Below are 72089 nucleotides of genomic sequence, written 5' to 3'. Positions count from 1 at the left end.
ATGAATGATATTCTTCATTCATAGTTGCTTCCCAATCTGGATGGCCTGAAGCTTCTGCAAAGGTGTCAGGATCATAATTTACTGGAGCTTGAGCCAGTAAAGAAGAGGCTCTCTTGAACTGAGAACGTGTACGTCGCTGATCTGTAGGATCACCGGCAAGATCACCTACTGCATCTCGAGTAGCACGAACCCATTTTGGAAGCTCAGGAGCTGAAGGAGGATCCTGAGATGGTGGGGGAGGATTGTCATCCTCAATTTCATCATCTGAAGAAGAAATGTTTTCAAAGGTAGAAGAGATAGGGAGAGGTGGCACATCCGCTGGACTAGGCTCACAGGCCGATATATTTTCATCAAATTTTACATCTCTTCTAATGATAACATTTTTGGACTTAAATGGAATAAGTCTATAGCATTTGACATCTTCAGAATATCCAACAAAAGTACATTTTTCACTCTTAGGTTCTAAAGCTTTATGCTTTTCATCTGGAATATGGGCCCACACTTCACTTCCAAAAACACGAAAATGACTTACATCTGGTTTGATTGAGCTCCATGCTTCTTCTGGAGTGATATTCTTTAAAGCCTTAGTAGGAGTGCGATTTATTATGTAATTTGCACAGTTAATTGCTTCTGCCCAAAAACTAAGACCAAGTCCTTTAGATTGTAGCATACAATTAGCCATTTCCTTTAAGGTGCGATTCTTCCTTTCAGCTACACTATTTTGTTGTGGAGTATATGTAACAGTATGTTGCATTTGAATTCCATTCTCAGTGCAATAGTTGATGAATGTGTTTTTAACATATTCTCCGCCATTATCAGATCTTAACTTAAGAATTTGATGTCCAGATTGTTTTTCAACAAAGGCCTTGAAGGCCAAAAAAGTGTTAAATACTTCACTCTTGAGTTTTAAGAAGTATATCCAAGTGCGTCTGGAGAAATCGTAAATGAAAGTTAAGAAATACTTGTAGCCAGAGAATGACACAACTGGAAGTGGACCACATAAATCACTATGCACAAGCTGTAAAGGGGCTGAGGCGTGCCAAGAGGCATGTTTTTCAAAACTGTCCCGATGATGTTTTCCGAGTACACATCCGGAACAAACACCATCTCTGCAAGATACCATAGGAAGACCTGTCACCATATTTTCTTTACATAGATGCTGAAGGGAGCGATAGTTTAAGTGACCAAATCGCTCATGCCAAAGTTTGCTCACTTCATCGTTATGAGCAACAAATACTGAGGGAAGATTTGATGACCCAAAGTTGTGAAACTTATACAACCTTGTAGAATCATTAGCAATGCCAGTAGCCAAAATCTGTTTAGGATCTCTTAAGTCCTTGATTACAACATCATGAGGTGAAAATTCAACGATTTTACCTTCACCTAAATGAGTTATCTGATATACAGATAGAAGGTTGCAGGATAAGGTTGGAACACATAATACATCATTAAACTGACCATTGTCTAGATGAACAGTTCCAGTCCCTACAACATTAAGAGATCTATCATCACCAACATATATATTTTTGGTGTTACAATCATTTAAAGAAGAAAACATGGCTTTGTTTTTGGCCATGTGATAAGAAGCTCCAGAATCAATGAGCCACTCATGAGAATGAGAAGAAGAAGATACATTTAATGCATAGCTAGACCGAGATGCTTGACAACCACATGCAGAAAGTGTCATTCCTGAAGATGAAGTTGAAGTTGAAGATTGCCCCAAATGGATGTTATGCTTCTTCATTGCTGCTTCCAAGGCTTCCATCTTCTTAAAGCATTTTGATTCTAACTGGCCATCTCGATTACAAAAATTGCAATGTCTATCAGTCTTCTTCCCTTTGTTTTTATTTGTCTTATCATTTTGTTGAAATGATTTTTCATTTTGGGGCTGAAATTGCTTAGGACCCTTGTTTGGTTTAGGACCATTCTTTTTAGGATATGACTTCTTAGGATTCTTTGAATTTGGTTGCTGCTGGGTGGCTAACGCTTTCTTGGAAGAGTTTCCAAGATTAAGAAGACCAAGGTGTAAGAGTTTTTCTTGTTCTCTTATTAAAGAATCACAAAAAGAGTCAAAGGAAGAGGACTTGTACTATGTTCCTTGAGAAATGAAGGCTTCTCTTGTAGAATGGAAGGTGGAAACAAACACAGAGTAGGCTGGTCCCAACTTTGTAAGAATGGAATAGATAAGGTTACTATCTTCTTTCTTAACTTGAACACCTTCCAAAAGATATCTAAGGGTCTTGAACTTGGACAAGAAATCTTCAATGCAAGAAAAATTATTAGGGTCCAATGTAAGCAACTCATTTTCAAGTTGATGGGCTCTAATTTCATTTTTAATCCCAAAAACTTTATTGATTTGTTTCATTGCTTCATCAGGAGTATCCATTTCTGCAATATGGAATCTAAGATTTGGAGAAATAGACATCCCTATCAATCCACGTGCTTGATCTTGCCTATTTTCCCATTTAGCAGCCTTATCTTCATCCTTCAGTTTCTTTTCTTGGCCTGAGGCTATTCTGTAGAGACCTTTACTTCTAAGTAAATCCTCAATGTAAGGCAACCATTGGAAGTAGTTGGTGCTGTCAAGGGTAACTTGGTATTGACTTTCCATTTCAATGGAAACTGAAGCTAAATATGCTAAAAATAAGTGTTCCAATGGATAGATCTCGAAAAATTAGGCTGGTTTAAAAAAAACGGCTCTGAAAACGGCTTCCGGATGAAGAAGTTATGGCTTTTTGAAAAAAAGTTATTGAAGTTGCCGACGAAGTGCGGGAATGTGCGGAAATGAAAAAGTCCGCCCCCACAAAATGGAGACTTGAACCCAAGACCTCTACTCTCTTAAAATAGAGAGAGAGAGAGGGGGCTTTGGGTTGTGTGCTTGCTTTGAGAAAGCTCTTTTTCCCTACAAAACAAAAAACACAAAACCCAACACGGACATGCAAAGAAAACGAACCTTATGGCTCGAAGTTAGCTTTAGCCGAAAAACTAAATATTTTCAAAAATGAACCTTGCGGCTCAAAGTTAGCTTTGGCCGGAAACTAAATATTTTCCTCAATGTTTCTGATTTTCCGAGATCACCCTAAGGCGCAGGGAAAAGAGCATACGCATGAGAAAAATCCTTCCTTTCTGTTTCTGATTTACCCAGATCGCACAGAGTCGCAGGGAAAAGAGCATACGCAGAAATGAAAGGTATAGATCCGGTAATAAAAAGGCTAAATAAACCGAAACCGAAATAAACAGAGAGAAAATAACAGTAAGCTGCAAATAAACATTGTATACCTCCAGATCTTAAAAATGACACAACTAGGGCTACCGGAAACCTTTTCGCGTGAAACGAAAGGGGTTCCTCACTGGAACAGATGCTCCCAACACAACAGAGCAGTCCTCTCGGCCCGAAAGCAGTCAGAAACAACAGATCTAGGAAACGGCAGTCAGATGCAGTTCTACCGGCTTCAGATTTGGATCACCAACGGACGCGGCCCTCAAATAGCTCTGATACCATGTAGGAATTTACAGGGTAAGTTCCTCAGACAGAACACCAAAAGGACACCGCTCACAACCAGATAGCAGATCAATACACCAGTATTTTGGCGTGGTTAAAACCATCAAAGAGGGAAACAGTCCACGGCCTGAGCCAACGCGGCCACTTCAGGCAATTTATTAATAAAAGAATGAAAATTTACATATGTTTCTCTCATGCACGGATTACCCTACAAATGACCCTCCATGCGCTTTAAATAGAATTCATGGATGAATCGGGTGTCAAGCCACGGATCAAGTGTCGATAATACCGAGGAGAGAATGAACCGTCGGATCACTACATATCATGACCGTCGGATTGTAAGTTACAAAATGTACAATGGTAAAGAAACACACTTTACCTAACTCTACACTAGACCAAGTTGTACTTAACTATTTCCTATTTGTCGGAATATCCTAACAGATGCTATGGTGGAGGAGTATGATTCCATAGTTCGTAATAGTGTTTGGGACGTGGTTTTGAGACCGGAGAACAAGTGAGTTGTGAGTTCTCGTTGGCTTTACAAGGTAAAGCAAGCTGCTGGTAATGGGAGGATCAAGTTGCTGCAGTATATTTCGATAGAGGAGCAAGATGCTGAGATTTTGACAAAGGCATTGTCAAAGTGTAAATTCGAGTTCCATAGAGACAGGATCGGGGTGGAAGATAATCCCTTTCTTGTTGAGAGGGAGTGTTGAAATGTGGCAACAAGAATATTCCAATGTAATTTGTCCTTGAATTAAATTGTGAATTAAAATCAAATTTAGTCTTAACAACTACTTGGAAATAATTAATTAAGTTATTTTGACTTAATTAGTTGGAGAAATTCAAGTTAGAAGTCTTTCTGAAGTCATGCAAGAGTTATCCCTTAAATTAAGGATATAAGCCTTAAATTACGGGGATAATATTGAGTTATATTTGAGTTGTAATTAGTTAACTCAGTTTACTGAGTTAAGTCCAGTTAAATTAGTTCCAAACTGGTTGAGGATCTAATAGAGAGTTAACAGTCAGTTGATGCATGCATGCACTCAAGTAGTGTACTCCAGTTAACTGAAGATTCCCTCATCAGTAACTCATGCATGTCTATTTTGAGAAAGACCTAGTTGAGCTAAATGTCAAGGACATTGTACTATCAGTTGCATGTGTTTTCTTATAAAGGAAACTCATGCATGCAGAAGGAATAATTCCTTGAGGATTGCACAGTTCTGATAGTGTGTGAGATCAGGTGATCATCCACTGGGTAGATGAGTTTTCCACTTGGTTGAAGGAGAATCACCCCAGAGGAATAGCACAAGGAAATAGGAGCTTGGAGGGCAGAGAGGAAGGCTTGTGAGAAGCCAATATTTCCTGTGAACATTTGTGAGGATTGTATTGAGAGTTGGCTAGCTGTGAGAGTTAAGGCTTTGTATAATCTCTATGTATTTCCACCTTGTATGATAATACAGATAGTGGGGTTTTTAGTTGAGGCTTTCCACAAAGTATTTTCATGTGTATTATGCATTATTTCTTCATCTTCTGGTTATATTGTTCATCTCAATCTTTAAGATTCCACAAATTGATAGTAGAAGTAGGTTACAGTGTTTTGCTTTGGTTATATTGCATTATCAGGTTAACCTACAGTCAGATTTTATACATAGGTCTCAGAGCGAGATTTGTAGAATTTATACATAAAGGAAACTCACAAAGTGTTTAACAAAATGCTTCAATGGGATGATGGTTTCATGGGTGAGATGAAACCATGGATGCCATCTCTAGAGAGGAGAGCATAAGGCTTAGAGAGTGCGAATGTGAGAGGATGTGCTTGTTACAGGATATTTTGTCACATCAACCCAAAAGGCCTGCAAACTGGATCAATCAACATCCTAAAAACTTTGTCATTATTTATTTGCAAAACCCTAAGCATCTCCTCTCCAAAAAGTTTGAGTTTCTGGGACAATCAAACTAAAAACCATGTTTTTTGTCCCGACGCACCCTGCCATTTGGTCCACCTGTGCTGGTTGCATGTTGCATAACTAAGTAGCTGCACTGATCAATGCATGTTTCTCTACTCCACAACTGCGATGATTCTTGAAATTCGGGAAAATTAAAAAATATTTCCAAAGCTTCCTCTTCCAGAAGCTTCTAATGTAGTTTTAACTATTTACCTTGGATACGAGCTTGAATCCCATATGATCTTATCTTGGAGACCTCTTCCCTTATCCCTTGAGCTCACCCACCCATCATAAGTGGATGTCAATACTATATTGGTAATTGGATAAGAATTCCCAAATTACCACGCTCCTCTTATAAATTTACTGCCCCCCATAAGGTTTGAGTTGGATTTTGTAGATTGCTAGTGCCCTCATGCTGTTTCTTTGAATCTAAAGGAGTCATCACTTTCATGCATTAGGGTTGGTGTTGAGGTGTTCTTTGTGAAAAAGAAGGAAAAGTCAACTCGGGGATACATCTACAAGATCAACTTCTATTTATGGTTGTAAACTCTCTGCTATATTTACCAATACAAAGAGCATCTTGTTTTCCTATATGTGTTGTGTTATGTTTGCACTCATGTATTTCAATCCCATTCTGATTCATTAAATAGATATGTTAGATTATGCTATGTGGATGTTGTGGATCGTTTTCTTATTTTAGTCGTGTGTGCAGGTTCTAATCATAACACTTGGAGCTAAAATTGGAGCTTACAAATGAGGAGGAAAGGAAGGATTGCTACAAATTTGAGGTAGGGTTCTTTCCCATACTCTAATTTCTCTAAGGAAAAATTCATGTTTTTTTGTCTTATGTTGTTCTAGATTATGCCACTAGATCTATTGAATTCACCTTTGTTCATAATCGTGAAAATCCGCATAACAAATTGGTGACTCCACTAGGGAGTGATTCTTCCCTTAATGGTTTCCTTGAACTTAGCATCTTTTTCACCTCTTTAAGTGACCTTGATTGACTCTTTCAGACATTGATTGACCTTAGGAAAACACATATTTGAGATTGGTTTGGTTTCTTGTGTCGTGTTTTGACCGAAATGTCCTCAACTCATTCCTTGTTCTGAGATAGAGTGCTTCAGTGCACCTATTTCTTCTTTGTACCTTTGCTGCAGTGCACTAGTGTCTATTCTGCTCCTATGCTGATTCCTGTAGGATGAAAAAAATTGTATTTCTTTACCTTGCTCTTTGTTCTACTTTGGTCCAGAAAGTTTTCTCGAGTCTCTGAGTTTGTCATTATCTCTATAAATCTAATCCCTTGTGTGAAATTGTGTGTTTTTTCTTTCATTTTTGAAAAAAAATCCCCTCAATTGCTGGGGGTGGGGGTGGGGATGAATTGTGTATAAGTGTTAATTACCTTTGAGTGTCATAACCTTTTTGATAATATTTTGTTTCATTCTTTGTTTCTTCTTGTCAACTAGGGTTTGTATGCATAGATTAATTGTTGAATTTCAAAATTAACTTTTACATCACAGTTAAAGTATGTGTGGTTTCTTTTCATCAACGATCAATTTGCATTCATATGTTTCTTCACAAATGAAACATTAAAAGAAAAGAAAAGAAAAACAATCATTTGCATTGCATAGAGGGCTTTGATTTTGATTTGAATAGTGAAGTTGAGGAGATCGATTGTTGCATCACTTTTTTGTTGCATTGTTGATTGATTTCTTCTTCCCCTACTTAGTTAGGCCTTTCATTGTTAAAAGGAATATGAAAATAGTTCTTTTTGTCATATTAGTTGCATCATAAGTGTTGTAACAACCCTGGTTAAAATTTCATGTAAAAAAATATATAAGACCAAGGGACATGTATTCCAAGATGAATGGTGGACAAGACATCATAGTGGATGTTCATTTAGGTTATCATAAATAAAGGAAAATGGAAAAGGCTTTGGAAAGGCATGATGCATAAATTGACATTTTATTTATGAAAATAATGGAAATTAAGAGAAAAGGAAGGTCAAAGGTCACAGGTTTCATATGACGAGGCAAATGAAGGAAAATAATGGAAAATGAAGAAAATAGAGGCCGCATTGATAAAAAGGCTTATGAGGATTAGTTCATAGACTTTTGTCAGTTCAGTTTAGAGATCTCTCTCTATTCTATCTCTCTCACACTCTTGGACACTTGGAGAATTCTTTGAGCGCTTCAGCATTGGATCAAGAAAAGAAAAGAAAGTGAAGGAAGGAAAGGATCAAGCAAGGAAGAAAGGATCAAGCAAGGAATAGGAGGATCAAGCAACTACATCGGGATTATTTTCAGGTATCGATTTGCATGTGTGATTTCCTTGCTATTTTTTGCATGCATGGTTATGCATGTGTGTTCTTGGTTCTTTTGTTGTCGTTGGCATGGGTTTTTCTAGGTGTGACATTGTTATTTAGCCTTGCCTTTCCATTTCCAGATAGTCATGGTGTGGTGGGGTTCTCATGTTTTGGTTGAGATGGATTGTAGGATGGATTCGAAACTAAGTGAGGTGGTCTCTAAAAAAAAGAACACATGGCCTAGTGATCCATGAATTAAAATATGGATTGCAGTAAATCCTTGTCCTAGTAACCCCTAAACCAGACTGTGGGTTGCGGTAAAGCTAAATTTTGTGTTACCTCGGTGGGCCTAGGAATCCTTGGCCGATGAATGGCAGGATATATGGTAAACCCTATAGGTGGGTGCTCTCCATCAGGCCTAGGAATCCTTGGGCGATGATTGGCATGATCTATGGTAAATAATGGAGGGTGGAGTCTCTATTAGGCCTAGGAATCCTAAAAGGTGAATGGTGGGATATACGATAAAGACTAGAGGCTAGGAGATAGGAAAATTCCTCATGGTGTAGGTGGAGAAATCCGGTGGAATCCATGCTTGTTTAGGGCCTAGTGATCCAATAGGGATTGCAAGAAATCTTGTTTATATTGATGAGGGTAAGGTGGTTTAGCCTCGGGAAGCCGTCGTTGATTTTGGTTATTAATCCCACATTCATACTTGGAATATGGCACGAGGGTGATTGGCTAAAAGTAATATTTTCCTGACTTTCCAACTGTCCTCATGGCGAATTTTGCTAAATGAGCCGTATACTTGTGTCGAATCTCGATCAAGTTTTCTCGCCATACCAATCTGCCATTTTGAAACCAGTAGTGACCCTTGCTGAAATTTGTGCCCTCTTTGCTTGCATGCTTTTCCATCTCATGGAATCTTGCACCGGTTTGCACCGACACTTCGTTCTCTGCACCAATTGACACTAAAGGCACCTTGTGCAACATACAACATCAACAACAAGTTGACTTGAAATGTGATATACAATTGACACAACCATCAATGTAAAAAGTGTGCACACAATCGACACAAGTCGAAAAACATGTGTGACACAATCGACACAAGTCGATAAACAACAAGATACATCTTTACAAACACATGTGTATGTATCATCTACAATGAATTATATACAGTTCGCTAATTACACTTACAACCTCTATGTACATGTGCAACTTCAACTCTTCTTTTCAAATACCGACAAGTACATCATCCCAAAAAACATGTGGGTGACAAAGAGCTGAACTGAAAAGACATTGCTACAATATAAGTGAGTATCATACTCATCTTTTACACCTCCATGGCGAAATTTTGCAACAACATAAAAATTCCTTCAAACTGAAACTGATTTTACATGCAATCTTGTTTCAACTTTTCAACTGAAATACATGCATACCAATCTGAAATTTTCATGTACAGAATGAGTATGACTTATTGCAGTTCTTCATGTGAATCTTTCATTTCCACATCGATAATGGCATCCATAGATCCATTTGCGCCAATCTTTTTGTCCTCTAGCTGCATGTTCTTTGGACGACTTGTTGGATGCAAGGTCCAACAATGAGAAACATGATGTCCCTTCATTTGACAAAATGTGAAACTTTCCATCACTTTCTGTGAAAGTTTTCTTTGCCTCTTCTGCTTCCTGTGTGCTTTCTTATTCAACTAGCAACTTGAAGCAACATGGTTGAATCCACCACAAAATGTGCAACAAAACTTCCTTTCATTTGAATAAGAAAAATTATCATTCTTTGTTGAAACATAATCAAATTTATCACGTGAATGTTTATACCTCTTTTGTTGCAAGGAAGGCTTAACACAATGGCAATCAACTTGAAAACAAACTTGACATGTTTGTGTATTAGAACTTGGAACAAAAGTTCTTTTCAAATCTGCATCATTTGCATTCAAAGATTTGAATTCTTCGCCATTAGACTTCACATATCCAAGACCAACATTCTTGGGTCGCCCCCAACTGAAATAGGATCAACCATGCCTTGTGCATGCTTGCCCAAACATTTGCCTTCATGATAGCCCATCTTAGACATTAATTTGGACCCTATACCCCTTGTATGTTTTTCAAAAGAACCAACACACTTTTCAATTGAGGAAATTGAAGACAAGTTTGAATGATTTACCTCATCCTCAGGCATTTTCTTGAAAAAAGCTTCTTGAGCTTAAAGGAGTTGTTTCTCCATGTCATGAAGTCTTTGGAGAATTTTTTCCTTTTCTTCCTTCATAGCCAACAATTGTGCATGAAGCTTAACACTTTCTCTTTGATCCTCAATGAGAATCTGCACCATGTCCTTCACCTTAATGAACTCATTCTTCATGTCATCATTGAAGAATTTCATGAAGGAGGAAACTTCACTTGTGGATGTAGTTGACATTATGTAAATGGTCAAATTATCAAAAGGAACTTCAAAGCAAAGTTCTCAAATCTTTCAAACAAATGACAAGCTTTAACCAAATGTCTTTACAGCTACACTCTTATTCAAGCAGCCATAAAACACAAACTCCAATAGCTTTTGTAGCAAACACTAATCAAATGGGTTTGTTTTTCCAAATATAATCTTGAGGTAATTTGGGGTAAGGAAAATAGTCTTCAACCCTTTCCAAGACTTAGCTAACATCAGCTATCCTTTCAACTCAACCAAACTCATACAATCAACCATTTTGCAACCCATAAAATAGTCAATCTCTTACACTGTTTTAACACCTTTTGCACAAAACTAATACTCAAAATATAAACTAAACCAGAGATTGACTGAAGGAGCTTTTATCTACTTCGCAATTGTTAGAAAAATTATATATATAACAAAGAAATGCAAGACATATAATATGCGGAAAAACACAAACACATAAAACAAGAGAGACACAGATATACATGGTTCACCCAGTTTGGGCTACGTCCACCCCGAATAGCCAGTCCTTCCTTTCTATTATCCAACAAAATGAAGAGACACAACCTATAGCAAATCCGCTGTAATATCCTCTATTTTATCTCATAGTCTCACCTCTCTGTTTCTCACTCTGAGAATGCACACGAGAGGGGTTGTCTTCTAGGGCAAAAAACCCTAAACTAAACATAAATTCTACCGTCAGATCATCCGCCTAATGAACGGCCCAGATTGACTAGAAATTACTATACTTTTACAAGGAAATTTTACAACTGTTTTTACAAGTCCCCCCCACATTCCCCCACGTGGAGGGGTGTACAATATTCCTGGGGTATACATCTGGCTGAAAACAAAGACCTCTAAATAATCATGCTCCACACGCAACAATCTCCCACTTGGAGAATGATTGTAGCAACTCCATCGCTGCTTCATTTGTTGGACAATGACTCCTCTTTGGACCTATATGTTTCTCATCTTCATCATCATCCTTGAAGACCAATTGAAACTGAGCATATTCTCAGTTTCTCCCTGGTTACAACATTTTTTAGCATATCCGCAGGATTCTGGCTAGTGTGTATCTTTTCCAGCTTCAACTCTCTATCTTTCAACACTGATCATATGAAGTGGTACTTGAGCTGTATGTGTTTAGTCCTGGAATGAAATGCTGAGTTATTTGCAAGATGAATGGCACTTTGGCTATCACTGTATAATGTGCCCATATCATGCTTCTTACCCAATTCATCCATAAACCTTTGTAACCAAATCATTTATTTACTAGCGTCTGTAACAACAACATACTCTGCTTCTGTTGTTGAAAGTGCAACAACACTTTGGATTTTTGAAACCCAACTGACAGCTATTCCACCTACAGTAAATACATATCCTGTAGTATTCCTCCTGTTATCTTTGTCACCTGCCATATCTGCATCAACATATCCCTGTAGAGAAATGTTTGAACCACCAAAGCATAATGCTTGATTTGTGGTAACTCTCAAATATCTGAGAATCCATTTCACTGCCATCCAATGTTCTTTTCCTGGATTGTTCATGTACCTGCTTACAACTCCCAATGCATGTGCAATATTAGGTCTTCTGCAGACCATTGCATACATTAAGCTTCCAACTGCTGATGCATGGGTCTTTGGGCACATCTCCTTACTAAGTTTGAAATGGCTAGCAAAAGGTGTACTAACTGGTTTTGCATTGTGCATATTAAATCTTTTCAACACCTTTTATATGTACTCATTCTGAGACAATGTTAATTTGTGGTTTTTCTTGTCTCTAGTTATTCTCATACCAAGGATTTGTTTTGCATCTCCCAAATCCTTCATTGCAAATGAATTTTCCAATTTTCTTTTGAGCACATTTATTTCCTGCATGTTAGACCCTGCAACAAGCATGGTATCTACATACAATAACAATATAATATAACTGCCATCATTTTTCTTTTTCAGATAAACAAAATGATCAGAGTGACATCTAGTATAACCTTGTTCAGACATAAACTTGTCAAATTTTAGATACCATTTCCTTGGAGCCTGTTTTAAGCCATACAATCTCTTCTTCAACCTGCACACTAGTTTCTCCTTCCCTTTTACCTCATATCCTTGTGGCTGCTGCATATATATCTCTTCCTTCAAATCCCCATGGAGAAAGGTTGTCTTTACATCTAACTGCTCAAGATGCAAATCTTCAACTGCTAGTAGACTTAAAATAGTTCTGATTGAAGTCATTTTAACAACAGGAGAAAATATTTCATCAAAATCAATACATTTATTCTGTGCAAACCCCTTCACCACAAGTCTATCTTTGTACCTCTGTTTTCCTCCATCTTCTTCCTTCAGCCTGTAAACCCATTTATTCTGCAATGTAGTTTTACCTGCAGGCAACCTGACTAAGTCCCAAGTCTGGTTATGCATTAAGGAGTACATCTCTTCTTCCATGGCTAGGTCCCACTTGTTCCTGCTTTCAACCTACATTGCTTCTTCATAACATTCGGGTTCACCAAAATCAGTCAACAATAAATAATATAATGAAGGAGAGTATCGTTCAAGGGGTTATACTTATCCTGGTAGATCTTCTAACACCACTTTCAGCATGTTTGGGGTACCTGTTGCTGTTGTGGTGGTTGTTGTTGTTGTGGTTGTTGATTATTATTATTTTTAGGCACCTTTACTTTTTCAGTGATCCCATCAAGAATTGTGTATTCCTTGTTTTCTTTTTCCTGCAACTAATTCTTATACAAGACCTTTTCATTGAATATTACATCTTTTCTCCTAATGATTTTGTGATTTTCATAATCATTTAAGCGATAACCAAAATCATTAACACCATATCCAATAAAGGTACATTTCTTTGATTTTGCCTCAAGCTTTGTTCTATTTTCTTTATTTTTATGGACAAAGGCCTCACAACCAAAAGGCTTTAAAAAAGAGTAGTTTACCTTTTTACCTGTCCATGCTTCCTATGGAACACCACCATTCAAGGAACTTGAAGGCCCTCTGTTTATTAGATAAACAACAGTATCTACAACATCTGCCCAAAATTGTAAAGGCAATCCTGCATGCAATCTCATGCACCTTGCACGCTCCATGATTATTTTGTTCATCCTTTCTGACACACCATTTTCTTGTCGTGTCCTTGGAACTGTCTTCTCTCTGTGAATTCCATGCTCTGAATAGTACCTATCAAACTCTTTGTTGCAATATTCACCTTCATTTTCTGATCTGAGACACTTAAATTTCTTTCCTATCTCAATCTCAAACAGAGCTTTCCATTTCTTGAAAGTATCAAATACATCATATTTATTCTGAATACAATAAATCCAAGTTTTTCTAGTTGCATCATCAATAAAAGTAACATAATAATGAGAGCCACTGAGAGATGATACCTGAGCAGGTCCCCATACATATTTATGCACAAGCTCTAATTTTTCACTCTTCTTTTCTTTCCCAACTCTGAGAAATCTGACTCTCTTCTGTTTTCCATAAATGCAATTCTCACAGAAGTTCAAATCAACATTCTTTATGTTGGGTTGTGTTATATTCTTTCCACAACTAGCCCACGTAGTTAACTGGGGGATTAGAGGGGGGGGCAGAGCCCCCCTTCGTTGCACTGATTGGGTAGCGGTGGGGAGGGGGAGGGTCACAGGGGGTTTGAGGTGTACCTGATACCATCTGATCTGAAAATGAAACTACTTGTTTTTGCTGTGCAAGGTATTCATTTCCATTAAATTACAGGTGCAAACTGTTACAGATGTCTTGCAAATGAAACAAAGTGTTTTTGGATAATTTTTTGAACATTTAGTGTGAAGGAGGGTTATTTCATTTTCCTATTTAACATATCAGATCTGAAAAACACAGCAAGAAAAATTCACCACATATAACACAGCAACTGATGAAGCAGTTCACCCCTCCTGGGCTACATCTGCTGGGTCCAAGGCTCCCAAATGGGCATGTCCTTGCTTTGATTAGATGCTCAAAATGGTTATACAGTGAATAAAAAGCCTAAACAGGAAAAACCAGCTGTGAAAATGAATTCAGAACACAGGAAACAGTAAAAAATGACTATTGTTTCACCTCCAATGGATACACACAACCCAATATAGCTCCAACACTGCCTAGGCCCTGGTGGCTCCTGGAACTTCTTCGTTGCAAAAGTACCTGAAGATGACCTTTGATGGCTATGAAACCTATCCCAATGGCTCTGGAATGCTCAAAATAGCCAAAATCAAAAAACAATTCCTTCCAAAAGGACTTCCATGTCAAACGTTATGACCAAATGAAGTTTTTGTCTAGTTTCACCTAGAAAAACTCCACCAAATTTGGTGAAACAGCAGTTAACTTCGACAAAAATGGCAACCTCCGCCAGATTTGGTGCGCTCTGCCAACTTAACTACCAGTTAACCATAACTGTCGGGCGGAAAACACGTGCTTGTGACCACCATAACCCTAACCATCGGGGTTGATTAACCGATGAGTTTGGGGTGTGGTTCCCGCGCCAGGGTTATATGGCTAGGGGCTCGCCCCTTTTTTTCCCAAACCAAACTTCAATAAACTTCAAATATATATGGCGCCCATAGTTGGTTAAGATCCACCACGTAGGCGGGCCAGTCGGGCCTATGGGCTAGCGGCCACCCGACCCGGGGTCGAACCCTGCGAGCTCCATAAAAATTTTACAAAAACAAACTTGCGTTCTAGGGGCCATGTGGCGGCCTCTGGGCAGGCCACGTGTCATCTCCCAATTGGCCATTCAAAACAAAATATCCTACGAATATTCTAAGGAATATTCCTCGAAATATTCTTTTTTTTTTAGTTTTTTTTCAAAATTCAAATTTTGCAAGTAATTGGGCATTTTCAAAATGCGATAAATCCTTCATATGATGTCAGATTTGAGTGTCGTTCATGGCTTTAGGATCGTATCGACGAGGCCTATCTGGTCATTCAGGTTGCAAGTGTTTTTGAACACTTTCAATTTTTGAGCCTTTTCCATGGCTTGGACTTGAGCTCCTGATCACACCTCCCAAATGAGAAGATTTTGAACCCCAAAAGCTCTCTGAAGTGATCAAACTGAACTGGACAGTAAATGAGAGAATAACAACATCCTCTTCTGTGTAGCCTCCAAAAATTTTCCTGACTTGCAAACTATCCTCATGGCGAATTTTGCTAAATGAGCCATATACTTGTGTCGAATCCCGACCAAGTTTTCTCACCATACCAATTTGCCATTCTGAAACCAGCAATGACCCTTGCTGAAATTTGTGCCCTCTTTGCTTGCATGCTTTTCCATCTCATGGAATCTTGCACCGCTTTGCACCGACACTTCGTTCTCTGCACCAATCGACACCAAAGGCACCTTGTGCAACATACAACATCAACAACAAGTTGACCTGAAATGTGCTATACAATTGACACAACCATCAATGTAAAAAGTGTGCACACAATCGACACAAGTCAACAAAAATTTGTGACACAATCGACACAAGTCGATAAACAACAAGATACATCTTTACAAACACATGTGTATGTATCATGTACAATGAACTATATACAGTTCACTAATTACACATACAACCTCTATGTACATGTGCAACTTCAACTCTTCTTTTCAAATACCAACAAGTACATCATCCCAAAAAACATGTGGGTGACAAAGAGCTGAACTAAAAAGACATTGCTGCAATATAAGTGAGTATCATACTCATCTTTTACACCTCCATGGCAAAATTTTGCAACAACATAAAAATTCCTTCAAACTGAAACTGCTTTTACATGCAATCTTGCATCAACTTTTCAACTAAAATACATGCATACCAATCTGAAATTTGCATGTACAAAATGAGTATGACTTACTGCAATAAGAAGTTAGTCCACTTCCTACCAAGCCAACTCCATGGCATCTTCTGTTGTAACAGCAGTTCTTCATGTGAATCTTTCATTTCCACATCGTTAATGGCATCCATAGATCCATTTGTGCCAATCTTTTTGTCCTCTATCTGCATGTGCTTTGGACAACTTGTTGGATGCAAGGTCCAACAATGAGAAACATGATGTCCCTTCTTTTGAAAAAATGTGCAACTTTCCATCACTTTCTGTGAAAGTTTTCTTTTCCTCTTCTACTTCCTGTGTGCTTTCTTTTTCAACTCGCAACTTGAAGCAACATGGTTAAATCCACCACAAAATGTGCAAAAAAACTTTCTTTCATTTGAATAAGAAAAAATATCATTCTTTGTGAAACATAATCAAATTGATCATGTGAATGTTTATACCTCGTTTGCTGCAAGGAAGGCTTAACACAATGGAAATCAACTTGAAAACAAGCTTGACATGTTTGTGTATTAGAACTTGGAACAAAAGTTCTTTTCAAATCTGCATCACATGCATTCAAAGATTTGAATTCTTCGCCATTAGACTTCACATATCCAAGACCAACATTCTTGGGTCGCTCCCCAACTGAAATAGGATCAACCATGCCTTGTGCATGCTTTCCCAAACCTTTGCCTTCATGATAGCCCATCTTAAACATTAATTTGGACCCTATACCCCTTATATGTTTTTCAAAAGAACCAACACACTTTTCAATTGAGGAAATTGAAGACAAGTTTGAATGATTTACCTCATCTTCAGGCATTTTCTTGGACAAAGCTTCTTGAGCTTGAAGGAGTTGTTTCTCCATGTCATGCAGTCTTTGGAGAATTGTTTCCTTTTCTTCCTTCATAGCCAAAAATTGTGCATGAAGCTTAACACTTTCTCTTTGATCCTCAATGAGAATCTGCGCCATGTCCCTCACCTTAATGAACTCATTCTTCATGTCATCATTGAAGAATTTCGTGAAGGAGGAAACTTCACTTGTGGATGTAGTTGAAATTATGTAAATGGTCAAATTATCAAAAGGAACTTCAAAGCAAAGTTCTCAAAGCTTTCAAACAAATCACAAGCTTTAACTAAATGTCTTTACAACTACACTCTTATTCAAGCAACCATAAAACACAAACTCCAATAGCTTTTGTAGCAAACACTAATCAAATGGGTTTGTTTTTCCAAATATAATCTTGAGGTAATTTGGGGTAAGTAAAATAGTATTCAACCCTTTCCAATACTTAGCTAACATCAACTATCCTTTCAACTCAAGAAAACTCATACAATCAACCATTTTGAAACCCATAAAACAATCAATCTCTTACACTATTTTAACACCTTTTGCACAAAACTAATACTCAAAATATAAACTAAACCAGAGATTGACTGAAGGAGCTTTTATCTACTTCGCAATTGTATAACAAAAGGGAGGCTTCTTGGCTTTCTTCAGACTCTATTTATAGTTTATATTACTGCTCATAGATTCACAGAAACAGTAACTGAGCTCTGATACCATCTGATCTGAAAATGAAACTACTTGTTTTTGTTGTGCAAGGTATTCATTTCCATTAAATTACAGGTGCAAACTGTTACAGATGTCTTGCAAATGAAACAAAGTGTTTTTGGTTAATTTTATGAACCTTTAGTGTGAAGTAGGGTTATTTCATTTTCCCATTTAACATATCAGATTTGAAAAACACAGCAAGAAAAGTTCACCACATATAACACAACAACTGATGAAGCAGTTCACCCCTCCTGGGCTACATCTACTAGGTCCAAGGCTCCCAAATGGGCATGTCCTTGCTTTGATTAGATGCTCAAAATGGTTATACAGTGAATAAAAAGCCTAAACAGGCAAAACTAGTTGTGAAAATGAATTTAGAACACAGGAAACAGTAAAAAATGACTATTGTTTCACCTCCAATGGATACACACAACCCAATACAACTCCAACACTGCCTAGGCCCTGGTGGCTCCTAGAACTTATTCACTGCAAAAGTACCTGAAGATGACCTCTGTTGGCTGTGAAACCTATCCCAGTGGCTCTGGAATGCTCTGAATAGTCAAAAAAAAAAAATTCCTTCCAAAAGGACTTCCATGTCAAAAGTTATCACCAACTGAAGTTTTTGTCCAGTTTCACCTAGAAAAACTCCACCAAATTTGGTGAAACTGCAATTAACTCCGAAAAAAATGGCAACCTTCGGCAGATTTGGTGCGCTCCGCCATAATTGTAACCGTCAAGGTTGATTAACCGTTCAGTTTGGGGTGTGGTTCCCACGCCAGGGTTAAATGGGTAGGGGCTGGTCCCTTTTCCTCCCAAACCAAACTTCAATAAAATTCAAATATATATGGCGCCCATAGTTGGTTAAGATCCACCATGTAGGCGGGCCGGTTGGGCCTGTGGGCTGGTGGCCACCCGACCTGGGTCAAATCCTGCGAGCTCCATAAAATTTTTACAAAAACAAACTTGCGTTCTAGGGGCCACGTGGCGGCCTCTGGGTAGGCCATGTGTCAGCTCCCAATTGGCCATTAAGAATAGAATATTCCCACGAATATTTTGGGGAATATTCCTCAGAATATTCTTTTTATTTTTTTTTTCAAAATTCAAATTTTGCAAGTTATTGGACATTTTCAAAATGCGATAACTCCTCCATACGACGTCGGATTTGAGTGTTGTTCACGGCTTCAGGATTGTATCGATGAGGCCTATCCAATCGTTTAAGTTTCAATTGTTTTTGAACACTTTCAATTTTTGAGCCTTTTCCATGGCTTGGACTTGAGCTCCTGATCACACCTCCCAAATGAGAGGGTTTTGGACCCCAAAAGCTCTCTGAAGTGATGAAACTGAACTAAACAGTAAATGAGAGAATAACAACATCCTCTTCTGTGTAGCCTCCAAAAATTTTCCTGACTTGCCAATTGTCCTCATGGCAAATTTTGCTGAATGAGCCATATACTTGTGTTGAATCCCAACCAAATTTTCTCGCCATACCAATCTGCCATTCTCAAACCAGCAGTGACCCTTGCTGAATTTTGTGCCCTCTTTGCTTGCATGCTTTTCCATCTCATGGAATCTTGCACTGCTTTGCACCGACACTTCATTCTCTACACCAATCGACACCAAAGGCACCTTGTGCAACATACAACATCAACAACAAGTTGACCTGAAATGTGCTATACAATTGACACAACCATCAATGTAAAAAGTGTGCACACAATCGACACAAGTCGACAAACATGTGTGACACAATCAACACAAGTCGATAAACAACAAGATACATCTTTACAAACACATGTGTATGTATCATGTACAATGAACTATATACAGTTCGCTAATTACACATACAACCTCTATGTACATGTGCAACTTCAACTCTTCTTTTCAAATACCAATAAGTACATCATCCCAAAAAACATGTGGGTGACAAGGAGTTGAACTAAAAAGACATTGTTGCAATATAAGTGAGTATCATACTCATCTTTTACACCTCCATGGCAAAATTTTGCAACAATATAAAAATTCCTTTAAACTGAAACTGCTTTTACATGCAATCTTGCATCAACTTTTCAACTGAAATACATGCATACCAATCTGAAATTTTCATGTACAAAATGAGTATGACTTACTGCAGTAAGAAGTTAGTCCACTTCCTACCAAGCCAACTCCATGGCGTCTTCTATTGTAACAACAGTTCTTCATGTGAATCTTTCATTTCCACATCAATAATGGCATCCATAGATCCAATTGCGCCAATCTTTTTATCCTCTAGCTACATGTGCTTTGGACGACTTGTTGGATGCAAGGTCCAACAATGAGAAACATGATGTCCCTTCTTTTGAAAAAATGTGCAACTTTCCATCACTTTCTGTGAAAGTTTTCTTTGCCTCTTCTGCTTCCTGTGTGCTTTCTTTTTCAACCAGCAACTTGAAGCAACATGGTTAAATCCACCACAAAATGTGCAACAAAACTTTCTTTCATTTGAATAAGCAAAATTATCATTCTTTGCTGAAACATAATCAAATTGATCATGTGAATGTTTATACCTCTTTTGCTGCAAGGAAGGCTTAACACAATGGCAATCAACTTGAAAACAAACTTGACATGTTTGTGTATTAGAACTTGGAACAAAAGTTCTTTTCAAATCTGCATCACATGCATTCAAAGATTTGAATTCTTCACCATTAGACTGCACATATCCAAGACCAACATTCTTGGGACGCTCCCCAACTGAAATAGGATCAACCATCCCTTGTGCATGCTTGCTTAAACCTTTGCCTTCATGATAGCCCATCTTAAACATTAATTTGGACCCTATACCCCTTGTATGTTTTTCAAAAGAACCAACACACTTTTCAATTGAGGAAATTGAAGGCAAGTTTGAATGATTTACCTCATCCTCAGGCATTTTCTTGGACAAAGCTTCTTGAGCTTGAAGGAGTTGTTTCTCCATGTCATGCAGTCTTTGGAGAATTGTTTCCTTTTCTTCCTTCATAGCCAACAATTGTGCATGAAGCTTAACACTTTCTCTTTGATCCTCAATGAGAATTTGCACCATGTCCTTCACCTTAATGAACTCATTCTTCATGTCATCATTGAAGAATTTTGTGAAGGAGGAAACTTCACTTGTGGATGTAGTTGACATTATGTAAATGGTGAAATTATCAAAAGGAAAGTAAAGTTCTCAAAGCTTTCAAACAAATCACAAGCTTTAACCAAATGTCTTTACAGCTACACTCTTATTCAAGCAACCATAAAACACAAACTCCAATAGCTTTTGTAGCAAACACTAATCAAATGGGTTTGTTTTTCCAGATATAATCTTGAGGTAATTTGGGGTAAATAAAATAGTCTTCAACCCTTTCCAAGACTTAGCTAACATCAGCTATCCTTTCAACTCAATAAAACTCATACAATCAACCATTTTGCAACCCATAAAACAATCAATCTCTTACACTATTTTAACACCTTTTGCACAAAACTAATACTCAAAATATAAAATAAACCAGATATTGACTCGAGGAGCTTTTATCTACTTGGAAATTGTATAACAAAAGTGTTTCGAAGGCTTCCTGGCTTTCTTCAGACTCAGTCTATAGTTATATTACTGCTTGCAGGTTCACAGAAAGAGTAACTGAGCTCTGATACCATCTGATCTGAAAATGAAACTACTTGTTTTTGTTGTGCAAGGTATTCATTTGCATTAAATTACAGGTACAAACTATTGCAGATGTCTTGCAAATGAAACAAAGTGTTTTTGGTTAATTTTCTGAACCTTTAGTGTGAAGGAGGGTTATTTCGTTTTCCTATTTAACATATCAGATCTGAAAAACACAGCAAGAGAAGTTCACCACATATAACATAGCAACTGATGAAGCAGTTCACCCCTCTTGGGCTACATCTGTTGGGTCCAAGGCTCCCAAATGGGCATGTCCTTGCTTTGATTAGATGCTCAAAATGGTTATACAGTGAATAAAAAGCCTAAATAGTGAAAACCAGCTATGAAAATGAATTCAAAACACAGGAAACAGTAAAAAATGACTATTGTTTCACCTCCAATGGATACACACAACCCAATACAGCTCCAACACTGCTTAGGCCTAGTGGCTCCTGGAACTTATTTGCTACAAAAGTACCTAAAGATGACCTCTTCTCGCTGTGAAACCTATCCCAATGGCTCTGGAATGCTCAGAATAGCCAAAAAAATAAAAATAAAAATAAAAAAAAATAAAAAAAATTCCTTCCTAAAGGACTTCCATGTCAAAAGTTATGACCAACTGAAGTTCTATCCAGTTTCACCTAGAAAATCTCCACTAAATTTGGTGAAACTACAGTTAACTCCGAAAAAAACGGAAACCTCCGCCAGATTTGGTGCACTCTGCCAACTTAACTTCCAGTTAACCATAATTGTCGAGCGGAAAACACGCACATGTGACCGCCATAACCATAATCGTCGGGGTTGATTAACCGTTGAGTTTGGGGTGTGGTTCCCGCGCCAGGGTTATATGGTTAGGGGCTGGCCCCTTTTCCACCCAAACCAAACTTCAATAAACTTCAAATATATATGGCGCCCATAGTTGGTTAAGATCCACCATGGAAGCGGGCCGGTCGGGCTTGTGGGCTGGTGGCCACCCGACCCGGGGTCGAATCCTGCGAGCTCCATAAAATTTTTACAAAACAAACTTGCGTTCTAGGGGCCACGTGGCGGCCTCTGGGTAGGCCACGTGTCAGCTCCCAATTGGCCATTCAGAATAGAATATTCTGGGAAATATTCTGTATAATATTCCTTGGAATATTCTTTTTCTAATTTTTTTTTCAAAATTCAAATTTTGAAAGTTATTGGGCATTTTCAAAATGCGATAACTCCTCCATACGATGTCGGATTTGAGTGTCGTTCACGGCTACAGGATTATATCAACAAGGCCTATTCAGTTGTTCAGGTTGCAAGTGTTTTTGAACACTTTCAATTTTTGAGCCTTTTCCATGGCTTGGACTTGAGCTCCTGATCACTATGGGAGCGACTGAGCTGGAAAAATCCCCAGTCACATGCAATCCCATGTCATGGGAGCGAATGAGGCTCTAGGTTAGTAACATGTCAAGTTACCTTAGGGGTTGGTCACCTGGAAGTGTTGGTTGGCTCTTGAAGGTTCTGTAACATGTATAGAAGGTCATATTGGTTGTGTTTTGTCGATTCTAGTTACTTAACTATACATGGGGAGTTGAAGTAGATCATATTAGCCTCTCGTTACATGTTTACCCCAACAAACCGATTAACTTGGGTAAATTTGGCAGGAGGGTGTTACCTAGTGGTATCAGAGCATGGTTCTGTTATCCTTGGGTGATGTATGGTTTCCCTTCTCCTTGGATGAATATGCTTTCATGTGTACATGTTGGTTTCATATGTGTCCCTATGCTTGGGGTCTATGTGCTTGTTGTGTATGCATGGTGGTTGATCCGAATTTAAATAGGAATGCAAAAAATTACGGATGTAACCATACATATAGAGATGTAGAAGAAATAATACTTCATTTCATTACTGTAAAATACTGAAATATGCTTACAAACAGAAATGGAAATAAACTAGCTAGGGCGATGGTAGCTTATCTCTGAGAAGAGGTGTGGCGGCTACATGCCTCTGAACTATGTACAATGAGGCTCGAAGGCCTATTTATTATTGAGAAACAATGGAAAACCCTAAACATCCAAAAACCTAACCCTAGAAGATGAAACACCAAACTATGGGCCCCGTTTGATTAAATTGGTACATCAACTTCCCTTGGTCGTAACTTTGGCATACGATCTCTGTTTGATGCGCACAATATCTCATTAGAAAGATATATCCGAGAATTACAACTTTGGGAAGAAAAATATTGGTCCATGTTACTCCCAGTTTTCCCAAAAACGTCGTTTAAGACCTCAAAACAGCTTCAAAAGTTCAGGACCCAAAAAACTGCTAAAAATAGTAAATTGTGCTACAATTAAGGAAACTAAAAAGCTAAAATAAACAATGGTGGGGGTCCAAGTGGACTTGGAAGGTGGCCACCAATATCCACCTAGATCATTCCTCCCCCCTTAGGAAGCAATGGTCCCCATTGCATTGAGTTCCTCCATGAGATGAGGAAACTTTTGCTGAACTTGGTCCCTGGTGAGCCACTTGCCTTGGTGAAGGAGTTGGCTTGCTTTGACAATTCAATACAGCTGGATATTCTGTTGGTGAGTGTGCTTGATCTGCGTGTCCATGATCCGATCAGTTGCAGCTTGTTCCATACAATCTGGATTTAACTCTTTGGGTGTGAGTTGTTCTGCAATGTCAGATGTGTCTACTAATGGTGGAAAGTATGGATGAAGGTGGTCCACATTGAACACTGGGTGCAGGCCAAGGAATGGGGGAATGCTGAGCTCAAATGCATTGTCTCCCATAGCCTTGGTATTGGTGTAAGGACCATATTGGAGTGGTTTGAGTTTCCGATATGCGTCAATGAGGTATTCCTTTTGCAAATGCAACCAAACTTTGTTGCGCACTGAAACTTGTGTGGCACCCGATGTTGATCATGTCACTGCTTGTACTTGGAATTTGATTTCTCGATAATGTCATGGACCTACTGGCGAATATGTTGGATGTGCTCAATGAAGCTGGTTGCCTTATCTGTTTCGGATTAGACATAAGCCGAATTTGCGTGAGTAGATGCAAATTGCATGGCCACATCAATGGGACATAGTGGCTGGAATCCTAAGCCCACCTGAAAAGGGTTGTGGCTAGTCGAGTTGTGGAGAGTCCGGTTGTAGCTATGTTGAACATATGGGAGGCTCTCATTCCATGTGTGTGGATGCTTTGAGTTGTACATGCGCAAAATGTGTACGATCATCCTGTTCACAACCTCTGTCTGGCCATCAGTTTGAGGATGGAAGGCGGTGGACTTAGTGAGTTTGGTGTCCAACATCGACCAGAGATTGGACCAAAAATGTACTGAGGAACCTGTTGTCCCGATCTAAGATGATAGACTGTGCAATCCCAAAGTGTACCCACACTAGTTCAAAGAAGAGTTTAGCAATGGCTTCTGCTGTGATATTCTTCTTGCAGGTCGCCATAATGGCCATCTTCGAGAACCTGTCGACGACCAGAAAAACATAGTCATTTCCATGCTTAGTAGAAGGAAGGCCCAACATGTAATCCATGGAGATGGATTCCCAAGGTCGACTATGCGTAGGCAGTGGGGTATAGAGGCCTTGCTTCTTGATGGTTGGTTTGGCAATGGCACATGCAGTGCATGATTTGATGTACTTCTCGACATCCTGTCAAAGATTCGGCCAATAGAAATACTTCTACAGTACTGCCACCATTTTCTCAACCCTGAAATGCCTAGCAGCCTGACCGTAGCGTGCTTCCCAAATCATCTTGGCACGCTTGCTTGAAGGAACATAAAGGTGACCTAGGTGGCATAATAGGGCATCCTAGAGGTGAAAATCTGGAACATGCTGACCCTCCAAGGGTGTTTGGTATGTGTGGCCGAATTCTGGGTTGCTTTTGTAGAGAAGTGGCCAATCAGAAGTCTCGTGCCCACAAGGGTTGAGCATGGTGGTTAACGCCATGATTGGTGGTCAACTGAGGCAATCTGCAACATTATTGGTGCTTTCCTTCTTATACTTGATATTCAAATGGAACTGTTGCAGGTATGTGGACCACTTATGATGGCGATCATTCTGCAATTTCCCTTGGGTCTGTATGAACTACAGGGGTTGGTGGTCTGTGTGGATGACCGTTTCATTCCCCAAAATGTAATGCTTCCATTGTCGGCAGGCCTGCACAATGGAATACATCTCTTTGTCATAAGTGGGATACTTCTGGACTGTGTCTGAAAGTGTCTCACTGTGATATGCCACTGGATGCTTGTGTTGAGTAAGGACTGCCCCAATAGCATAGTCAGAGGCATTTGTCTTGACCTCAAATGGTTGTTGCAAGTTTGGTAATGCGAGCACTGGTGCCGAGCAGAGGTGATATTTCAACTCTGTGAATGCCTTCTGTTGAGATTCAGACCAAAAGAATTTTTCTTTCACTCCTCCCTTGGTGACTTGACTCAAGGGCCAAGTGATATGAGAAAATCCCAACACGAACCTACGGTAGAAGTTGGTAAGACCTACAAATCTGCAGAGCTCCGTCAGAGTGGTTTGAGATGGCCAATCCCAAATGACTTGGATCTTGGCTGGATCCACATGCACCCCCCATTCATCAATAATGTATCCCAGATACTGAACCTGGGTCATGCCAAAAGTGTATTTCTCCAAATTGGCACATAACTTGTGTTGTCACAGTGTTTGGAGAACCTATCGGATGTGGTGGAGGTGCTCTTCCCAACTCTGGCTGAAGATCAAGATGTCATCCAAGTATACCACTACAAATGATTTGGTGAATGGCTGCAAGATGTCATCCATTAGCCTCATTAAGGTTGTAGGAGCATTCGTCAATCCGAAAGGCATAACCAACCATTCAAAAAGGCCTTCCTTGGCTTTGAAGGCAATCTTCCACACATCAGAGGGTTCAATTGGTACTTGGTGATATCCTGACTTCAAATTTATCTTGCTAAAATATTTTTCCCCCTTTAGTTGGTCCAGGAGGTCATCAATCCATGGGATCAGGTACCTATTACAGATAGTGATCTTGTTCAGCGCCTGATAGTCAATACAGAGTCTCCAAGTCCCATCCTTCTTTTGTACCAACACAATTGGGCTCCTAAAAGGTGATGAACTCGGATGGATGTGACCTTTCTGCAACAGCTTCTGAATCTGCTACTTGATTTCATTGTTCTCCAAAATGGAGCATCGATAGATTGGTCCATTGGGCAGTAGCGCACCTGGGGTCAGATCGATGGAGTGCTTGACCTGACAGTGTAGAGGAACCCCTGTGGGGGATGTGAGGACGTCCTCATACTCCTCCACGATCTTGTCCATCTATAGTTTTCATGCAGAGGGGCCTTGTCTGGAGGTCGTGGCCATCATCTTCTTCTTTCCTTAAGGGTGTATCATCAGGAAAGCAAATTTCCTGGTTTTGGAAATGAGCTTACTACATTGTTTTGCAGTAACCAAAGAGATGGCGGTAGGTGGTGCTACCTCCGATATCCTGTACAACTTATCTCCCATAGTAACAATAACATCATGGGGCTTTGATTCATACACAACATGTCGCTTCCACAAATATGGTTGTCATAATAATACATCACAAAAATCAAGGGGAGCAACGTCACACAATACCTCATCCGTGAAGGGCTTGATGTTGTATGGAAGGCGACACTGTTGGCTTATGCGAAGATCATGTCCTTGGTGAAACCACCAGATGGTGTACGATTGTGGTTGATAAGCCCAACCGCTTCATGGCCTCTACTGAAATGAGGTTCTTTTGGCTTCCATTTTTGAAAATGAACTGTAGCGGGGAGCCCTTTACCCACATCTGGGAGTGGAAGAGATGCTCCTCCTCCTCTAGATCTTCGGGTTCCTCCTTCTAGATCTTCGCGGTGGAAATGGTAGTGTTGGGCTCTGCATTGATAATCTGCTTCCCTTTGTCATTCCCCTTGTTGGGTTCTGACTCAGAGTCGAAACATGCATCTGATTTTGAAACCCTTAGCTCGGCCACTAGTGACTGCTTGGCCCGACACTCACTTGTGTTGTGAGTGGAGCTCGTATGGAACTCACACCACTTTCCTGTTTCCTTTTTCGGCTTCGCGACGCTATTCTTTGCTTGCAGCTTTGGCAGGTTTTCTTGGGCCGCCTTGCCTTGGCTTTGTCCTTTGTTCTGCGTTTTTGGGGCACCTTTCCCTTGCTTCGGGTTCACAGATCCAAAGTCTCGCTTCTTCTGTTTAAACTTTTGCTTGACCTTGACGGAATATTGGTATGCTGTGCCGAGCGAGGAGATGTTCAGGGATTCTATTTCTTCTTGGATGTACTTGTGCAAGCAGCTGCAGTATTTGAGTACCAAATGCTGCTTCGAATCCTTGATACCCAACTTTGTGCGAAGGGTATGGAAAATATTGGTAAACTCTGGCACGTCTTGGTCCCTTCCCTGCCGCAGCGTGGTCCACTTTATGTATTGATCCTCATAGCTTTCGATAGGGTAATATTGCTCCTTGAAGGTAGTCTAGAATGAATGCCAAGTGGGTGCGGATGAAAATAGTGAGGTCGTACTTTCATCCTTCTGCTCACAATAGGTTTGCCACTAGTCCTTGACATGGGGGACTGCTTTGAGAAGAGCGAAAGTAATCTTTTCCCTGTCGGAAAAATTGTGAACAGAAAAATACCCTTCTAGCAGATTTAACCATTTATTTACGATGTCTACATCTATCTGACCCTCAAATATGGGAATGTCAAAGTCAACTTTTACCTTAAAGAGTGTGGAGCTTCTAGAGTAGCTGCTAGAATGATCCAGATTTAAACAAGAACGCAACAAATTACAATTATAACCATAAACACAGAGATGCAGTGGAAATAATACTTCATTTCATTAATGTAAAACACTGAAATATGCTTACAAACAACAATGGAAATAAACCAGCTAGGGCGATGGTAGCTTATCTCTGAGAAGAGATGTGGCAGCTACATGCCTTTGAACTATGTTACAATGAGGCTCAAAGGCCTATTTATTGTTGAGAAACAATGGAAAACCCTAAACACCCAAAAACCTAACCCCAGAAGATGAAATGCCAAATTGTGGGCCCCATTTGGGTAAATTGGTACATCAACTTCCCGGGGTCATAACTTTGGCATACGATCTCCATTTGACGTGCACAGTATCTCATTAGAAAGATCTATCCGATAACTACAACTTTGGGAAGAGATACTTGCAATTTTCCCAAAAAAATTTGTTTAGGGCCTCAAAATGACTCCAGAAGTTCAGGACTCGAAAAACTTCTAAAAATAGTAAATTGTGCTACAATTAACGAAACTGAAAAGCTGAAAGAAACAATGGTGGGGGTCCAAATGGACTTAGCAGGTGGCCACCAATATCCATCTGGATCATTCATCCCCCCCTAGGAAGCAATGGTCCCTGGTGAAGGAGTTGGCCTGCCTTGACAACTCGATACAATTGGATATTTTGCTGGCAAGTGTGCTTGATCTGTGTGTCCATGATATGATTAGTTGCAGCTTGTTCCATGCAATCTGGATTTAACTCTATGGGTGTGAGATGTTCTACAATGTTGGATGTATCTAGTAATGTTGGAAAGTATGGCCGAAGGCGGTCCATATTGAACACTGGGTGCAAGCCAAGGAATGGGGGAATGCTGAGCTCAAATGCATTGTGTCCCACGGCCTTGGTAATGGTGTAAGGACCATATCGGAGTGGTCTGAGTTTCTGATAGGCTCTGGTAAGGCGTTCCTTTTGCAAATGCAACCAGACTTTATCGCCCACTTGAAACTTGTGTGGCAACCGATGTTGATCATGTCGCTGCTTGTACTTAGCATTTGATTTCTCCATAATTTCATGGACCTGCTGGCAAATATGTTTGATGTTCTCAATGAATTTTTTTCCTTATCTATTTCAAACTAGACATGAGTTTAATCTATGTGAGTAGCTGCAAATGGCATGGACACATCAATGGGAGATAGTGGCTGGAATCCCAAGCCCACTTGAAAAGGGATGTGGCCAATAGAGTTGTGGAGAGCTCGATTGTAGTTGTGCTGAACATAGGGGAGGCTCTCGTCCCATGTGTGTGGATGCTATGAGTTGTACATGTGCAGAATGTGTATGATCATCCTGTTGACAACCTCTGTCTGCCCATCAGTATGAGGATGGAAGGCTGTGGACTTAGTGAGTTTGGTGTCGAGCATCGACCAGAGACTGGACCGAAAGGTACTGAGGAACTTGCTGTCCCGATCTGAGATGATAGACTGTGGGATCCCAAAGTGTACCCACACTCATTCAAAGAAGAGTTTAGCAGTGGCTTATGTTGTGATATTATTCTTGCAAGCAACCATAATGGCCATCTTCGGGAACCTGTCGACGACCACAAAAACACAATCGTTTCCATGCTTAGTGGAAGGAAGGCCTGACATGTAATCCATGGAGATGGATTCCCAAGGTCGACTAGGGGTAGGCAGTGGAGTATAGAGGCCTTGCTTCTTGATGGTTGGTTTTGCAATGGCACAGGAAGTGCATGATCTGATGTACTTCCCGACATCCTGTTGAACATTCGGCTAATAGAAATACTTCTACAGTACTGCCACCATTTTCTGGACCCCGAAATGTCTAGCAGCCCGACTATAGTGTGATTCTAAAATCATCTTGGCATGCTCGCTTGAAGGAACAAAAAGGTGACCCAAGTGGCATAATTGGGTATCCCGGAGGTGAAAATCTAGAATATGCTGACCCTCCAAGAGTGTCTGGTATGTGTGCCCGAATTCTGGGTCGCTTTTGTAGAGAAGTGGCCAATCAGAAGTCTCATGCCCACAAGAGTTGAGCACAGTGGTTAATGCCATGATCGATGGTCAACTAAGGCAATCTACAACATTATTGGTGCTACCCTTCTTATACTTGATATTCAAATGGAACTGTTGCAAGTATGTGGACCATTTCTGATGGCGATCATTCTGCAATTACCCTTGGGTTTGTATGAACTGCAGGGGTTGGTGGTGTGTGTGGATGACCATTTCCTTCCCCAAAATGTAATGCTTCCATTGTTGGCAGGCCTGCATAATGGAATACATCTCTTTGTCATAAGTGGGATACTTCCAGACTATGTCTGAAAGTGTCTCACTGTGATATGCCATTGGATGCCCGTGTTGAGTAAGGACTGCCCCAATAGCATAGTCAGAGGCATCTATCTCGACCTCAAATGGTTATTTCAATTCTGGTAATGTGAACATTGGTGCCATGCATAGGCGATATTTCAACTCTATGAATGCCTTCTGTTGAGATTCAGACCAAAATAATTTTGCTTTCGCTCCTCCCTTGGTGACTTGACTCAAGGGCCAAGTGATATGAGAAAATCCCAACACGAACTTGCGGTAGAAGTTGGCAAGACCTAGAAAGCTGCGAAGCTCTATCAGAGTGGTTGGAGCTGGCCAATCTTGAATGACTTGGATCTTGGATGGATCCACATGCACCCCCTGTTCATTAATAACGTATCCCAGATACTGAACCTGGGTCATGCCAAAAGTGCATTTCTCCAAATTGGCACATAACTTGTCTTGTCGTAGTGTTTTGAGAACCTGTCAGATGTGGTGGAAGTGCTCTTCACAACTTTGGCTGAAGATCACGATGTCATCGAAGTATACCGCTACAGATGGGTTGGTGAATGGCCGCAAGATGTCATCCATTAGCCTCATGAAGGTTGCAGGTGCATTCGTCAATCCGAAAGGCATAACCAACCATTCGAGAAGGCCCTCCTTGGCTTTGAAGGTAGTCTTCCACACATCAGAGGGTTCAGTTGGTACCTGGTGATATCCTGACTTCAAATTGATCTTGCTGAAATATTTTTCCGCCTTAAGTTGGTCCAAGAGATCATCAATTCGTGGGATCAGGTACCTATTATGGACAGTGATCTTGTTCAGTGCCCGATAGTATTTACAGAGTCTCCAAGTCCCATCCTTCTTCTATTCCAACATGATCGGGCTCCCACAGGGCGATGAACTTGGATGGATGTGACCTTTTTGTAGCAGCTCCTGAATCTGCCTCTTGATTTCATCATTCTCCAGAACGAAGCATTGATAGATTGGTCCATTGGGTAGCGGCAATATGCCTCTTGATTTCATCATTCTCCAGAATGAAGCGCCGATAGATTGATCCATTGGGTAGTGGTGCACTTGGGGTCAGATCGATGGAGTGCTTGACCTGACAGTGTAGGGGAACCCCTGTGGGGGAGGTGAAGATATCCTCATACTCCTCCATGACCTTTTCCATCTGTAATTGTCTGGAGGTCGTGGCCAATGGCTTCTTCTTTCCTTGAGGGCATATCATCAGGAAAACAAATTTTCCAGTTTTGGAAATGAGCTTACTGCATTGTTTTGCAGTAATCAAAGAGATGGTTGTAGGTGGTGCTACCTCTGGTATCCTGTACAACTTATTTCCCAAAGTAACAATAACAGCATGGGGCCTTGATTCATACATAGCATGTCACTTCCACAAGTATGGTTGTCCTAATAATACATCACAAACTTCAAGGGGAGAAATGTCACACAATACCTCATCTGTGAAGGGCTTGATGTTGTATGGAAGGTGACACTATTGGCCAACGTCTTCTTCTTTCCTTAAGGGCGTATCATAAGGAAAACAAATTTCCTGTCTGGAGGGAGTGGCTAATGTCTTCTTCTTTCCTTGATGGCGTATCATCAGGAAAACAAATTTTCTAGTTTTAGAAATGAGCTTACTGCATTTTTTGCAGTAATCAAAGAGATGGCTGTAGGTGGTGCTACCTCTGGTATCCTTTACAACTTATTTCCCAAAGTAACAATAACAGCATGGGGCCTTGATTCATACACAGCATGTCACTTCCACAAGTATGGTTTTCCTAATAATACATCACAAACTTCAAGGGGAGAAATGTCACACAATACCTCATTTGTGAAGGGCTTGATGTTGTATGAAAGGCGACACTGTTGGCTCACGCGAAGATCTCGTCCTTGGTGAAGCCACCCGATGGTGTACGGTTATGGATGTGCTGTGGTCGGTAAGCCCAATCGCTTCATGACCTCTACCGAAATGAGGTTATTTTGGCTCCCGTTGTCGACAATGAACTGTAGCGGGTAGCCCTTTACCCACATCTAGGAGTGGAGGAGACGCTCCTCCTCCTCTGGATCTTTGGGTTCCTCCTTCTGGATCTCCATGGTGGCAATAGTGGCGTTGGGCTCCGCATCGATAATTTGCTTCCCTTTGTCATTCCCCTTGTTGGGTTCTAACTCAGAGTCAGAACATGCATCTGATTCTGAAACCTTTAGCTCAGCCTCCAGTGACTGCTTGGCTCGACACTCACTTGTGTTGTGAGTGGAGCTCTTATGGAACTCACACCACTTTCCTGTGTCCTTTTTCAACTTCACGGCACTGTTCTTTGCTTGCAGCTTTGGTAGGTTGTCTTGGGCCACCCCACCTTGGCTTTGTTCTTTGTTCTGCGGTTTGGGGCACCTTTCCCTTGCTTCGAATTCGCAGATTCAAAGTCTCACTTCTTCTGTTTAAACTTTTGCTTGACCTTGACGGCATATCGGTATGTCGTGCTGAGCGAGGGGATGTTCATGAATTCTATTTCTTCCTAGATGTACTTGTACAGGTAGTCATGGTATTTGAGTACCAAATGTTGCTCTGAATCCTTGATACCCAACTTTGTACGAAGGGTATGGAAAATATTGGTAAACTCCGACACATCTTGGTCCCTCCCCTGCCGCAGCGTGGTCCACTTTATGTATTGATCCTCATAGTTTCCGACAGGGTAGTACTGCTCCTTGATGGCATCTCGGAATGAATCCCAAGTGGGTGCGGCTGAAAATAGTGAGCTTGTACTTTCATCCTTCTGCTCGCAGTAGGTTTCCCACCCATCCTTGACGTGGGGGGCTGCTTTGAGAAGAGTGAAAATAATCTTTTCCCTACTGGAAAAATCATGAATATAAAAATAACCCTCTAGCATATTTAACCATTTATCGACAGCATCTGCATCTATCTGACCCTCGAATATGGGGATTTCAAAATTAACTTGTACTTTAAACGGTGTGGCGTTTCCAGAGTAGTTGTTGGAAGCCGATGCAACGCTCCTGGGTAGCCATTGAACGATCTAGGTAAAGCTGTCCATCATCGTGTTCCTTTGTCGCTCGAGGGCTTCTTCGAGCAAGATTTTGATAGGATCTCCTGCTCCCTCGTCTTTCTTTTCATCCGCCATGGGAGGCCGTCGGGATTTACGAGGCTGGTTTTGCAAAGGTTCAACCAGTTCAATCCCTAACTCCTTATATCCCGACCTGGGACATGCAAAGAAAAACAGAGAAAAAGAAGACCGCTCTGATACCACTGATCCAGATTTAAACAGGAACACAAAAAATTACAGATATAACCATAAAAATAGAGATGCAGCGGAAATAATACTTCATTTCATTAATGTAAAATACTGAAATATGCTTACAAACAGCAATGGAAATAAACCAACTAGGGCGATGGTAGCTTATCTCTGAGAAGAGATGTGGCGGCTACATGCATATGAGCTATGTTACAATGAGGCTGAAAGGTCTATTTATTGTTGAGAAACAATGGAAAACCCTAAACACCCAAAAACCTAACCCTAGAAGATGAAACTCCAAACTGTGGGCCCTGTTTGGGTAAATTGGTACATCAACTTCCCGGGGTCGTAACTTTGGCATACGATCTTGGTTTGATGTGCATAGTATCTCGTTAGAAATATCTACCCATGTTGCTCCCAGTTTTCCCAAAAAATGTCGTTTAGGGCCTCAAAACGGCTCCGGAAGTTCAGGACCCGAAAAACTGCTAAAAATAGTAAACTATGCTACAATTAAGGAAACTGAAAAGTTGAAAGAAACAATGGTGGGGGTCCAAGTGGACTTGGCAGGTGGCCACCAATATCCACCTAGATCATGGAAGTAGATTTGTCGCCCCTGGGTAGCCGTTGAAGGATCTAGGCAAAGTTGTCCATCATCACGTTCATTTGTCACTCGAGGGCCTCTTCGAGCAAGATTTTGATAGGATCTCCTGCCCCCTCATCTTTCTTTTCATCCGCCATGGGAGGCCATCAGGATTTGCAAGGCTAGTCTTGCAAAGGTTCGACCAATTCAAGCCCTAACTCCTTATATCCCGACCTCATTGGGCACATGCAAATAAAAGTAGAGAAAAAGCAGACCGCTATGATACCACTGATCCAAATTTAAATAGGAATGCAAAAAATTACAGATATAACCACACATATAGAGATGTAGCAGAAATAATACTTCATTTCATAACTATAAAATACTGAAATATGCTTACAACCAAAAATGGAAATAAACTAGCTAGGGCAATGGTAGCTTATCTCTGAGAAGAGATGTGGTGGCTGCATACCTTTGAACTATGTTACAATGAGGCTCGAAGGACTATTTATTGTTGAGGAATAATGGAAAACCCTAAACATCCAAAAACCTAACCCTAGAAGATGAAACGCCAAACTGTGGGCCCTGTTTGGGTAAATTGGTACATCAACTTCCCGGGGTCGTAACTTTGGCATACAATCTCCGTTTTACGTGTAAAATATCTTGTCAGAAAGATCTATCCGAGAATTACAACTTTGGGAAGAGAAACATTGGTCCATGTTGCTCCCAGTTTTCCAAAAAAACGTCGTTTAGGGCCTCAAAACGGCTGTGAAAGTTTAGGACCCAAAAAACTGCTAAAAATAGTAAACTGTGCTACAATTAAGGAAACTAAAAAGCTGAAAGCAACAATGGTGGGGGTCCAAGTGGACTTGGAAGATGGCTACCAATATCCACCTGGATCAGTGGTGGTTGTTGCTGCCATAGTGATGTCATGCAACAATTGATGATGTTATTGTTGGGATATGTTTTTCATGAATGCATGCCGATTGTATATGAATTTGTTATGCATGTCAATGCCTATATGTTGTTATGCATGCATTTTCATGTTTATGGTTATGCATGTATAGTACGTAAAACATGCATTGTGAGGTCATTGTATGTATTTTGTGTCATCATGATGTTGTTGGTTGTTATGATGCTAATGTGTTGGCTAAGATGAAGCAAGAGATGCAAATAATCAAAGCAAGGTTGCAACACTAGATTTTAGGGTAAGAGCATATCGTCATATAGGTTTGTATATTTGGCATGTAGGTATGTGGTTAATGGTTGTTATAAGAATTAGGGTTACTTATATGCTTTTCATTCTATTGTATTGTCGTTATGTGTATGATAGATGTTAGTTAATCAATGTGATCATATGTACATGCATCAGTTAGTCATGCATGGTAGTTAACTTGTTGTTATATGCATGATGGTTATGGTGATTGAAACTGAGATCTCAATGTTATTATGTTTTGTGCTAATTTGGATTGACCTGTGCAGATGATTATGGTTAAAGCAATCAGGTATGAGTTAATATATTATGCAATTATGCTTAGACTAACTCTGCATATGTGATTTTTATGTATGAATGACAATTGTTTATGAGATTATGATGTGAACATGTTATCTATATACTGTTATGGATATCATGACCCTATTTATGTTTGAGTGAAATGTTGTGAAGTTATATTGTGCTAATCTAGATTGATTGTTCATACAAGATAGCCTCCCCTGAGATACATTAAGGTACGAGTTTTTGTTAGGTCCCTATAATACTAGTGATCACCCTATTACTATTGTAGTTGTATCCCTTATTAATATTGTTGTGCCCCTATTGTCCCCATATTGTTATTACTCTGCCCCATAGAATCCCTCTATTGTTATTTTTGTGGCTTTATATTATTATTATTAGGTCGGCTGGGTTATATTGTGACTCCTTAGACTCCTATATACAGAAAGGAGGTTTTTTCATTTGAATCATCCAAGAATTTCTCATTTGTATAATGCAAAGGAGGTTTCCCCCTCAAAGAGGCTAAATTCTAAGGCGTTCAACTATCTTTTCTATCTTTTTGTGAGTTGGTTTCATAACATTTGGTATTAGAGCTTTGGATTCTAGGGTTTCGCTGCTCCAAATAGGTCATTGTGGCATTTTCGCAATAACTTTTTTTCTGCGATGTTTCAGAAGCTAAAAAAAAACCCATTTGAGACGAAATCGCAATGAACCTCAGGTCTGAATTTTAGAGCTTTTCGCACTATATGTGTGGACATATGATTTGAGGAAGTTGGTCTTTTTGCGGACTCCTAAATTACATTCCAAACAGGTGACTTGGGGAAAATAACTTTCTCTCTAAGCATCGGATTGAAATTTCGTAAGAAGGTACAGAAAGAGGATGGACTGTAGTTTCTTGTGTATATTTTTCAGAGCCAAAGGTTGAAACAGTGACTTGTGGCACGTCGTACAAGTTCGCTCTACTGAACTAGTCTATAATCAGGTCATTGTGGGAGATTTGGCATAACTCTTCCCTGGAGAATCCAATTTGGATTAGATTGGTGTAATTGGAAAGAGAACGCAGAGGGCTATAGCAGGTCGCAATTTTAGAACTAGATGATCTGAAATTACAGAGATACATTAGATTCAATATCAAGCTCCTACAAAGTGAAAAAATGTTTGTAGTTTTTTTAAATTTTTGAATAAGCTTGGTTTGAAAAATTAGTTTGAAGGAATTCAAAGGGCATAGTAAAGCATTATTATCGGTAATTGACACCCCGAGTTAAGAAAATGCAAACACCTAGTAAGCAACCTGAAAGCTCTAGCATGACTTATGAAGAAGAGGAAGAAATGCAACATGATATATCAAAATTACGAGACCAAGTGCAACAAGTGTCACTTGCAAAAAAGGTAACCGAATCTAATATGGATGGTTTAAAGAAAGATGTAGAAGCTAAGATGGATGGTTTAAAGAAAGGCGTAGAAGCTAAGATGAATGACATGGAAACTAAGATGGACGATGTGAAGACAGGCATGGAAGATTTGAAGACAGATTTGACAAAGTTTCTACAAGAAATGCTTACTAATGGTGAAAGGGTTGTAAAGTAAACTCATGATGAGAACAAAATAAATTTTAATCATGATTTCATACACTCTAATGTTGGATCGAAGAGCCACCATATTCCAAAAATCGATATGAGGATGTTTGATGGCAAGGATCCCGCAACATGGATATTACAGATGGAGCAATTTTTCGATCTCAATAATGTGCAAAAAACACAAAAGGTACGTATTGCAACTTTATATTTGGAACCAAATCAATTTGTATGGTATCAATGGTTTTTCTCTCGTAAACAAATTATCACTTGGGCAATTTTTACGGAAGAATTGACAACACATTATGAGGATACAAAAAGCAACACTTTTTTTAGCCAATTGATAAGTCTCAAACATAAGGGTTCAATAATGGAGCACATTGAGGAGTTCCAAAAATTGAACATAAGGGTAAAAAATATTCCAAAGGAGCATAGGATTGATGTGTTCATAGGGACTTTAAAGGATAATATCAAACATGATGTTCGCCTTTGGGAACCTGATTCATTAGAGAAGGCATTCAGGTTAGCAAGAAAAATGGAAAGCAAAATTATGACAACCAGGAAGCATACCACTCACAACTATAAAGATGGAAGTGTTGTTGCCCCTAGTCTTCCACAGCCTATAAGGTTGACACCACAACAATTGGAAGAAAAAAGAGCAAAAGGGCTTTGTTTCAGTTGTGATAGCAAATACACTAAAGGTCATAAGTGTGTTGAGAAGAAATTATTCTACATAGATTGTGAAGAGGAAGAAGAAAAGGAGAAGGAAAGGTCAAAAGAAGAGGATATACTCCAGGAACAAAGCCTAGATAAAGAAGAAATGAATCTCACCATATCTTGTAATGCATTGGTTGGAATTACCACTCCTCAAACCATCAAGATAGAAGGACAAATCAAGAAGAAAAAGGTAATAGTGTTGATTGATTCAGGAAGTAGCCACAATTTTATTCATTGTAAGGTAGCAAAAGAATTGAATTGCTTCCTATATCCAGCACCAGAGTGTCAAGTGATGGTTGCAAATGGAAGAATGATAAATTTCTCTGGAAATTGCGATAATATCAAGCTATCCATGGGAGAATATATATTGACTAGCCCAATGCTTTCCATTCCAATGGGAGGTGCTAATGTTGTACTAGGAGTCCAATGGCTACAATCCTTGTGTATAATAGCTTTTAATTTTCAAGGAATTTTCATGAAATTTTCTATGGAAGGAAAGGAATTTGAATTAAGGGGTATTGCAGGGAAACCGGGAAAGATAATCAGCTCTAACGGTATGACAAAGCTTCTAAAAAAGGAACAAAGAGGTGTAATTGCACAATTATGTTCGCTAGATGTTTCCACATCAGAATCATCTATTTCTCTAGATCTCCAAAAAGTCTTCGACAATCATTCCAAGGTATTTGAGACTCCCAAAGGTCTCCCACCTATTCATGATCATGATCATGCTATTCATCTGATTCCAGGAAGTGTTCCTCCAAACATCAGGCCGTACAGATATCCCTATGCCTAAAAGAGTGAAATTGAACGTATGGTTGCAGAAATGCTAGAGGCTGGTATAATTCAACCTAGTCAAAGTTCTTTCTCTGCTCTAGTAGTATTGGCACACATGAAGGATGGATCATGGCGCATGTGTCTGGATTTTAGGGAGCTCAACAAGCTCATTATTAAAGTTAAGTTTCCCATTCCTGTCATTGATGAATTACTGGATGAATTGCATGGATCAATTTACTTCACCAAGTTGGATCTTCGTTCAGGATATCATCAAATTAGAACGAAGACTGAAGACATTCCGAAAACAGCATTTAGAACTCATGAGGGTCATTATGAATTTTTGGTCATGCCTTTTGGCCAGGGAAAATTTTAAGAACCCCCCCCCCCCTAAATTTATAAATATAATAAATGGCCGAATCTCCATGGTATATAGGAAAAATGGAAGGCGATTTTATCAATAATATAATATGTATACATAATTTTTTGGCGAATCTCTCACCAGGCATGGCAAATATTTTACTCAATTATAAAATCTTGTAAGATCTTGGCCAGTCTTTCACTAAATAATAAAACTTTGTAAATTCCTAGTGAATCTTAGCATAGGCTACATGCTAGTTTAATTCCCTCATTTAAATAGGCTACATTCCAGGTGAATACCATGGGTCAATACCATGTGCCATTTTGGTGAATACCATGGGTCAATACCATGTGCCATTTTTATTTTTATTAATTCTAATATTAGGGTTAATAATGGTTTTTTGCATGGTATTAATAACAATCTAGTCCATGGTATTTGTCCCATAGTATTTTGGCCATAGGTTTCACCTAAATATAACCCATTTTTTGAGTGTTCGTAAATATAAGGTGACTTATGGAGTAAATATAAAAAAATGTTTTATTTGTTTACCATACCTCTCGTTTATTTATATTTTTATTAATTTACCATACCTCTTTTACAAATATGGTATTTGGCCCATGGGATTCACTTAAATAAAACCTCTTTCTTGAGCCTTCATAAATAGAACGAGGGTTATGGACTAAATATAAAAATAGGTTTTATTTATTTACGATACGTCTAGTTTATTTATATTTTTATTTATTTACCATACCTTTTGAGTAAGTATAAAAAGACGTTTTATTTATTTACCATACCTCCACTTTACTTATATTTTTATTTGTTTACACCCTTACATGTATATAAGGTGACTTATGGATTAAATATAAAAAATGTTTTATTTATTTACCATACCTCTCATTTATTTATATTTTTATTAATTTACCATACCTCTTTTATAAATATGGTATTTGGCCCATAGGATTCACTTAAATAAAACCTATTCTTGAAAATGGGCGAATTGATTCACTTAAATGAAACCTATTCTTGAAAATGGGCGAATGGAAGGTTGTAAGTCCTAATTTCAAGGGCTAAATTTACCTTTTTTACCCTCTATTCTTGAAAATGGGCGAATGGAAGGTTGTAAGTCCTAATTTCAAGGGCTAAATTATCTGTTTTACCCTCTCCCTTAAAATAAGGTGGGCTATTTGAGGTGATTTGTAAAAATGTACTATGATACAAAATATTCGCCCACTAAAAATTTAAAACCCCTTAATTTCGCCAAAGGGCGAACATTCACCCCTAAAATTATCCTTGCTTTTGGCCTTACCAATGCACCTTCTACATTTCAAGGTTTGATGAATGCCATTTTCAAACCCTTCCTTAGAAAATTTGTGTTAGTATTTTTTAATGATATACTAATCTGGAGCAAGTCTTGGAAGGATCATGTTGAACATGTTGATATGGTGCTACAACTATTGGAGGAGAAACAATTATATGCAAAAAGATCCAAATGTTTCTTTAGAGTACAAGAGGTGGAATATCTGGGTCATATTGTATCTCATGAAGGAGTTAAGGTAGACCCTAGCAAAATTAAAGCCATTAAGGAATGGAAAATACCCACATCCATAAAGCATCTGCGAGGATTTCTTGGGTTGACAGGGTATTATCGCAAGTTTGTTAAGAATAATGGGAGAGTAGCAGCACCTCTAACAACATTATTAAAGAAAGATGCATTTTCGTGGACTCCAGAAGCAACAAAGGCCTTCGAACATCTTAAAGAGGCAATTTTCCAAGCACCAGTCTTAGCTACACCAGACTTCACAAAAACCTTTATTGTGGAATGTGATGCTTCAGGAAATGGAATTGGTGTTGTTTTAATGCAAGATGAAAGACCCATTGCTTTTGAAAGTCGTCCAATCAAGGGAAAGTTTTTACACAAAGCTATTTATGAGAAGGAAATGTTGGCAATACTACATGCACTTAAGAAATGGCAACCCTACCTAATGGGAAGACACTTCAAGGTAAAAACGGATCATGATAGCCTTAAATACTTTTTAGAACAAAGATGATCCTCTGAAGAGCAAAAAAAGTGGGTCACAAAGATGTTGGGTTATGACTTTGAAATCATCTACAAAAAAGGGAAGCAAAATGTGGTGGTAGATGCACTCTCAAGAAAGGATGAGGATGTGGAAGCATTGTTGTGCGTCATTTCTATTATCCAACCAGATTGGATTAACGAAGCAAGGGAGGAATGGAAGAATGATGAAGAAGTGTGGGCACTTATTCGAAAGTTACAACAAGATTCCAGTACATATGATACATTTAGCTGGCAAAATGATTCGTTATGGTACAAAGATCGCTTATACCTTTGTAAGAATTCCCAACTCAAACAAAAGATTCTTATGGAATTGCACACTTATCCCTTAGGAGGGCACTCAAGATTTTTAAAAACTTACCACAGGGTTAAGAAGGAATTTTTTTGGGATGGCCTTAAATCAGATATTCAAAAGTTTGTGGTGGAATGTTTGGTTTGCCAAAAAAATAAAGTTGAAACAATTAAGACCTCGGGTCTATTACAACCTTTATCCATTCCAAGCAAACGTTGGGAGGAGGTTTCGATGGATTTTATCACAGGTTTACCCAAGTCTGAGGGAAAGAGTGTCATCATGGTGGTAGTTGACAGACTTACCAAGTATGCACATTTTTGTGCATTATCACATCCATTTAAAGCCAATACAATTTCTACTACATTTATGGAAACAATTCAAAAGCTACATGGAAATCCAAAGATTATTGTAAGTGACAGAGATCCCATTTTCACTGGAAATTTTTGGACAAAACTATTTTCTTGTCTTGGTATCAGTTAGCTCATAGCTCATCTTATCATCCTCAATCTAATGAGCAAACTGAGATAATAAACAAATGTTTGGAAGGATATCTTCGTTGCTTTGTATCTGATAAACAGACACAATGGGTCAAATGGTTTCCTCTGGCTAAATGGTGGTATAACACTTCCTTCCATACATCAACAAAAATGACCCCATTTATGGCACTTTATGGATATCAGCCACCATCCATCACATCAAATTTAAGAGAAAATTCTAAGGTTCAAGTAGTGGAACATCAACAACAAGTCCTCCAACTCTTAAAGGATAACCTCGTGTTGGCACATAATAGAATGAAACAACAAGCAGATTAGCATTGCGGCGAAAGAAGTTTTGATGTAGGTGATTGGGTATTCCTACGGCTACAACCATATAAAAAAATGTCCCTCAAGCAAGCTAAGAAGTATAATAAATTATCACCAAAGTATTATGGTCGGTACAAGGTGTTGCAAAAGATTGGTACTATGGCATACAAATTGGAGCTTCCTACAACTTCTCGAGTGCACCCAATTTTCCATGTTTCACGTTTAAAGAAGGTTATAGGCGACAAGCTCCCAGTTCAAACAATATTGCCAGAACTTGACGAGGAAGGAAAAATTATATTGGAACCAGAAGCAGTCACAGAAACAAGAACTCGACAGCTACGAAATCGATCAATTTCGGAGTACCTCATCAAGTGGAAGAACTTATCCGCTGAAGATTCCACATGGGAGGATGAGAATTTTATACAGAAGCATACAGAACTACTCAAGCGTTGAGGACAACACTTTTTTGAAGGAGAGGGGCATGTTAGGTCCCTATAATACTAGTGATAACCCCATTACTATTGTAGTTGTATCCCTTATTAATATTGTTGTGCCCCTATTGTCCCCATATTGTTATTACTGTGCCCCATAGAATCCCGCTATTGTTATTTTTGTGGCTTTATATTATTATTGTTAGGTCATCTGGGTTATATTGTGACTCCTTAGAATCCTATATATAGAAAGGAGGTTTTGTCATTTGAATCATCCAAGAACTGTTCATTTGTCTAATGTAAAGGAGGTTGCCCCCTCGAAGAGGCTAAATTCTAAGGCATTCAACTATCTTTTCTATCTTTTTGTAAGATGGTTTCATAACAGTTTTCTTATGTCATCTACTTGGTGCTTGAATGTTTAATTATGTCGTCTATTTGGTGTTTGAGTGTTTGGTGTCTATTATGTCGTCTATCTTTTGTTTGAACGTTTGATTAATTGCATGATATGAGTATGTGTCTATAAGATTGCATGAAGAAAAGATCTTGTTTTAAGATGGTCGTACTAATACACATGTGCTGAGAACGGTTGACATGTACTTGAGTGTAAGTGGGTGCTAGTTGTAGCATTTTTGTTATGGCCGATGAATGCGAGTTGATTATTGATTATGACGTGGTAGTTAGGCTTGGTAAAGGTTGATTTCAACTAATAGAAATAATGTTTTGATCCTTGGAACATGTGGCTGACATGTGTAAACAATTGTAGGGCACCATGCTTGGTATTAGCATGACAAGGTAATAGTTGATGTGTTTATATAACTAAGAATTGGGCAATGTGACAATATGTAGTAAGACTCGATTGAAACAAGGTAAAAAGGTAAAAAGGTAAAAGGAAGGAATTGGGTGAGAATTCCTTTGGGCTATGTTTGGATCCACAATTCCAAACGAATGAGTGCTTTGCATAGAGGAAGTCTTCTTAACCATAATTTGTCTGAAATTATGTGGATATGTGCTATATTCATGGACATGTATAAAAATGGGTGTCTAGTTATAACTAGACCAGTCAAGGGAATTTGAGTCCCTTGAGAGATGGCACAGACGTGTTCAACTACAAGGCAATGTGCTTGGCACAACAAGGTAAGATAACTAGTCTATTGTATAGTTATTTATGCGTTGATAGTTATGTGTTTATGGAAGTATGATGTAGGGGATTACATGGCAAAGAGACTGCAATGAAATATTTAAGGAGGCTTGGGTTGAGATTTCCTTGGGAACCATGGGGTTTGAGTCATGGTGTTTGTTGCTAGTCTTGTACTTTTGGTATTTTGTGGTTTGTTGCACTTGATTGCAACTTTGTTTATGTTTAGTGCATGATCATGCCACTTTGTTTGTGATGTTGTATTGTTGTTTGGTTTTCTTCTTGTTTGTTTCTTGTTATTTCCTTTTATGTTTTGAGGGTCTTGGAACTGGTTGGGAAAAGAGGAAAGTTAGTGGGGCTCGGGGAGAGCCGAATGAAGCCCAACAAGTAAGGTAATACCTGGATGAAGCTTTGAGCATGCGTAAGGTCAGTTGAAGGAAAGAGTATGACAACTGGTTGAGTTGGTTAAGTCTATTGGGATAAATATATGATGGAAGAGCAGTCGTCAGAAAGGTAAATTAAATGGATTTGAGGTGCCAAATGCCTTGGCTATGTTGGGAACTATTGTTCTTGATGTTGTGCATGAATAAAGGGAGTTCTCTTAACCTTGACCTTATGAGCACTGGTAATTATGTTGATGTTTATATATGCATATATGTATGTATGTATGTAGGTGTGTATGTCGTTGACTAACGGGGTCATTAGGATTGTTTTGTGCTAGCGTTTACACACACACACACACACATATATACAAGGAAAATTTTAAGGATGGAAAATTTTCTTGAAGTTTAAAACATTGGCGAATCTCACTAATCCCTAATATGCAAATTATAAATGTTTATTGATATATTTGTAAAATTAATCAAATTTATAATTATTTTATATATAGTCTCTCTATAATCTTGGCGATTTTTAAGGTAAAATAATTTTATATTCTAAAATTTGGGCGAATCGTCTTTTATAAAATTGGAAATTGGCGAATCTTTTTTGTGGAAAAATCATGGAAAATTAGCCCACTGGGCGAACATTAGCCCCTAAAATTTTCCATGCATATATATATATTTGACAGGGTCATCAGGAATCATTCTTATGGAGGAATGATTTCTTATGCAGGTGAATGTTATGAAGAGATTCCTGGTCTTATGGGGAATCAAGTGGGAAGACTAGTCTTAACAAATATATGAGGTTATTATCTTGTTGATATGGTTGATATTATGTTTTTGTACTATGTCTATGTTTATGTTGTGGACGGACTATGCTAAGGGATACATCAACAAAGTGAAAGTAATGTGACCTGAGGCATGATGGGACAAGCACGGACAGTGGAAAGAGTCTAGAAGTAAGGTTTCCTCATAGAGACGATGTGGCTTTTGGATGTGTATTACTAGTGTTGTATACATGGAGAATATGTAGTATTGCGTACATATGATAGTGTGTGCATGTTGTATATATGTTGTTGTGTGTATATTGCATATGCGGTGCTAGGTATAGATGATGCTATGTACATGTTGGATATGTGGTGTTGTGTACATATTGTACTATGCACATGTTGGATATGCGGTGTTGTGTGCATCTGGTATTGTGCACATGTTTGATATGCGATGTTGTGTACATATGGAGCTATGTACATGTTGTATATGTAATGCTTATGTACATATGGTGTTGTGAGCATGTTTTGAAGGTGGTGTTATGTACATATGGTGTTGTGTGCATGATTGTACATGTGGTGCTGTGTACATGTTGTACAGATGGTGCTCTGTGCAGGTTGTGCTATGTAGATGTTGTGCATGTGGTGATGTGTACATGTGATGACGTGTACATGTCCTACATGTCATCCTATGTACATGTGGTGTTATGTACATGTTGTACAGGTGGTGCGGTGTACATGTGGCGCTATGTACACATTGTGCAGGTGGTGTTGTGTACATGTGATGATGTGTACAAGTGGTATTATGTACATTTTATACATATGGTATTGGTGTACATGTGGTATTGTGTGCATGTCATACATGCTACGTTGCGGGCTTGTGATGTTATGTATGTGGATTGTGTAGTCATGGTATCATGACATGTGTATTCATTGTGTTGTACTCTGTGTATGTATATGTATTGTTTTGTACACCGGATGTAGGTGTATGTATTGTGTTGTGTTGTACACTGGGTGTAGGTGTATGTGTTGTGTCATACACCGAATGCAGGTGCATGTGTTGTGTTTTACGCCGAGTGTAGGTGTATGTCAGGTGTAGGTGCATATATTGTATGGTGTTGTATGTCGTGTGTGGTTGTATGTGTTTGATGCACACTATGTGTATGTGTACATAGTTGAAGAGGAGGCACTGGGTGTTGTCGAGTGTGGCAACTTATTTGGTGTGTGTACGAAAAGGATAAAGGTAGAAGCTAAAGATTGAATAAAGGATAATTATCAATATTTTATTTCAGTTTTAATTCTGCATGTGATTTATGATCCTGGTTTATGATGATTACATGTGATCTATGATTCTGGTTTATGATGATTGCATGCAATTCATGATTTTAATCTATGATGGTTGTGTTTTGAACTAACTAGATGTGATATGCTTATACATGATGATTTGGTCAAAGATGCTAAATTGACCTGTGGTGACAGGAAGTAAACAAAATTTCAAGTGTACCTTGTTGATGAGCCACCAATGAGGTGTGATTTGAGTTTATTTCAATTTGTTTTGAATCTAATGGAAATTACGTGCTTGGTACATGAGAGCATGAAAATTCCCAGTTTGGGTGGTTGAAACCAACTTAAAGAATTATCAGCATGAGTGAAAGGAATTGGAATAGGCAACAATATGTTGGTAAAGCACTTCATGACTAGGAACATTGTGGAACACTGGTACACAATAGTGTCCACTAATTTCCATGAGCATGCTATGGCCGGTATGATGGTTTTGAGGCGGAGATATGCCTTCGTTTTTCGATTTCCGATGCGAGAAACCTTGCTAAGGGATGGATCGCCCGGGATAGGGGATGTTGGGGAACTTGGATGGTGAGTGACTGCATGGAAGGGGATGAACGGATTGCACGAAGGACTGTGTAGTATAGAAGGGAAGGTCGAGGGATGGATTTGTTTTTGGTCATTATCATTGCTAGATGGAATCATATGCACATTAGGAGTGCGCCTTGGGACAATGAGTTGGTAACTATTCACTAAGAGGACAGGTGGCACAAGATTATAGTGTTGGACATTGGATTCAGTTTTGACTTTGGCAGTGTATTCTAGACTTCCTGGGAAGGAAGTGAATCCTAGTACTACTTTTGAGGGTGGAGGTGTGAGCCTCTAAATTCCCTTGTTGCAGATGCAGGCACTGTATCCTTTTATTTGTTGGATGAGAAAATGTACATATGTGTATATTATTGTAGATACTATATCGAGATGGATTTATAAAGCTCTATAGACATTATGGTTATTTTCTAGTTGAAGCAAATGTGCATAAGTATATGTGGTTGTTATTGTAAATATTGTAATGAGTTGTGTTATAAAGCTCCATAGGAAGTATGTTTTGATTTTCAGCGGTCTTGCCGGTTGTAGGTGTCATTGAACACTGAGGATGGTGTTCCTGCAAGGGGGAGTGTTCTGTAACAGCCTTGGTTAAAAATTCATGTAAAAAAAATATAAGAACAAGGTCATGGGACACGTATTCCAAGTTGAATGATGGGCAATACATCATAATGGGTGTTCATTTTGATTATTACGGCTAAAGGAAAATGGAAAAGGCAATGGAAAATGCTTTGGAAAGGCATGAGGCATTAATTGGCATTTTATTTATGAAAATAATGGAAATTAGGAGAAAAGGAAGGTGAAAGGTCATAGGTTGCATGTGAGGAGGAAAATGAAGGAAAATAATGGAAAATGTAGAAAATCGAGGCCTCATTGATAAAAAGGTTTCTGAGGATCAGTTCATAAACTTTTGTTAGTTCAGTTTTGGAGCTCTCTCTCTCTTCTCTCTCTCTCTCACATTCTTGGACACTTAGAGCATTCTTGGAGCACTTCAGCGTTGAATCAAGAAAAGAAAAGAAGGCAAAGGAAAGAAAGGATCAAACAAGGAAAGAAAGGATCAAGCAAGGAAAGCAAGGATCAAGCAAGGAAGAGTAGGATCAAACAACTACAATGGGGTTATTTGCAGGTATCGATTTGCATGTGTGATTTCATTGCTAGTTTTGGCATGCATGGTTTTGCATGTGCGTTCTTGGTTCTCTTGTTGTCATTGGCATGGGTTTTTCCAAGTGTGACAATATTCTTTAACATTGCCTTGTCATTTCCAGATAGCAATTTTGTGATGGGGTTCTCATGTTTTGGTTGAGCTAGATTGCAATATGGATTCAAAATTGAGTGAGGTGGTCTCTGAAAGAAAGAACACATGGCCCAGTGATCCCTGAATTAGACTGTGGATTGCAATAAATCCTTGGCCTAGTAACCCCTGAACCAGACTATGGGTTACGATAAATCTGAATTTTGTGTTACCTCGGTGGGCCTAGGAATCCTAGACCGATGAATGGAGGGATATAAGGTAAATCCTAGAGGTGGGTGATCCCCATCAGGCCTACAAATCCTTGGCCGATGATTGGTATGATATACGGAAAATCCTGGAGGGTGGAGTCTTGATTAGGCCTAGGAATCCCAACTGGTAAATGGTGGGATATATGGTAAATCCTAGAGATTAGGAGACTAGAAAATTCCTCACAGTGTAGATGGAGAAATCTAGTGGCATCCATGCTTTTTTAGGACCTAGTGATCTGGTGGGGATTACAGTAAAGCCTGGTTCTATTGATGAGGGTGAGGTGGTTTAGCCTTGGGAAGCCCTAGTTGATTTTGGTTATGAGTCCCACATTCATGGTTGGAATATGGCACGGGGTTGATTGGCTGAAAAAAAATATTTGGTTCAGCCAATCTATGGTCGAGTGGTACCTATAAGTCCCAAACCTGGTTGTATTTTGTTCTCATTAATAAGAATTATTTCTCCTTGGTATTTCATGTGTAAATGTATTGATTTATATGTGGATTTTATGGTTGTTGCATCCTTATTATTTATGTTGTTTATATGTTGGCTATGTGTATGTTTTATGATAGTGATGATGTATGGCTCGCATCATGATTTCATATCTAAATGAATGTACAATGAATATATGACCTAATAGACGATAATGCAACTAATGTGATAAGGCATCAATGCTTCATTCTCAGATAATTATGAGACCCCTATGCCCAAATATGTTGTTATGACCTGTAGAATGAATATTTGTGATATGCTTGATGAAATGCCTGTCATGGCTAGTAGGGGTCCAGTTAATTATTTTTAAGGTATTTGCACTAACATCATTATTTCTATGTTACTTTTCATTTATGGAAGTTTCATGAAGTTCTGGGAAGTGACCTGAGTCCTAGCCCTAAAAATGTGGCACAAAATCTAGGGTCATAGGCTTAAAAATAGCTGGAAAAGTCCCCAGTCACTGGCATGCCCTTGGTGAGTGAGCGATTGGAGGGTCCCAGTTGCATACGTGCCCATTTCATGGGAGAGAATGAGGTTCAAGGTCAGTAACATGCCAAGTTACTCGAGGGGTTGGTAACCTGGAAGGGTTGGTTGGCTCTTGAAGGTTCTGTAACATGTGTAGAAGGTCAAATTGGTTATGTTTTATCGGTTCCACTTCCTTAACTGTACATGTGTAGTTGAATTAGATCATAGTAGCCTATCATCATATGTTTACCCCAACATATCGATTAACTTTGGTAAATGTGGGAGGAGGGTGTTATAGGTGTGTTTAAGTGACATCGGGTTTTGAGTCGTGAAATTGAAACATAATTCAAGATAAAATATCAAATTCACTCAATTAACCTAAGGAGCATTTGAAACTTAACGACACACATAGAGGTATAGGCTAGAGACGTGTTCTGACGTCTTTAAACATAGGAGCTATCATTTATTTTCATTGTTGCAGTCCGAGGGTGATATCCTGCTCCATGTACATAAGTGTATTGGATCATTTTCCATGTACCTTCGAGTATATGAAATGGTGCTCCATGCATGATAAGTATATTGGAACACTCCCTTCAAATGGTTATGAATTATACAACATTACTACGGACTGTGCTTGCACGTACTTACATCATAGGTCCCCACTAGGTTGCTATCCCACCATAGGTAACCAAGTCGACTGCCTTGTACACTGTGATACACTGAACACAACATTTAGGGATATTTCCCACATGTACATAAATTCTTAGTTTACAAAGGTGTTATATTGTAGTTCATGGTGATCTAGTAATCCTTTTTGCTTAGTTTACCCCTTTTTATTTTTATTTGTGTCTTTAATTTGTAAAATCAACTAATTGACCGTGGAACAACATCCTCATCGTGGAGAAAATCCTTAGTAGATCTTAGGTTGAGACTAATGGTGACAGTTCCCAAGTATAACAATAAAGGAAACCCCTATGACGAGAATCCTAGTCCTTTTCCTTCTTTTGGAAATACTGGTGCTCCTTATATGGCAATGTTGTACCTTCCCGGATTTACCATTGGTTTTCCAGTTTGGTTGTTCTTGACCTGTTTGGTTCCAAATGTCCAAATTTCTTCTCAAACAAGTAGTCCTCCACCTAAACAACATCAACCTCAGGTTGATCCTAAAGTTGACCCTTTTCCTTCTTCACCTCTTGTTTCTTCATCTCTTTCTTCCTCCTCACTTGGTGAAAGTATTGATTGTAGTAACTAAGAATTTAAGAAGAAGAAGCAAAGGACGAAGAAGAAGAATCTGTCAGGCCAGGAGGTAACTCCTCAAATGAAATCTGTTTATTCATTTAGATTGTTCATAGTTATATATATGAGGGAGTGCCTCTTAGGTTTCATCTCCCGATGACTCTTCCTTTTCCATTATTTATTATTTACACTATTTACAATTTTTCACCCAATCCCCATGATTAGGTGTGGGAAGAATAGTGGCAGTGTTAAACAAAACACACAGACCAATATATTAAAATGAACAATGTTTGCAGGATGTCCTACCGGGATGGGCAACGTTGTTATACAACAGTGGCAATGTTAAAAGAAACAATGCAATGTACTATGATACCTCACGTGATGCGCACTAGGACTCTGCTCATCAATGACAGAAGCTCCTCTGGGCAGAGTCACTACAAAAGCCCTGTGTTCCTTAATAGTTGCCCACAGTTGTGCATCTGAAAGGGTTTGTGTTCAATCCCATTCTTGACACCACGGTTCTGTTGCGCAGCTCTCAACACCATGGTTCACCTTGGCAGGACGTAGGAACATGACCATCACAGTATTTGAACACAATTGTCGGTCTTCCACTGCAGTCTTAATGCATAGACAACGCTAGAGTGTTAACGTATATCTCACACCATGGTATTCAAACTCAACATGATTTAACCAACATTACGACCAACATTACAGAACTTATGTAGCAAATAAGTCACGATTTTAACAGTCATTTCAGATAGGACAAAACTTAGAGAATGATAACAGGCAAAGAAATTGACAGAAATGACAGATTCTAGAGCTGCCAGACAAATGGCATAAGGGAGTTACAAGAGAAGAAAACTAAAATTAGAGGCTAGCTATGATACCATGTCAATCCAGGAGGTAACTCCTCAAATGAAATATGTTTATTCATTTAGATTGTTCATAGTTATATACATGAGCGAGTGACTCTTGGGTTTCATCTCCTAGTGACTCTTCCTTTTCCATTATTTATTATTTACACTATTTACAATTGTTCACCCAATCCCCATGATTAGGTGTCAACAAAATCCAAATAAGAAGGGGGGAACCTAGAAACCATTGCTACCCATGCAACTAGTATGGAGAAACTTTCCAATCAACCTCGAAAAGTTAAATTCCCTTGAAATTTATGCAAGGGTGACCACCTTTTTAGAGATTGTCTTGGTATGCCACATGTATTAGAAGTGTGGTCCACAAGCTCACAACCGCCCTGGTCATCATCCTATAGAGATCACATCGATGACAAACCATCAATTAGTGATAGTAAGGTCCATGGGAAAAAGAGTAAAGTTAAGCTTTCATATAAGTTATGTGAAGGGAATCATCTAATTCACCTTTTCCCTTATATGGATGAAGCATCCAAATTATTGGGAAATATGACTGTTTCTCAAATGCAACTTCCAACTGGATACTAGAAGCTTTCCCCTAATCCTCCACTATTTGATGAAGTGATTGATCATAATCCATCTCTAATCAATCCCACTCTCTCTAAACATGAATCCCATGAGTCTGTTCCTGACCAAACATTGGTAGAGAACATGGTTGAATTGATTCCACCATTTCTTGATTGTACCTTTCCCATAGAGAGAGTCTCATACTACTCAGGTTCTTCTCGTTTCTTTAGGTTCCAATGACTGCGGGGAAATCCTCCCATTCCAACAACACAAGGGGACAATCCTCCCATTCCCACAACATAGGGGGAAATCCACCCATTCCTACGAGACACGGGAGAATTTCTCCCATTCCCATATCACAAGGGGGAAATTATAACTTTCCCACGACACCCCCTATAAGTAGTATGGTCACTTCCTTTGATTGGAGTCAACTGGCAAGATATCGTCTTCCTCCTTACATCCCCCTTTAGATCATAATACAGGCTTGTAATATGGTTGTACCTAGCACAATTATAGATGAAGGCGAATCTGTTAGTATTTTTTCCTCAACTACATGGCAAACTTTAGGTTCTTTGCAGCTTTTGCCCGTTACACAAAATCTGTTGGCTTTTAACAAAGGAACTAGTCAACCATTAGGGATCCTTCCTCACTTGCCTAATACTTTGGGAGGAAAGATTGTCTATAATAATGTGATGGTCTTCTAAGGCCCTTTGGATTTTAATTTGCTCCTTGGGCGTGACTATGTTTATGACATGGGAGCTCTTGTCCCTTCACTCTTTCCTGTGATGTGTTTCCCACATGAAGGAAGAATCACGACCATTGAACAACTTTCATTTTTTGGTCCTAATTTGACTCCCAATCAATCAACTTCCCTAAGCATTCCAAATATGAAAGCGATATTTTCCCCACCATAGGTTAATTATGTGGCAACATGTCCCATGCCCATACCTACTAATGAAAATGAGCCTTTCATTGCATTCTCAACTTCGTTTGACCTAGATGTAGTAGGTGATATGGTAAATAATTTACTGGGAGCATTAGAGTTTGATATTTCCATTGGATCCTTTGATACCTTCTAAAGCGTTATTCTCCCATCTACATAGGACCTCTAGAAGACATGGCCTTTTGGGGGTCACGATCTAATCCCTTGAGTAGAGTTCTTTTTCTTGTGTCAATCTTGAGTAAAGATGAAACCACTCTCAAGCATAGTTTTTCCTTGTTTCAAGCTTGTGTAAAAATGAAACCAATCTCAAGCATAACTTCCCATGTTTCAAGCTTGTGTAAAAATGAATCCATTCTCATCCTATCCTTTGTGATTTCTATTTTTATCATCCTATTTATGCCAGATGAGCCTTGGTTTTCTCTTTCCATCGTCATCATCTGCCTGGTCGATCATACACTTTCACTTAGTTGTTTTACCATTTCTTGAGGAATCGTTGCAATGAGTGGTATTATTAGCCAACCTCTTGAAATTTTCACGTTTGAGTAGTTCCATCATGACTAGAACCAATTTCTACCCTTTATATGACTCGTTCTTCCAAGAGGAGTTCTCTTTCATCTCTTTTTAGACTCCCTAAACATGATAGGATTGTCAAGCACTTGTCTTTTAGAACTCGTTAAAGTAAATGAAAAGGCATCTGCCCAGTATAAGTTTAACCGTTTTCCAGACTGAGATTGACTATTTACGAAAAATGAATACTTTAGTTGAACATGAATAAAAGGTTCTCCTAGGTATTGTTTTATGTCTTTTCGGGCCCAAGAGACAAATTTATGAAAAGGAACCTTTGGAGTTTTATTTTTCGTCTCTTTTTCAAATTCTTTAAACATGAAAAAGATGTCGATTTTCACCTTCATTCGACTCTAACAACATCAAACAATGATGGACTCATCAAACATGATGAGACCATACCACTCCTTCTCAGGGTTCATAAAATATACTCAGAAGGATTCATTCGAAGGATGAACTTTAGTAAACCAAGCACATGTTATCCTCCTCAAGCTTGTTAAAAGAGGTGCTAGTAAGAAATTACTGGGAAATTAGGAAAACATGGTACTTTCACCTATTAATGGCAGTGAGCCACTCTTGAACATGACACTCTTTTACTTCATCTACGTGATTGTTGGGTTGGGTAATCTGCTTGCCTCTTTGGTTAATCACATAGCATATCAAAAGCCTCTATAATTGATTTTGGGTCAAAGCTTCCAACTCCATCCAATGTTGCCGATATGTTCAAGATAATTCCTTCAGTTGATATCTGCTACGATACTCTTAAGCCTCTTTTCATGTCCGTAGCTCCTGAACCAGCTCTACATCAGTATCATTCTATCTCCAAAATCTTGATACCCGTTTCAAGTCATTGATGGGGGATACATTAAGACCCTCCTTCGATGAGTCGCTTCATGTTGACATCAGCTTATTATCCAGAAAGTTGACTTAGAAACCCCCTTTAGTACCTTGGGAATTGAATACATCAATGGGAAGTTTCCTCACTTTCGGCGATAAGTTTTCATTATTGGCATTCGACTAAAATATTTTGTGTGGTGTTCGACTTCAACTCATCTATTCACACCAAACAGATTGTACTGCAGTACCTTGAGAGGAATTATCATTATCAAAGGTTTCTCTGGCATCTGTTAATGAATTACATCATTGGTCGTAATTAGATGGTGTCTACCATGTTCAACATCAACTCATTTATTCACATGGTTAGACTCGTACTATCGAGTGACTGAGACAGAAGACCCCAGATCTAGTTTCATTCATCCTAGTTGTGATTTCAGGATTCATACTAAGATCACAAAGTATGATGGTTCTAATCACATAGACATTCATCTAAGCATGGGTCCACACTTTGTCTTCAATGGACAAGATTTTTTTATCATTGTACATGTAATATGCCTTATATGATGAGTATGGGCATGCCTCCCTCAACACTGATATCATGATGAAAATATGTATTGTAACAGATAATAATCTCGACCAACTTGTTCTTGATCCAGACTTATCACAAGATAAAGCACGTCAGTCCTCAGCCATTGCTTCTAACTTTGTACTTTAGGGGGCAATCTGTTACAGGCCATTTTGTCACATAAACCTAAAAGGTCTACAAACCGGATCAATCAACATCCTAAAACTCTGTCATTATCCCTTTGCAAAGTCCTAAGCATATGTTCTCCAAAAAGTCTGATTTTCTGGGAAAATCAACCTAAAAACCATGTTTTTTCCCCAACGCACCCTGCCCCTTTGGTCCACCTGTGCTGGTTGCATGTTGCATAACTGAGCAGCTGCGCTGATCAACACAGGTTGCTCTACTATGCAACTGTGCTAATTCTAGAAATTCGGGAACAAATTTAAATTTAAAATATTAATATTATTTGAAAAAAGGTGTAAATAAAGAGTTAGGAGTTAAAATACGAAATAATTAAAAATTAAATAAGAAAAGAAAATAAGATTTCGAATAAAAATTAATTAATAATAAGGAGGTTACATGAAAATTAAAATTAATAATTAAATAATTTAAAATAACAATAAGAATTAACCAAATGACCCAGTTTCAAATAAAGAAAACGATTTAAAATAAATTGAAATAAGAATTAATAATTTTTATTTTATTTTATATATATATATATATATGTTTTTTATATTTTAATAATTAAAAGAAAGAAATTAGAAGGACTAATGATAAAATAATGAGAATGGGAGCGAAAGATTTGATTTAAGAATTAAGAATTAAAGTGCTAAATGAACATAAAAAGGAATTAATAAAAATTGATAAAATTAAAATATTTGTTTAAAAATTAGTAAAAAATAAATTAATAATTAGATAATAAATAAGAATTTGCTAAAATGACCCACAAAAAATTGGTTAAAGAATAAAAGATTTAACATAAATTAAAGTTGGAGCATTATTAATTAAAAGAAGGGGAGGGCGATTAAAGACTTCACCAAGAGAGGGGGGAGGGTGATTAAAGACTTCACCATGAGAGGCGGAGAAGGTAACCAAGGGAGAGCGAGGAATCAATGGGTGAGATCAAATAAGTCCAAGCACTTAATGTATTTCAATCAATAAAAAATCTTAGCCTCTGTGCCATTTTATAACTCTCGTATTATTCGAGAAACCCTCCAAATCGAAAATAACCCTGATAATTTTAATTGGGTGATAGTTACAGGCATTGTGAATCCTCGAAACTTGTCATCTACCATCTCACGCATTGATTCATGACCCTCCCTTGGTTACCTTCTCCCCCTCCCTTAGTGTCGTCTTTAATCACCCTCCCCCTCTAAACCTGCCTTTTCTTTTAATTAATAATGTCCCAACTTTAATTTATGTTAAATATTTTATTCTTCCAATGATTTTTTATGGGTCATCTTAGCAAATTCTTATTTATTATCTAATTGTTAATTTACTTTTACTAATTTTTAAACAAATATTTTAATTTTATCAATTCTTATTAATTCCTTTTTATATTCATTTAGCACTTTAATTCTTAAATCTTTAATCAACTCTTTCTTTAACTCCCAATTCTCATTATTTTATCATTAATCTTTATAATTTCTTTCTTTTAACTATTATAAAAGAAAAAATATTAATTCTTATTTCAATTTATTTTAAATGGTTTACTTTATTTGAAACTTGGTCATTTGGCTAATTCTTATTGTTATTCTAAATTATTTAATTATTAATTTTAATTTTAAGGTAACCTCCTTTTTATTAATTAATTCTTATTTGAAATCTTATTTTATTTTCTTATTTAATTTTTAATTATTTCGTATTTTAACTCCTAATTCTTTATTTCCCTTTTTTCAAATATTATTAATATTAATATTTTAAATTTAATTTTTTTTATTATTAATTAATAACTAATTCTTATTATTTTTCAAAATATGAATTCAGTCAAATAATTTATAATTATTATTTCTAATTTAACTTATTATTCTTAACTGTTAACCCAACAGATACCTAGTTCCTTTTCTCCTATAAATAGGCTCTTTAACACTCGGTTACTCACTAAGCTCTTTGGTCCTTGATGATAGATGTAGTTACCATCTGAAACATTGGATAGATCACAAATACTACACAATTCTAATCTGGAAATCCCCAACAACAACTCTTTCCTATAATTATCAATACAAAGAGCATCTTGATTTCCTATATGTGTTGTGTTATGTTTGCACTCATGTATTTCAATGCCATGTTGATTCATTGAATAGAGATGTTAGATTATGCTATGTGGATGTTGTGGATCCTTTGCTTGTTTTAGTCATGTGTGCAAGTTCTAATTATAGCACTTGGAGCTAGAATTGGAGCTTACAAGCGAGGAGGAAAGGAAGGCTTGCTACATATTCGAGGTAGGCTTCTTTCCCATACTCTAATTTCTCTAAGGAAAACTTCATGTTTTTTGTCTTATGTTGTTCTAGATCAGACCACTAGATCTAGGGAATTCACCTTTGTATGCAATCGTGAAAATTCTGCCTAACGGTGCTAGGATTATATATATATATATCTATATATATATATATATATAATCCTAGCACCGTTAGGCATAATTTTCACGATTGCATACAAAGGTGAATTTGATATATATATATATATATATATATATATATATATATATATATATATATATATATATATATATAATGGATTTGAAAGCTTATTGCATGTAAATGAACATATTGTTGTAAGACATGGAAAGGCACGTGTGGCCTTGGTAAATTTTCAGTAAATTCTAGTGTTAGACCTAAGTGATAGGGGGCATGTCGGGTTAACATATACCCTAGGTATAAGCTTTAAGGGGGTTAAGGGATAGACTAGGTGGGGCTGACTCATTCCTCTTAACAAAATGCTTCAATGAGATTATGGTTTCATTGGCGAGATGAAACCATAGATGCTAGCTCTTGAGAGGAGAGCATCAGACTTAGAGAGTGCAAAGGTGAGAATATGTGCTAGAAAATAGATATATATATATATATATATATATATATATATATATATATATATATATATATATATATATAGATATATATATATATATATATATATATATATATATATATATATATATATATATATATCTATATATATATATATATATATATATCATGGAGTTGAAAGTTTATTACATGTAAATGAGCATGCTATTGCAAGACATGGAAAGACATGCGTAGCCCTGTGAAATTGCTGGTAAATTCTAGTGTTAAACCTAGGTGATAGGGGACATGTTAGTTCAACATATACCCTAGGTATAAGCTTTAAGGGGGTTAAGGGATATACTGAGTGGGTTTGAATCATTTTTCTTGACAAAATGCTTCAACGAGATGATGGTTTCATTGGTGAGATGAAACCATAGATGTCAACTCTATAGAGGAGAGCATCAACCTCAGAGAGTGCAAAGTTGAGAATATGTGCTAAGAAAGAAATCTCTCTCTCTATATATATAATATGGAGTTGAAATTTTATGCATACTGTTGTAAGACTTGGAAAGGCATGTGTACCCCTGGGAAATTGTCGGTAAATTCTAGTGTTATACCTAGGTGATAGTGGGCATGTCGGGTTAACATATACCCTAGGTATAAGCTTTAAGGATGTTAAGGGCTAGACTGAGTGGGGTTGAGTCATTTCTCCAGTTTTGCTAGATTTAATTAAGGTAAACCCCAAATCAAGGTTTAAGGGGCAATTGTTAGGTAAACTTGACTCTGGAAAAGAGTCAAAGTTGATTGGGTCAAAAGTAGTGGTTTTAGGCCCATGGTAATTTTCCTGTGGATTGCATGTGATGGAGCCTTGAAAAGGCATGGATGAATTCCTTATAGTATGGCTTGGGAGGTGAGAGATAAAGGCTCTCATGGATAGCGTAACCAAGGTTTTTGGCCAAGGACTAATGAAATTCCATTTGTTGGGATTTCCCCTAGAGTTGGGATTTTCTCCTAGGATAAACATGGTCTTAATATTTATAGTTTGAGTTTTTCCCAATAATTTTAATTTTTCTTCTCTCCAATTATATTTTAACACCAACTCTGTTGTGGTTTTTCTTGCGCAGAATTGTACCTCCTTTGTGACACTTTGATGTAGTTTGTGCAAATTGTACAATGATAGTTGTGATAGGACCAATTCCACATGGGTCAAGCCCTATCCATGTTGTTTCATGTATACACTTGGAAATAACATCATCTTTGGTCATATCTCCAGTGCATAATAGTCTCCTGATGTCCATGATGATTGGGACTACGTCGACCTTGTGTCAATCACTCCATTGCACTATGTGCCTTTGTCTAGACATTGTGTTCTATCCCTACTGGGTGTTCCATGAATCTTTTACTTGAATCGAAAAGTTGTCATAGTTGCTCCAACTTATCCTATGTTCTTATCTATATCTATTGTTGTTGTTGCGCCACTTTCTCAAGTTCCTCTTTTGTCTTATCCTTAACTTGTTACCCAATCTTCTCGATGTCATCCTTAGATAATGATTGGACTTGGGTGACCAATGGTTTCATTGCTTTCCTCATTGTCCTTGTGCATGAGGTTCCTTCTACTGTAGTCTTCTTTGACTTGTGCTTTTCTTGAACTTGTGTAGTGTCCTCTTCCTTGAATTCGCATGCATCATCTCCTTGTCCTAACTTCTATGCAGACTCGTTGAAAAACTTCTCTTGTTTCAGATCCTTACTACTTTCAATGTTCTCAACATTGTCTGTCTCTTCCACAAGGAATTTCCAATTTGCTTCCTAGTCATTTATTATGTGGATGACCTCTAGTTCAGTTAATCTATATGATCTCAATCCACTACTACGCATGATCTCTCTTTGGCTAGGTGAACATAAAATGTGGGGCGAATTTCCCCTGTAAGCTTCCACCACCAATGGTGATATGCACGATATAATTTCTATTATTTTCCTGACCACCTCTTTATAAACATAAAATGTCATATTTTTGTCTAATCGTCTCTTCTTATGTGTGGTACACTATAACGAGTCTTACCGAGGTGCCAAAAATGGTTTGTGCTCCACTTATGGAAACCGTGTCTCCCCTAGCTCTCTCCATGTGACTAAGGCAATGAGAATCTGGAGCCATGCATAGTGGAACTCCATATTCTTGTCTTGTTCCTATCGACATTCTGTAAAAAACTAGTTTAAGTGGAAGGTGGCCTAGTTCATTTGGGATCCTATTGTGCACATTGCTATTGACACAATTACTCATGTTGATACTTGGTTTTTTCTGCATTTACACAGTAGTTTGCATGCCATGACCGGGGTTGCATATCTGACCAAGTCCTCATTGATGTCAAAGATATAAAAGCAACACACACCTATGTGTGTGCCATACATTTCGTTAACCTCCTTAGCTAGGTTTTCCAACTGTTTTTTTGTTTTGTTTTTGTGTTTTTTGGTTTTTTCTTTTTGTTTTGTTTTTTTTTTTTTTGTTATTTTTTGTTTTGTTTTGTTATTTTTTGTTTGTTTTTTTTTTTTTCCTTTTCCTTTTTTTTTCTTTTTCGTAAAGAAGGGCTTTGTATCTTCACTCGTGAGTATCCATTGGATTTTTTTTTTTTTTCCATAAATAAGGGCTTTCTATCTTCACTCATGGGTATCCATTAGATTGTTTTTTTGTTTGTTTGTTTTTGTTTTTTTGTTTTGTTTTGTTTTTTTTTGTTTTTTGTTTTTTGTTTTTTGTTTTTTGTTTTTTGTTTTTTGTTTTTTGTTTTTTGTTTTTTGTTTTTTGTTTTTTGTTTTTTGTTTTTTGTTTTTTGTTTTTTGTTTTTTTGTTTTTTGTTTTGTTTTGTTTTTTGTTTTGGTTTTTTTTTTCTCCGTAAAGAAGGGCTTTGTATCTTCACTCGTGGGTATCCATTTGATATTAGCTACCATATTTTTATTGATGGAAACTAAATAGTCCACATACATTAATTTCATTGTTCTATCCAAAATGAGAAATTTTGAGTAAGTTTATAATACGTGATTGTGCCAGGCCTAACACCCACTCATATGGTTCTACTATGGCAATTGGATCATTTGAGTTTATGACCTACCGTAAATACTTCTTTGGTGTTATGTCCAAAAAATTCTCAACATATGTGATGTCATGATATGAATAATTCATATTTCTCAATTGCATCAAGAATGTTCCCATGTGTGAGAACTCTAGGAGAGATCATTGGAATCACTGTGGGATACTTCAGATCCTTTGTTATATGTATGAGTTTCATGCTAGGCTTCCTTGGTGGCATACAATCATGGAAATTGGCCCTGTACTGAACTAGATGGACCCGGTGTGTGTGTTTGTGTTTGACCCAGTGTTGTAGGCTACACAGGGGGTAGAGGTGATTGTGATCCCATTGATGTCATTGTTCTTTCCTTCTTCTTGGATGTAGAGACTCCTCCCCTCATTGTTTTCATATTATCTATTTCCTTGATTGAAACTTGTACTATCTACTATCTTGTCTCTCTAAATTCTCACTATACTCCTCAAATTCTTTAAGTGCAATGAACCTATCCAACTAAGTGGAAGAAATTGTACCTCTCTGCCATATTGTGCAGTTCTCTAGGTTCCATAAATATAAAATATATCAAACATAATTGAATACTCCTTTGCATTGAATTATGCAAGTGGATATTACATTGGTACATGGACTCTTGTAGGTGGATGTCTTGTCAACAACCACTCACGTCAGATCCACTAATACGGAGATATTTTATCATTAAAGTGCTTGCACTCGGTCATTGATCTGATCTTAAATAGGAAGGAAACAAATTATAGATATAACCATAAATATAAAGTTGCAGCAACACTTCATTCTGTTAATCTCAAATACTAAAATATGCTTACAAACAAAATGAAAATAAAACTAGCTCGAACGATGGTAGCATATCTCTGAGAAGAGATGTGGTGGCTACATGATTCTGAACTATGTTACAATGAGGCGCAAGGGCCTATTTATTATTAAACAACAAGGTAAAACCCTAAAAAAACCAAAACATTAATCCTAGGAGATGGAACACCAAGAGTTTGTGGGCTCCATTGGGGTTAGTTGGGAAGCCAACTTCTCAGGGTCGTAACTTGGTCATATTATCTCCATTTGGTGCGCACGATACCTTTTTGGAAAGATCTCTCAGAGTACTACAAGATTTAGGGTAGTAATGTTCCCACAAGGCATAAGGAATGGGCTTGTTGTGGACCTAAAAATAAAACACCATTTAGGGGGTCAAAAATGCTTTGGAAGTTCAAGACCCGAAAAACCGCTAAAAATAGTAAATGTTGCAATAAAAAAGGAAAAAAACTCTTGGAGGTCTAGGTGCAATAGGTGGGTGGCCACCAATATCCACTTGGATCAGTCCTCCCTCCTCAGGAAGCAATAGTCCCCATTGCATGCAGAGCCTCCATGAGGTGAGGAAATTTCTGTTAAACTTGGTCCCTAGTGAAGGAGTTGGCCTAGTTTGAAAACTTGATATAGTTGGATCCTCTGTTGGTGAGTGTTCTTGACATGCCTATCCATGAACTGATAAGTTCTGGCCTGTTCCATGCATTCTGGGTTTAGCTCTGTTGGGGTGAGTTGTTCTACAATGTTGGATGTGTCCAACAATGGTGGAAAGTATGGCCAAAGGCGGTTTACATTGAACACTAGGTGCAGACCAGGAAAGGTGGAATGCTGAGCTCAAAGGCATTGTCCCCTACAACATTGGTGATGGTGTATTTCCCATATCGGAGTGGGAAAAGCTTGCAGTGGTGTCCAACAAGGTGCTCCTTCTGCAAATGTAGCCAAACTTTTTCGTCCACCTGGAACTTGTATGACACCTAATAATGATCATGGTGTTGTTTGTACTTAGCATTAGATCTGTCCAATATATCATGGACCTCCTGGAAAATGTGTCGAATGCACTCAATGAATTTGTTATCCCTGTCGACTTCGGACTGGACGTGAGCCAAATCTTCCTGAATGGCTGCAAACGGTATACCCGAATCAATGGGACATATTGGCTGAAATCCCAACCCTGCCTGAAAGGGGTTCTGGTTAGTTGATCTATGGAGATCTCTTTTGTAGCTGTGTTGGACACAGGGGAGGCTTTCATCCCATGTGTGTGGATGCTTCGAGTTGTACATGTGTAGAATGTGTACCATCATCCTATTGACGACCTTTGTTTAGCCATCAGTGTGGGGGTGGAAAGCCTTGGACTTAGTAAGTTTTGAATCCAACATCGACCAGTGACTTGACCAAAATGCACTTAGGAATCTATTGTATCGGTCTGACACAATGGATTGTGGGATCCCAAAGTGTACCCACGCTCGCTCAAAGAATATCTTAAGAGTGGCCTCTACTAGGGGGTAGGCGAGTTAGCTTTCGAGAATAGCGATAGGTGGTACGAGACGGGAGAAGCAGTAGAAGGTGATTGCCCGTGAAGTGGTTGCAATGCAGTAGAAACATGAGTTAGCGTGAAGTAGTATCAGTGGAAGGTTATCAGTGAAGTATTGGGTGAGTTAGCTTTGGAGAAGTATTGGTGAGCTCGCGAGAAAAGATGTGATACTCTTCTTACGGGCCGCCATAATGGCCATCTTAGAGAATATGTTGATGACCACCAAAATGTAGTCATTGCCATGCTTAGTAGAAGGAAGGTCCAACATGTAATCCATGGAGATGGATTCCCAAGGTCGACTAGGAGTAGGCAGAGGAGTATATAGGCCTTGCTTCTTGATAGTTGGTTTGGAAATGGCATAGGTAGTGCAAGATCAAATGTACTTCCCAACATCCTGACGAAGGTTCGACCAATAAAAATACTTTTGCAGTACTACCATTGTTTTCTCTACACCGAAATTTCTAGCTACCCGACTGTAGTGGGCCTCCCAAATCAAATTGGCACGATCACTTTAGGGAACACATATGTTTCCCAAGTGGCATAACAATGCATCTTGGAGGTGAAAATTTGGAACTTTCTTACCTTCGAGGAGTGTTTGATATGTGCTGTTGAATTTTGGATTGCTTTTGTAAAGATGTGGCCACCCGAAGCCTCGTGCCCACAGGAGTCGAGCACAGTGATCCATGCCATGAATGGTGGTTGGTTGAGGCAGTCTGCAACATTATTGGCACTTCCCTTGTTGTATTTAATGTTCAAATGGATTTGTTGTCGGTATGTGGACCATTTTTTATGGCGATTGTTCGACAACTTCCCTTGTGTCTGTATGAATTGTAGGGGTTGGTGGTCTGTGTGGATGACCATTTCCTTCCCTAGAATGTAATGATTCCATTGATGGAAGTATTGTACAATGGAATACATTTCTTTGTCATAGGTTGGATACTTTCGGACTATGCCTAAAGTTGTTTCTCTGTGGTAAGCCACTATATGCCCCTATTGAGTAAGAACTGCACAATATGAGGCATGTGTCTCAATCTCAAATGGTTGTTGCAGTTCTCGTAATGTGAGCACTTGTGCATAGCAGAGGCTATGCTTCAACTAGACAAACAACTTATGTTTGGTTTCGGACCAAAAGAACTTTGCTTTCGCTCTGCCCTTGGAGGCTTGACTTAAAGGCCAAGTGATATGAGAGAACCCTAACACAAACTTGCGTTAGAAATTGACAAGACCCATAAAGATGTAGAGCTCTATTAGAGTGGTTGGGGATGGCCAATCCCGAATTAATTGTATCTTGGTTGGGTCCACATGCACACCCTGCTCATTAATGATATACCCTAGATATTGAACCTGGGTCATGCCAAAAGTTCATTTATCCAAATTGGCACACATCTTGTGTTGGTGCAGGGTTTGGAGGACCTGTCGAATATGGTGCAGGTGCTCTTCTCAACTGTGGCTGAAGATCAATATATCATATAAATACACCACCACGAATGCATTGGTGAAGGGTTGAACTATGTCATCCATCAATCTCATGAAGGTTGTGTGGGCATTCGTCAACCCAAAAGGCATGACCAACCATTCGAAAAGGCCCTCCTTGGATTTGAAGGTAGTCTTCCACACATCAGAGGGTTCGATAAGGACCTGGTGATAGCTAAACTTCAAATAAATCTTGCTGAAATATTTCGCCCCCTTGAGCTGGTCCAAAAGGTCATCAATCCATGGGATTGGGTACTTATTCCATACAGTGATCTTGTTCAGCACCCGATAGTTGATACATGGTCTCCAGGTCCCATCCTTCTTCTGTACTAATACAATAGGGCTCCCACAGGATGACGAGCTTGGTTTGATGCGCCCCTTCTGCAATAACTCATGAATCTGCCTCTTGATCTCATCGTTCTCCAAAACAGAGCATCGATAGACTGGTCCACTGGGTAGTGACGCTCCTGGGGTTAGATCGATGGATTGCTTGACTTGATAGTGCAGAGGCACTGTCGTAGGTGAGGAGAAAATGTCCTTGTACTCATCCATGACCTTGTCCATCTATTGTTGTTGTGTGGAGGAGCCCTGTATGGAATTCGTGACCACCATCTTCTTTTTTCCCTCAGGGCGAATCATAAGGAATTTTTTTTCCTGGTCTGTGAAATGATCTTACTGCATTATTTTACAGTGATAAAAGAGATGGTGGTAGGCGGGGCTACCTCTGGTATCCTGTACAACTTATTACCCAAAGTAATAATCACAAATCAAGGTCTAGAATCATACACAACATGTCGCTTCCACAAGTATGGTTATCCAAATAATACATCACAAGCTTCAAGAGGGGCAACATCACATAGTACCTCATCTGTGAAGGGTTTGATGTTGTTTTGAAGGTGACACTACTAGATAGCGCATAGATCTCGTCCTTGGTGAAGCCACCTGATGGTGTATGACTGCATATGCACTATAGTCAGTAGGCCCAACTGCTTCACGATCTCTGCTGAAATGAGGTTCTTTTGGCTCCCATTGTCGACAATGAACTACACTGGAGAACCCTTCACCCACATCTATGAGTGAAAGAGGCATTCCCCCTCCTCTGGATCTTCAGGCTCATTCTTTGAGATCTTGGTGGTGGCCAAAGTGGCACTAGGCTCCGCATCAATGATCTTCTTCACTTTGCATTCCCCTTGTTAATTTCTGACTCAGGGTTGAAACATGAGTTTGATTCAGAAGCCTTCAACTTGGCCACCAATGACTACTTGGCCCGACACTCACTCGTGTTTTGAGTGGAGGTCTTATGGAACTTGAACCATTTTCCCATGTCATTCTCTGTCTTCATGGTGCTTTTATTTTCTTGCGACTTCGATGGGTTTTCTTGGGTCGCCTTGCCTTGGCTTTGTCCTTTGCTCTGCGGTTTGGGGGTGCCTTTCCCTTGTTTTAGATTTGCAGATCCAAATTCTCACTTCTTCTATTTAGACTTCTGCTCAATCTTAACAACGTATCGGTATGTCATGCCGAGCGAGGAGATTTCCAGGAACTCCATATTGTCCTAGATGTACCTATGTAGGCAATCATGGTACTTGAGTACCGAATGTCACTCAGAATCCTTGATATCCAACTTCGTGAGAAGGGTATGAAAAACACTGGTAAACTCCAGCACGTCATGGTCCCTTCCCTGTCGCAATGTGGTTCACTTTATGTATTTATCCTGATAGTTCTTGACAGGGCAGTACTACCCCTTGATGGCATCCTAGAACGAATTCCAAGTGGGTGTAGCTAAAAATAGTGAGGGTGTACTTTCATCCTTCTTATCACAATAGGTTTCCCACTAGTCCTTGACATGGGGGCCAACTTTGAGAAGTGAAAAAGTGATATTTTCCCAGCTGGAAAAATAATGAACAAAAAAATATATTTCTAGCAGATTTAGCCATTTATCTACAACATCCTCATCTATTTGACCTTCAAATATGGGGATGTAAAAGTCAACTTGTACCTTAAAGGGTGTGGAACTTATAGAGTAGCTGTTGGAGGGAGATGCATTGCATTTGGGTAGCCGTTGAAGGATCTGGGAAAATTTTTCCATCATCACGTTCCTTTGTAGCTCCAGGTCTTTTTCGAGCAAGATTTTGAAAGGAACTCCTTCCCCCTCATCTTTCTTCTCTTCCGCCATGAGAGGTTGTTAGGATTTGCGAAGCTGGTATTGCAAAGGTTTGACCAGTTTGAGCTCCAACTCATTATATCCCGACCTCGTTGGGGACATGCAAAGAAAAACAGAGAAAGAGCGGGCCGCTATGATACCACTAATCCAAACTTAATCATGAACAAAACAAACTACAAATATAACCATAAATACAGAGATGCGGCAGAAATAACACTTCATTTCATTAATCGCAAATACTAAAATATGCTTACAAACAAAATGGAAATAAAGCTAACTCGGGTGATGGTAGCTTATCTTTGAGAAGAGATGTGGTGGCTACATGCTTCTAAACTATGTTACAATGAGGCTTGGAGTCCTATTAATTATTGAACAACAAGGGAAACCCTAAAAAAACCAAAACCCTATCCCAGGAGATGGAACGCCAAGAGTTTTTTAGCCCCTTTGGGGTTAGTTGGGCAACCAACTTCCCGGGGTCGTAACTTGTTCATATTATCTCCGTTTGGTGCATACGATACCTTGTTGGAAATATCTCTCTAAGTACTACAAGATTTGCATCAATCCAACCATTAGAAAACCGCAGACCTAAACAGACGTCGTTTAGGGGGTCAAAAAGGCTCTGGAACAAGACCTGAAAAACTGCTAAAAATAGTAAATGCTGCAATAATCAAGGAAATAGATGAAACCGACAGGAGGTCTAGGTGGAATAGGTAGGTGGCCACCAATATCCACCTAAATCAGTCATTAATGAAGTGGATTTTTAACATTTACATGTCCATGTTGTTCAACCTACACGCCGAATGGTGATGTTTTTAGGTTCTTTTTCGCCTTTGGTTCCCACTTTTTCCATAGTGTTAATGCCTAACAATTTGTTTAATTTTTGGTGAAACTACGTAGTTGTAAATTATGTGACTTTCCCCTATGCACGATGCTTTTCCTTCTAGAAACCTCCCTCTATCTTGTGTCATTCCCTAATAGATATATATATATATATATATATATATATATATATATATATATATAGTAGCACTGTGTGAAACGTCCTTACTATGCATAATATTGGCTGCTCCTATAGAGTTTCAACCAACTTCCATTGACAAAACCTTTTATTGGATCTCCATTTAGCTTTTCTACGAGAAAAACCATTTCTTATGTCACATTCTTGATCTTATATGGGCCTAACTGATGCATTTGAAATTTCCCTAGATGCTTCAAGAATTTGTTGTCATACAACAAAACCTAGTTAATTGGATGAAATTTGCTCTTTTTTATACACTTAATATGCCAATCTTTCTCGCACGCTTTTTGGAGATTTTAGTGAAATCTTTCTTTCATATAGTCTTTTTCTAATCACAATAGCTCTAACAATCTCTTTTCTACTACACTAATATAAATCAAGTTCGCCAATGCAACAATGCACAAAATTAACACTCTAAATTCCATAGGCATCACTGCTTCTTGTTGGTATACTAGCCTGGAAGGTGCTTGTCCTATCAAATTATTACATATGGTCCAATAAACCCACAGGACTATTGGAATTATTACATCCCAATCATCTCGATTTACATTGCATAGTTTTGTTAAGGTTTTTTCCATGATCTTTTTAAATGCTTCAACAATGCCATTAGCCTAGAGATGATAGGGTGTGCTCTTCTGATGGTAGAATTGAAATTCTTCTGTTAAGGCAGTAATTATCCTATTTAATAAGTGGGTGCCTTGATCAATTATAAGTATTTTGGGACATATGAATCTTGTAACCACATTCTTAAACATAAATCACGCTATTATTTCCATGTTGCAGTCTTTAATAGGTTCTACTTCAACCCACCTAGTAAGATAGTCTACTATAAATATTATATACTAAGCCCCTTGTCTATTTTTTGGTGGGTCAATAGGCCCAACAAATTCTACTACCCACTTTTTAAATTCCTATAATGTCACCTATGGAAATAAGCTCATTTCATCCCTTCTGGATGCTTTCACAACCCGCTGACATATATTACAGCTTTGACAAAATTCCTTGGCATCCCGATAAGAGTTGGCTACCACAATCCTATGCCTAGGATATTATGCACATTAGATATTTCTAGATAGTGGACTCCTACAATTCCTTCATGTGTTTTTGATAGTATCAAAGGATTTTTATGTTCCAAGACACAACGATGAAGTATTCCAACTATTCCTAGCTTGTACAGGCAACCGACTATGAATTGATAATCTACTGACTTCACCAACAATTGTTTGTTCCACACTATTGTATATTATGATGAGGCTACTATTGTGTCGAGGAATTGGGTGATTTATGTGAAATAGTCATCAAACATATTTATTATGAACCAATGTGCATTTAGCAGGTTGTCATCAATATTCCTTATATCTTCTCTAGTTACTATGCATGATAAATGATCTAGTCCTATGTTAAGCCTCCCTGGTTTTACAACTACTTCAAATCATATTATTGGAAGAGAAGCGACAACCTACATATCCTCCCCTCCAACATTGGCTTGTTAATGAGGTACCTCGGTGTAGAATGTTCAATATACATCTTGAAGTGTGACCCAAGTAGGTAGTGTCTGAACTTCTGCAACACATACACCATTTCCAAGCCTTCTCACTCTATAGTGGTATAGTTTTGTTCAGTAGTTGATAATTTCCTACTAGAAAATGCAATGGGGTGATCTATGTCCCACTCTTAGATGGGCTAAAATTGCACTCAACGCTATGGATGGTGTATCCACATGTATGTGAAACTCCTTCCCCTTGTCTGGAGAAACTAAAATTGGTGTAGTCATCAATTTCTCCTTTAAGGTGTCCAAATCTTGTTGACACTCTTCATCCCATTAGAACCTAACCTCCTTTTTCAACAATATTTCTAATGGGGTTGTAATATGTGCATATCCCCTTACAAGTTTCCTATAATACCCTATATGACCTAATGACTGCACGCAAATGTGGCACTGAGGTAAGTGGAGGTAAATCTACTATTACAACAACTTTTGGAGGATCAACCAATAGGCCTTGCTTGCACACTACATAACCCAAAAAAATGTCGAATGTCAAACAAAATCAATACATTTCTTCAAATTGAGCGAAATTTGTAGCTGTCTAATTTATCAAGCATTAAGCATAGAACACCAATATAATTTTTCAAAAGGCTGAATATTGTGCAATCATCCATATATACCTCCAGGAACTTGTGGATAAAAATTTTAAACATTTCTACTACAACTATGGAGAATATTGCAGGTGTGTTCTTTAGACCAAAGGGCGTGACAATATACTAGAAGGTTCCCCATTCCTTCGGAAATGTAGTCTTATGTATGTCTTCTAGAACGAACTTAATATGATGATAGCCCAAGAATCTATCAGTAAATGAATAAGCCTTCTATCCTCCTGCATTCTACAACACCTCATATGTAAATGGGGTGGGAAATGGGTCATGTACACAAGCATCATTAAGCTTTCTCAAACCCACAAAGGTTATGATTTCTCCTATCTTCTTGTCTTGCTGTACCATTGGGCTTATCCATTTCAACTCATACTCGTCCAATGATTCTAGCTCCTAGCATTTTGTCTAGTTCTTCTTTCACTTTCTGCTTATATACTATGTTCAACCTGTATGGTCTTTGTTTGACCAGCTTCATGCCTAATTTCAGGGGAATTTTTATCTCTCCTAGTTCCCCAACAATCCCCTTCATTTATGAAAATTTGGTTGGGAAGATGTCATGGTATCCACGCAGTAAATTGGAAATATTTCCCATTGTCTCCTCATCCCAATACTCTCCAATAACTTCAAGTTTAGGGTTGTGTTCGGTTCCAATATTCACTTTGAAGGTTCTAATAGGCTTTGCATAATCTGTAGACTCTAGTGATGGAACTACTACTACATACTCTCCTATTTTTCGTGCTTGTAAGTTTCTCAGGTCATCCTCTTCATCACATCCTTCTATGACATTGTAACATTCCATGAATTCTTTAATGACTTGGGAATGCTTGTGCACAAAGCACAAGAGTAACGGCTCCTGCGCAGTTTGGCCCTCTGACTTGAAGATCTTATTTTTGACATTCTATAGAGATTTATTAACTAAAGGATCCTCCAATTAAAAGCTAAATGTTACCTTAAAAATATGAGTTAGTTCTCCCCAGTCTGTTGTTCCTCTACGCACCTCTAACTCAATATACTAGTTTCTTGGTATAATATCAAACACATCTCAAATAGATGTACCCATTCCTCCTATGGTATCTTCTTCTTATTCCATGTTTCAATACATTCTTTAAGGTGAGTGGCAGGGAAACTCGACCCAGCACACATTGGTAACATTCCATGAATTCTTTAAATTTTTTGGAATGCTTATGCGCAAAGCATAAGAGTACGGACTCCTGTGTAGTCCGACCCTCTAGCTTCAAGGTATTATTTTTGAAATTCTATAAAGATTTATCAACTAAAGGATCCTCTAATTCAAAGCTAAATGTTACCTTAAATTATGAGTCATTTCTCCCTAGTTTATTGTTCCTTTGTGCACCTCTAACTCAGTATACTAGTTACTTGGTATATTATCGAATATATGCACAAACAATGTACCCATTCCTCCTCTGGTATCTTCTTCTTATTCCATGTTGCAATATAGTATTGAAGGTGAATGGTATGGAAACTCAACCTATTACACCTTGGTTCAGTGACTCTTTCCTCCAAACTAAGCCTGATTTGCAAAAAATGTATACATGTTTGCCAACTTTCCATCTACTCTTAGTGTGTGGCCCACCAACATGCAGGAGTTTCCTTCAAAGCTGCATCTAAAGATTGTAGTCTTAGATTTTCAGGTACCTATAACTCAAACATTTTTAACAAAAGAATAAACATCTGACACTCCATCAAATTTCGAGGGATTGCGTACCTCTATTACAATCCATCAAACTACATGGGTAATATATGCACACCTTCTAGTAGAGACTTCATGCAATCTCTATTACCAATTCTCAAGTGCTTCCTTTAAATATAAGGAACAGGAGATAATTCTACACCAAATCAACGCGCCATCGACATTCAAATTGACATAATTTTCCCTCTGTACAGTGACATTGTAAATATTTTTAAGGTATTCCATGTTGAACTCCTCTCTTAAAAGATCCACATAACAATCTCCTTCCTCTTGATCTAACAACGCATTAAAAATCAAGTCTTCTTATTCAAAAAGCATCTGCCTCTTCTTTAGGTTGACCACAAC

The sequence above is a fragment of the Pinus tabuliformis genome, chromosome Q (assembly GCF_031772625.1).
Source record: "Pinus tabuliformis cultivar Carrire ecotype Pingquan chromosome Q, CPIR1, whole genome shotgun sequence".
Lineage (NCBI taxonomy): Eukaryota > Viridiplantae > Streptophyta > Pinopsida > Pinales > Pinaceae > Pinus > Pinus tabuliformis.
Note: the sequence above shows the minus strand (reverse complement) of the source record.